This window comes from Sarcophilus harrisii, chromosome 1 (assembly GCF_902635505.1).
Source record: "Sarcophilus harrisii chromosome 1, mSarHar1.11, whole genome shotgun sequence".
Lineage (NCBI taxonomy): Eukaryota > Metazoa > Chordata > Mammalia > Dasyuromorphia > Dasyuridae > Sarcophilus > Sarcophilus harrisii.
The window spans coordinates 343,279,656-343,351,744 of NC_045426.1; positions in this window are offsets into that span (position 1 = coordinate 343,279,656).

The window sequence follows — 72,089 nt, forward strand, 5'->3', positions numbered from 1 at the left end:
TATGAAAAAAATATGTGTTGAGGAGAGGTAATAGTTGATGAACTGCAAGTTTAATAAATCAATAGTGTGATATATCAGCCAAAAAACTCAGTGGGATTTTGGACTGGATTAGAATAAGGGAGATCTGGTAATCCTGTTGCCTTCTATCCTGTTCACTACATGTGTAGAGTATTGTGTTCAGTCTGGAGTAATACCTTTTAGGAAGGGTATTGATAACCTGGAAAACATCCAAATGAGAGGGCCTGGGCTCACTAAAGAATCTCAAATTCATAAAGAGATGACATAAAAGGGATAAGATAACTATCCTCAAATATTTAAATGTCTCTCTTGGGAAAAAAATATTTTTTTTTCTACTTGGCCCCAGGAGATCCAACTGGAATGAATGGGTAGAAGACAGGTAGAAGCTTCAAAGAAATAGATTTGGGAAACTTTCCTAACACATGGGGTTATTCAAAAGTGAATGAATTGTTGTTACTGAAAGTTTTCAAGAAAAAATGGAATGACCACTTCTCAGGTAGAGTGCAGAAGGAATTCTTCTTCCATTATGGGTTGAACTGAATTCCCCTTTATAATCCTGAGATTTTGTAATTCTGTGATTCTTTTCCCATCTTGAATTTATCAGAAAGACATCATAAGGATCAAATTGTGTAACAGATGTAAAAGTAGTTTATGAATCATAAAGGTTTAATAACGGTAAGACTGACAACAAGAATTATGGCATAATGGTAGTTGATAAATAAATAGCTGACTTGTAGATTTGTTTACCAAAAAAAAAAAGACATTATGATAGCAATAAAGAAGCAGGCCATCGCGACCAGAAATTACAGAAAGGTTATCCTTAAGGAGCTTACACTTACTGATGGATGCTGATTAAAAGGGGTTTGGCAAAAACGTCCCCACACATCACTGTAGGTGGTAAACCATAGCCTAATGATACACAATAGAATAGTCAGAATTAGACACCTGAGGTTTTCTGTCCCTTCATAATCAGATGACAAATACCCATGTCACAAATAAATATGTGAAATATCCTTGAGAATTCAACAAATAAACTATAGTGGAATTGAAATTGTATCACATAACACACTATAGTGTCAATGAAAACAAAGAACCATAGATAATTAAGAACAATTTTTAAAAATAGATGTCCCCCTAAAGAATACTTATAATCTGTAAACTACAGGAAATAGAAGCCTTTCAAAATATAGACGTAATGGAAGAAAATTTTAAAAACAATGGGAACAGAATGAACTTCAAATCATCATTGTCATCTTTTCTGCTATTGAAGTTGTCCCAAAGATGATTTCATTGAGCCTACAGAGGAATGTACACTCTAATACTTTTATTCAATTTTTTAAAAATCTGAATAGTCTCCTTATCCCTTCTTCAGATTGTTTGGTTTTTCCTTTTAAAGAAAGGATCCCAAGGCTAATCATGTTCACTCTTTCATTCCTCCCCAGACCTCTACTTTTTACCTTTCTTTTATTTGTTATCTTTCTCCATTACAATGTAAACTCTTAGAGCAAAGGAACTGTCCTTTTTTTTTTTTTTTTTTTTTTTTTTTTTGCTTCTATTCATATTCCTAGCACTTAGTACAGTGCTAGCATATAGTAAATGTTTAATAACTGTTTATGGACTAGTCTAAAGAGGATTAAATATTAAAGATTATTAGCAGAATAGAGGGTTGTTTCAGGACTATTTCTATCTGAACTCTATCCAACAAAAGAAAAACACAATAAAAATACTGAATTGACTATATTCTCACTTAGGTGAGAATCCAGGTTTTTCTCTTTCACTTGTCTCTCCCATATTATAATTAAGAACAGGTCTTGATATCTAGGAAAACTCAATTAATCCTTGTTGATAGATGATTTTTTTTTTTTGCTGAGGCAATTGGGGTTAAGTGACTTGCCCAGAGTCACACAGCTAAGAAGGATAGATGAATTTTTAAACAATATTAGCAAAGATGGCTATAGTCTTGACTCTGAAAGCTCACTCCAACTCTGCACCTCCACCTTGGAAATTATCTTCCACATTTTGGGCCCTCCTTCTATTTCACCTAGAATATCCATTTTTAGGATTTCAGACATCCTATGTCTTAATTCCTCTCTAAACTATCCTGTTGTCTTTTCTCCTAGAATTTCTCCTTCCCCCAACATTTTAGTGTCCTTTTATGTTGCATTTTCCCTCTTTAAAAAGTAAACTCCTCGAAAAATATGGAAATATGTTCAAAAAGTTATCAAACTGTGCATATTCTTTGATCCAGCAGTGTTTCTATTGGGATTATATCTCAAAGAGATCCTAAAGAAGGGAAAAGGACCCACATGTACAAAAATGTTTGTGGCAGCTATCTTTGTAGTGTCAAGAAACTAGAAACTGAGTGGATGCCCATCAATTGGAAAATGACTGAATAAATTATGGTAGATGAATACTATAGAATACTATTGTTCTGTAAGAAACAACCAGCAGGATGATTTTAGAGAGACTTGGAGAGATCTACATGAACTGATGCTAAGTGAAATGAGCAGAACCAGGAGATAATTATACATGGCAACAACAAGATTATACAATGATCAGTTCTGATGGAAGTGGCTCTCTTCAACATTGAGATGAGTCAAATCAGTTCCACTTGTGCAGTGATGAAGACAGTCATCTACACCCAGAGAGAACCATGGGAACAGAATGTGGAACACAACAAAGCATTCTTACTCTATTGTTATTTGCTTGCATTGTGTTTTCTTTCTCTGTTTTTTCTTCGTTCTTGATCTGATTTTTCTTGTGCAACAAGTTAACTATATAACTAGGCATACATATATTGGATCTAACTTTTATTTCAACATATTTAACATGGATTGGACTACCTGCCAGCTAGGGGAGAGGGTGAGGGGAAGGAGGGGAAATTTTGCAACAAGAGATTATACAAGGGTTAATGTTGGAAAAATTACCCATGCATATGCTTTGTAAATAAAAAACTTGAATAAAATTTTTTAAAAAACATGAATTGCAAAAAAAAGAAAAGAAAGAAAAAAGAAAGTAAACTCCTCTCAAGGATTTTTTGCTTCTATTTTTATTCCTAGCACTTAGTTCATTGCCTGGTACATACTAAGAATGTACTGGAGAAGGATTATAGACAATAGCAGAGTAGGTCAGAAAATTCCAAGCTCTCCAGAATTCCCCACAAACAAAAGGAATTTGTGCCTCATAATGAACATAGGCAAGTGAAGTGCAAATAAAAACAGTGATCCTCTTGGGACAATTGGAGAAGATCCAAGGAAATACTCTCAGATCTAGGTTTGAACCAAGTTAAGTGTAAACACTTCTAGACTAGCCCTACCAAAACAACAAGCAAGGAGTTCTGGGAGTACCTAGCTCCAGAGGTAACCTCAGACCTAACTATAGGAATTTTCACCTTCTATTCACTGTGAAGAATACATGTTCTAAGTATAGGAATATTGAGGGCACCTTGGCTGATAAAGAACGCCAGACTCAGTTTTGCTGTTGAGACACAATCCTGGATAAGAAGGAACCAGTACATTCAGTGAGTGCAGAATCAATGGGGACAGGGGGAATAACTGAAGGAAGATTTTAAGCTAGAGGCACTATTACCCCCACCTCCAGAACTGGAATAGATTATACCAACAAGCTCTTATTTAAAAAAAAAAAAGTAAGAAAAAGATAAAGAATCCAACCATAGAAAGTTATTATGGGAACAGGGAAGACTGGGGTTCAACTTCAGAGGAGGTCTTTGAAGTAAAAAAAAAAAGCCTTTCCTACCCCCAAAGAATAATATTAAATGGTTACCTGCCCAAAAAATTGATAGGAAAAATTCAAAAAAGACTTTAAAAATCAAAGGAGAGAGACTGAGGAAAAACTTTAAAAAATAACAATCCAAGAAAAACAAGAAACTTATGAAAAGAAAGTCAACCAACTAGAAAAGGAAATAGTCTTTTTTTTAAAAAAAATAGCTTTTTATTTTCAAAATGCATGCAAAGTTAATTTTTAATATTCACCCTTGCAAAACCTTGTGTTTCAAATTTTTCTCCCTCTCTTCTCCTCAACTCCTCCCCTTGACAGCAAGTAATCTAATATGTGTTAAACATGTGCAGTTCTATACATATTTTCATGCTACAGAAGAAAAATCAGATCAAAAAGGAAAAAAAATGAGAAAGAAAAAAAGCAAGCAAACAACAAAAAAGGTGAAAATATTATGTTGTGATCCACATTCAATCTCCACAGTCCCTTCTCTAGGTGTAGATGGTTCTCTCCAACCCAATTCTTTTAGAATTGGCCTGTTGAAAAGAGCCATGTTCATCAGAGTTGATCATCATTGTAATCTTGTTGTTGTGTATAATGTTCTATTGGTTCTACTCACTTTACTTAGCATAAATCATGTAAATCTCTCCAGACCTTTCTGAAATCATCCTGCTGATAGTTACTTATAGAACAATAATATCCATAATATTCATATACCATAACTTATTCAGCCATTCCCCAACTGATGGATATCCATTCAATTTCCAGTTCCTTGCCACTACAAAAAAGGCTGTTAAAAATATTTTTGCACATGTGGGTTCTTTCCCCTTTTATTATCTCTTTGGGATACAGAACCGATAGAGATATGGCTAGATCAAAGGTTATGAGCCATTTGATAATTTTTTGGGCATATTTCCAAATTGCTCTCCAGAATGGCTGAATCTGTTCACAATTCCACCAACAATGTGTATGTGTCCCAGTTTTCTCACATCCCCTTCAACATTTATCATTATCTTTTCCTCTTATCTTAGCCAATCCTGAGAAGTATGTAATGGTACTTCAGAGTTGTCTTAATTTGCATTTCTCTGATCAATAGTGATTTAGAGCATTTTTCCATGTGACTAGAAATGGTGTTAAGTTCTTCATCTGAAAACAGTCTGTTCATATCCTTTGACCATTTATCAACTGAAGAATGGCTTCTATTTTATAAATTTGAGTCAATTCTCTATATATTTTAGAAATGAGGTCTTTATCAGAAACTTTGGATGTAAAAAAAAAATTTCCCTAGTTTTATGCTTCCCTTTGAATCTTGCCTATATTGGTTTGGTTTGTACAAAAACATTTTAATTTAATATAACCAAAATCATCCATTTTGCATTTCATAATGTTTTTTAGTTCTTTGGCCATAAATTACTACCTTCTCCACAGAGGTAGATTATCCCTTATTGTCCTGATTTGCTTATACTATCGCCCTTTATATCTAAATCATGTACCCATTTTGACCTTATTTTGGTACAGAGTGTTAAGTATTGGTCAATGCTTAGGTTCTGCCATACAATTTTCCCAGAAACTTTTGTCAAATAGTGAGTTCTTATCCCAGAAGCTGGAATTTGGGGGTTTATCAAATACTAGATTACCATAGTCGCTGACTATTGTGTCTTGTGAACCTAACCTATTCCACTGATCAACTACTGGAGTCTTAGCCAATACCAAATGATTTTGATGATCACTGGTTTATAATATATTTTTAGGTCTTGTACAACTAGGTCACCTTAATTTGCAATTTTTTTCATTAGTTCCTTGGAAATTCTTGATCTTTTTTTTTCCAGATGAATAATTGTTATTATTTTTTCTAGCTCTATGAAGTAATTTCTTGTCATTTTGACTGGTATGGCTCTGAATAAGTAGATTAATTTAGGTAGAATTGTCATTGATATATTAGCTCTGCTTACCCATGAGAACTTGATATTCTTCCAACTATTTCAATCTAACTTTATTTATGTGGAAAGTATTTTGTAACTGAATTTATATAGTTCCAGGATTTGTCTTGAGAGATAGACTGCCCATCAAAGAGAACTGCCCAGATGTAATAGAATCAGAAGGTAAAATAGGCATTGAAAGAATTCATCGAACACCTTCTGAAAGAAACCCTAAAATAAAAACCCCAAGGAATAGTGGCAAAATTTCAGAACTATCAGATTAAGGAAAAAATTTTACAAGCAGCCAAAAAAAAACCATTTAAATACCGAGGTGCCACAATAAGGATCACCCAAGATCTGGCTGCCTCTACATTAAAGGAAAGAAGGGCCTGGAATATGATATTCCGAAAGGCACAAGAACTTGGGATGCAGCCAAGAATAAACTACCCAGCTAAGCTGAGCATTTTCTTCCAGGGAAGAAGATGGACATTTAATGAAACAAATGAATTCCATTTGTTTCTGAAGAAAAAACCAGAACTAAACAAAAAATTTGATCTCCAAGAATAGAACTCAAGAGATGCAGAAAAAGGTAAAAATAACTCTTGAGAATTGTATTTCTGTTGTGGATATACAAAAAAAATACATGTAAAATTTGATAGTACTGATATAACATAAAAAAGGGAAGTAGATATGGAAAAGGGATGATGGCAGAATAAGGTGGGAAGGAGGGATAAAAAGAGGGAAACCACATCCCACAAAGAGGCTAAGGAAACTTATCATATCTGAGGGAATTTAGAGAGGGGGAGGAACATTGTGTGAATCTTACTCTCATCAGAGTTGGCTCAAAGGAAAAATAATTGACATTTGTTTTAGAGAAAATTCTCTCTCGCCTCATTAAAAACGGGGGAGAGGAAAAGGGAAAAGAAAAAGAGTAATAAGGGAAGGAAGGGGGAAAGACTCAAAGGGGGGGAGGGAGGGATTATAAAGAGGATAAGTATCGTGATACAAGAGGGGTACATAAGTTTAAAAGGGGGAAAGAGGGTTGGGGGAGGCAAGAATAAGTAAAGCACAATCTGGGGTTATTAGGATGGCAGGAAATACAGATTTAGTAATTCTAACCGTAAATGTGAATGGGATGAACTCCCCCATAAAGAGGAGGCAGATAGCAGACTGGATCAAAAGTCAGAACCCTACAATATGTTGTTTACAAGAAACACATTTAAAGCAGGGGGATACATATAGAAGTAAAGGTAAAAGGCTGGAGCAAAATCTATTATGCTTCAGGTGAAGTCAAAAAAGCAGGGGTAGCCATCCTTATCTCAGATCAAGCAAAAGTAAAAATTGATCTAATTAAAAGAGATAAGGAAGGAAACTACATCCTGCTAAAGGGTAGCATAAACAACGAAGCAATATCAATATTAAACATATATGCACCAAGTGGTATGGCACTCAACTTCCTAAAGGAGAAGTTAAGAGAGTTGCAAGAAGAAATAGACAACAAAACTGTAATAGTAGGAGATCTCAACCTTGCACTCTCAGAATTAGACAAATCAAACCACAAAACAAATAAGAAAGAAATTAAAGAAGTAAATAGAATATTAGAAAAATTAGGTATGTTGGATCTTTGGAGAAAATTGAATGGAGATAGAAGGGAATATACTTTCTTCTCAGCAGTTCATGGAACCTATTCAAAAATTGACCATATATTAGGACATAAAGACCTCAAAATTAAATGCAAGAAAGCAGAAATAGTAAATGCTTTCTTTTCAGATCATGATGCAATAAAAACTACATTCAACAAAAAGTTAGGGGGAAATAGACCAAAAAGTAATTGGAAACTAAACAATCTATCTTAAAAATGATTGGGTAGCGAAATTATAGATACAATTAATTCACTCAAGATAATGAACAATGATGAGACATCATACCAAAATTTGTGGGATGCAGCCAAAGGGTAATAAGAGGAATTTTATATCCTAGAAACACTTGAATAAAACAGAAAAAAAAGATTAATGGAATTGGGCCAACTAAAAAAAAAAGACCAAATTAAAAACCCCCAATCAAATACTAAATTGAAATTCTAAAATTAAAAGGAGAAATTAAAAATATTGAAAAAAAAACTATTGAACTAATTAATAAAACTAAGAGTTGGTTCTATGAAAAGCCAATAAAATAGATAACCTTTGTAAAATTGATTAGAAAGGAGGAAAATGAAATTAGTGTCTTAAAATGAAAAGGAGAACTTTCCACCAATGAAGAGGAAATTAGAGAATAATAAGGATTATTTTGCTAACTTTATCCAATAAATTTGTAACCTATGAAATGGATGACACCTCAAAAATACAGACTTCCAGACTAACAGAGGAAAGAAGTAAATTGCTTGAATAGTCCCATTTCAGAAAAAGAAATAGAACGAATTAAACAACTCCCTAAGAAAAACCCAGGACCAGATGGGATTTATGTAAATTTTACAAACATTTAAGAACAATTTGTTAATCTATATAAATTATTTGAAAAATAGGGAAAAGGAGTCCTACCAAATTCCTTCTATACACAGAACATGGTACTGATACCTAAACCAGGTAGGCTGAAAAACAGAAAAGAAATTAAGAACCAATCTCCTAATGAATATTATGCTAAAATCTTAAAAGATACTAGCAAAAGACACAGAAAATCATCTCCAAGATACAACAATGCCAAGTAGATTTATACCAGGAGCAAAGGCTGGTTCAATATAGAAAACTATCATATAATGGCCATGTCAATACCAAATTAACAAAAACCATATGATCATCTCAATAGATGCAGAAAGCATTTGATAAATCCAACATCCTTCCTATAAAAAACACTTGGAGAAAATAAATGACTTTCCTTAAAATAATCAGCAGCATCTATTAAAACCATCAGTGCATCAATGTAATGAGACAAACTGCAACCATTCAATAAGATCTGAGCAAACAAGTTCCCACTATCACCGTACTATTTAATATTGTATTAGAAACGCCAGCTAATAATAAGAGCTGAGAAAGATTAAAGGAAAAGAATAGCAATGAGGCAAATTTATGCCGATGACATGGTAACCTTAGAGAACCCCAAGATTCCTGCAAAAGTTATGAAATAATCCACACTTTGCAAAGTTGCGGTTATAAATAAACCCACATATCCAGCATTCTTATATATCACTAAAAATCCAACAGTCGAGTTACAAAGAGAATTCCATTTAAGTAACTACTGATAATATAAAATATTTAGAATCATCTGCCAAGGAAAATCAGAAACTTTGAGCATTACAACCACTTTTCACACAAATTAAGTCTGATCTAACAATTGAAAAATATTAAATGCTCTTGGAAGGGAGAAATATAATAAAAGACAATATTACCTAAACTAATCTTTTATTTGCGCCATACCAATCAGACTCCCAAAAACATTTAATGACCTAGAAAAATAAACAACAAAGTTCAATGAAAACAAAAGTCAGAATTTCAAGGTAATAAAAAAAATCAATGATGGTGGCCAGCTGTACAGTCCAAAATTATATTATAGAGCAGCAGTTACCAAACTATTTGGTATTGCACAGAAAGATTAGTTGATCAGTGGAATAGATTGGGTTCAGGAAAAACGTCAACAAATATGCAAACCTAGTCTTTGACAACCCAAGATCCACTTTTGGAATAAGAACTTACTGTTTGATAAAAATTGCTGGGAAAATTGAAACTAAATTAAAACAGGCATTGATCCTACTAACGCATACACCAAGATAAGTCAAAATGGGTTCATGACCCAGGAAAAGAATGAAATCATTAATAAATTAAGGAACATAGGATAGTTTACATCTCAGACCTGTGGAAGGGAAGGTCTTTATGACCAAAAGAACTAGAGATCATTACTGATCACAAAATAGAAATTTTGATTATACCAAACTGAAAAGTTTTTAAAACAAAACTAATGCAGACAAGATTAAGAAGGAAGCAATAAACTGGGAAAATATTTTACATCAAAGGTTCTGATAAAGGCCTCATTTCCAAAATTAAAAAATTTACTCTAATTTATAAAAAGCACCATTCTCCAATTGAAAATGGTCCAAAGATATGAAAAAAATTCTCAAGATGAAGAAATTGAAGCTACTAGTCATATGAAAAATCTCCAAGTCATTATTAATCAGAAAATGCAAATTAAGACAACTCTAAGATAACCCACACCTTCGATTGGCTAAGATGACAGAAAAATAAATGATTGTTGAGGGATTGGAAACGGGACATTATTTCATTGTTGGTGGAGTTGTGAACGAATCCAACCATTTTGAGGTAGTTTGAACTATGCTCAAAAAGTTATCAAACTGTGCTACCCTTTGATCCAGCAGTGTTACTACGGGATTATATCCCAAAGAATTATAAAGAAGGAAAGGGACCGTATGTGCACGAATGTTTGTGGCAGCCCTTTTGTAGTTAGAAACTGGAAACTAATGATGTCCATCAGTTGGAGAAATCTGAATAAATTGTGGTATGAAAATTATGGAATATTACTGTTCTGTAAGAAATGACCAACAGGATGATTTCAGAAAGGCCTGGAGACTTACAGAACTGATGCTGAGTGAAAATGAGCAGGACCAGGATCATTATATACCAACAACAATACTAGATGATGACCAGTTCTGATGGATCAGACCATCCTCAGCAACAAGATCAACCAAAATCATTTCTAATGGAGCAGTAATGAACTGAACCAGCTATACCCAGAAAAAGAACTCTGGGAGATGACTAAAAACCATTACATTGAATTCCCAATCCCTAATTTATGCAACCTGCATTTTATTTCCTTCACAAGCTAATTGTACAATAATTAGAGTCTGAATTCTTTTGTACAGCAAAATAATGTTTTGGTCATGTATACTTATTATGTATCTAAGTTATATTTTAATAATTTAACATCTACTGGTCATCCTGCCATTTAGGGGAGGGGTGGGGGTAGAGGTGAAAAATTGGAACAAGAGGTTTGGCAATTGTTAATGCTGTAAAGTTACCATGTATATATCCTGTAAATAAAAGGCTATTAAATTAAAAAATAAAAAAAAAAAATAAAATAAAAAAAAAATAAAATAAATAAAATTATATTATAGAGCAGCAGTTACCAAAACTATTTGGTATTGGCTAAGGAATAGATTAGTTGATCAGTGGAATAGATTAGGTTCAAGGGATAAAACAGTCAACAAATATAGCAACCTAGTCTTTGACAAACCCAAAGATCCCAGCTTTTGGGATAAGAACTTACTGTTTGATAAAAATTGCTGGGAAAATTGGAAACTAATATGGCAGAAACTAGGCATTGATCCATACTTAACGCCGTACACCAAGATAAGGTCAAAATGGGTTCATGACCTAGGCATAAAGAATGAAATTATTAATAAATTAGAGGAACATAGGATAGTTTACCTCTCAGACCTGTGGAAGGGGAAGGTCTTTATGACCAAAGCAGAACTAGAGATCATTACTGATCACAAAATAGAAAATTTCGATTATACCAAACTGAAAAGTTTTTGTACAAACAAAACTAATGCAGACAAGATTAGAAGGGAAGCAATAAACTGGGAAAATATTTTTACAGTCAAAGGTTCTGATAAAGGCCTCATTTCCAAAATATATAGAGAATTAACTCTAATTTATAAAAAATCAAGCCATTCTCCAATTGAAAAATGGTCAAAGGATATGAACAGACAATTCTCAGATGAAGAAATTGAAACTATTTCTAGTCATATGAAAAGATGCTCCAAGTCATTATTAATCAGAGAAATGCAAATTAAGACAACTCTAAGATACCACTACACACCTGTCAGATTGGCTAAGATGACAGGAAAAAATAATGATGATTGTTGGAGGGGATGCGGGAAAACTGGGACATTGATGCATTGTTGGTGGAGTTGTGAACGAATCCAACCATTTTGGAGAGTAGTTTGGAACTATGCTCAAAAAGTTATCAAACTGTGCATACCCTTTGATCCAGCAGTGTTACTACTGGGATTATATCCCAAAGAGATTATAAAGAAGGGAAAGGGACCTGTATGTGCACGAATGTTTGTGGCAGCCCTTTTTGTAGTGGCTAAAAACTGGAAACTGAATGGATGTCCATCAGTTGGAGAATGGCTGAATAAATTGTGGTATATGAATATTATGGAATATTACTGTTCTGTAAGAAATGACCAACAGGATGATTTCAGAAAGGCCTGGAGAGACTTACACGAACTGATGCTGAGTGAAATGAGCAGGACCAGGAGATCATTATATACTTCAACAACAATACTAGATGATGACCAGTTCTGATGGATCAGGCCATCCTCAGCAACGAGATCAACCAAATCATTTCTAATGGAGCAGTAATGAACTGAACTAGCTATGCCCAGAAAAAGAACTCTGGGAGATGACTAAAAACCATTACATTGAATTCCCAATCCCTATATTTATGCACACCTGCATTTTTTGATTTCCTTCACAAGCTAATTGTACAATAATTCAGAGTCTGATTCTTTTTGTACAGCAAAATAATGTTTTGGTCATGTATACTTATTGTGTATCTAAGTTATATTTTAATATATTTAACATCTACTGGTCATCCTGCCATTTAGGGGAGGGGGTGGGGGTGGGGTAAGAGGTGAAAAATTGGAACAAGAGGTTTGGCAATTGTTAATGCTGTAAAGTTACCCATGTATATATCCTGTAAATTAAAGGCTATTAAATAAATTAAAAAAAAAAAAAAAAAAAAAAAAAAAGACTGAAGCCAGGCAGGAATTGCACCAAGATCCTTCTTTGGCTTCAGGTTTAACGTGCTATCCATTATGCCTAGAATGTATTATCAAATGTACTTTAATAAAAAAAAATGTAAAAAGTTAAAAAAAAAAAAAAGAGAGATAGACTGCCAAATATTTTATATTATCTAGTTATTTTAAATGAAATTTCTCTTTGTAGCTCTTGCTGCTGAACTCCATTGATTTATGTGTATTTATTTTGTATCCTGCAAATTTGCTAACATTGTTAATTGCTTCTAGTAGTTTTCAGTCAATTCTCTAGGATTCTCTAAATATACCATCATTTAATCTGCAAAGAGTGATAATTTTGTTTCCTCATTACCCACTCTAATTCCTTTAATTTCTTTTTTTCTCTTGCTAACATTTCCAAATGCTAACATTTCCAATAGAATCAATTCATGTAAATCTCTCCAAGCCTCTCTGTATTCATCCCACTGGCTACTTCTTACAGAACAATAATATTCCATAACATTCATATACCACAATTTACCCAACCATTCTCCAATTGATGGGCATCCATTCATTTTCCAATTTCTAGTCACTACAAAAAGGCTGCCACAAACATTCTGGCACATGCAGGTCCCTTTTCCTTCTTTAGTATCTCTTTGGGATATAAGCCCAGTAATAACACTGCTAGATCAAAGGGTATGCACAGTTTAAAAACTTTTTGAGCATAGTTCCAAATTGCTCTCCAGATGGTTGGATTTGTTCACAACTCCATCAACAATGCATCAGTGTCCCAGCTTTCCCACATCCCCTCCAGCACTCATCATTATTTTTTCCTGTCATCTTCAAACAATCTGACAGGTGTGTAGTGGTATCTCAGAGTTGTCTTTGGAGCACCTTTTCGTATGACTAGAAATAGTTTCAATTTCTTCATTTGAAAAGTGTCTGTTCATATCCTTTGACCATTTATCAATTAGAGAATGGCTTGATTGCTTATAAATTAGAGTTAATTCTCTATATATTTTGGAAATGAGGCCTTTATAAGAACCTTTAACTGTAAAAATGTTTTTCCAGTTTGTTGCTTCCCTTCTTGTAATGTTCTCTTCTCTAGAATATATTATTCTCTAGGAGCAGGTTTCTTGGGGTGCTTCTGGAGGCAAATGCAGCCAGCTATTAAAGTCCAGGTCCTTTATTTTCTCTTTCCTTCACTTGGAGCTCAGCTAGCTTTCTGGAGGCCTTCCAGATCTTGGTTTCAGTATTCTCCACAGGACAGCCTGACACCTCTTCTCTGTCTTCCTTCGTTCTGCCCAACTGAATCCTATCTTCTCAATCTCCCAGAGTGTTCTTTGGCCCTGAGAGCTTCTTGCTTATATACTGTACACTAAGTATATTCCAATCATTACATCACCAGGAAACCATTATTTGTTGTAGAATTAAATCAGTGTTAAATTAGATTTAACCACTGTCTCCTCAGTTCCACTGACTTAGCACCTTGTAAGAATTCTAACACCTTCTAATCCTGTTTGCATTAGTTTTGTTTGCACAAAGGCTTTTTAATTTGATATAATCAAAATTTTCTATTTTGTGATCAATAATGATCTCTAGTTCTTCTTTGGCCACAAATTCCTTCCTCCTCCACAAGTCTGAGGGGTAAATTATCCTATATTCCTCTAATTTATTTGTTATCTCATTCTTTATGCCTAAATCATGGACCCATTTTGATCTTATCTTGGTGTGCAGTGTTAAATGTGGGTCCATGCCTAATATCTGCTATGCTAATTTCCAGTTTTCCCAGCAGTTTTTGTCAGATAATGAATTCTTATCCTCAAAGTTGGGATCTTTGGGTTTGGCAAACACTAGATTGCTATAGTTATTGACTATTTTGTCCTTTGAACCTAACCTATTCCACTGATCAACTAATCTATTTCTTAGCCAATACTAAATGGTTTTGGTGACTGCTGCTTTATAATATAGTTTTAGATCAGGTACAGCGAGGCTACCTTCATTTGATTTTTTTTTTCATTAATTCCCTTGAAATTCTCGACTTTTTGTTCTTCCATATGAATTTTTTTGTTATTTTTTAGGTCATTAAAATAGTTTCTTGGGAGTCTGATTGGTATAGCACTAAATACATAGATTAATTTAGGGAGTATTGTCATCTTTATTATATTTGTTCTGCCTATCCAAGAGCACTTGAGGGGAAAGGAGGAAGAAAAATTTGGATCATAAGGTTATTTACAAGGGTGTATGTGGACAACTATCTTTGCAAACACTTTGAAAATAAAAAGCTATTAAAAATAGTTGTACATATCATCTTCCTACATAGGAATGGAAACATTTTAACCTTTAAAAACATATTTTCCATTCCCTTTTTATGCTTCTCTTGAGTTCTGGAATTGAAGATCAAATTTTCTGCTCAGCTCTGGTCTTTTTATCAAAAATAATTTAAAACCCCCTCTTTCATTGTATATTCATCTTTTTCTTTGAAAGATAATGCTTAGTTTTGCTGGATAATTGATTCTTGTTTGCAATCCAAGTTGATTTACCTTTAGGAATATCAGATTCCATACTCTTCAGTCCCTTCAAGTGGAAGCTGCTAGGTTCTGAGTAAACCCTGACTGGGGTTCCCCAATATATATGAATTGTTTAATTGTGGTTGCTTGCAGTATTTTCTCCTTGATCTGATGATTCTGGAATTTAGGTACACTATTCCTTGGAGTTTTCATTTTAAGGTCTCTTTCAGGAACTGATCAATGGATTCTTTCAGCGGCTATTTTACCTTCTGATTTTAGGATATCACAGCAGTTTTCCTTGATGATTTCTTGAAATATGTTGTCTAGGTTCTTTTTTACTTCGTGGTTTTCTGGTAGACCAGTAATTCTTAGACTGTCTCTCCTGGATCTATTTTTTAGAACAGTTGCTTTTCCAATGAAGTATTTCACATTCTTTTATACTTTTTTGTTTTATTTGACTGATTCTTGATGTCTCATTGAGTCATTTACTTCCATTTATTCTATTCTGATTTTTAGTGAATTATTTTCTTCAGTTAGTTTTTTTACCTCCTTTTGCATTTTTTGACCAATTATACTTTTAAATGAATTGTTTTATTTGTTGGATTTTTTCCCATTTCACCAATTGTATTTTGAAGGAGTCATTTTCTTCAATTTCTGTGTTTTCTTTTCCAAACTCTCCTGTAAAGCTCTCTTTTTTTCTAACTTCTAACTCTCTTTTTTCCTCTAATGCTCTTTTAAGATCCTTTTTGATCTTTTATCCTTTTAATTTAGAGACCAACTTATATCAGTCTTTGCAGCTTCATCTGGAGGTGTTTTGCCTTTATTGTCTTCAGGGTTTGAAGTCTGTTCTTCCCTTTCTCCATAATAGCTATCTATAGTGATACTGCTTTTTTGCTTTTTTTGCTCATTTAAAAAAGTTAATGTCTGCTCCTAGGGCAAAGGGGAGATTGTCTTCAGCTTCTTCCACAGGGCAACAGGGGTTTTATACTGCCTTGGGCTCACTGCTATCAGCTTCCTTCCTGCACTGAGTGAACCTGGCCAAATCATGTTTGTTATTCTGGGTTTAAGAGTTCATTCTTTGCCTTGTGCATTTGCACTGGAGATCTTACAGCTAGTTTGCTTATCCACTGGCTTCTGAAACAAGACAAAGTAGACAACACTGCTGTATTTTGGCCAAGAGCTTCCCACTAGATTCCTTACGTGGGGCCTCTCTGCCATAGGTCTCCCTGCACTGTGCCTGCACTATCACCCTCCTCCCTCTCCCCCCCCCACCCCGATTGAGCCAATTTTTTTCTGAAGTCCTTCCAAGATATCATCTGCTGAAAATTTGTTACACTTCAAATATTTGTATGTTCTGTCACTCCAAAATCTGTTGAGAGGTTTGATCTGGTGTTCTGATGGAAAGCAGGAAAAATTCAGGTAAGGCCCTGTCTACTCTCCACCAATTTGCTCCAACCCTCGAGTCAGTCTTAGGGAAGAAAGTGATTCTTAAAATATTAGAATTGGGCATGTGGGAGCCAGTGAATTTACAAGAGACTAAGAAATAACAAAACAAAATATAAAGAATGAAAAATGAAAGAAAATGTGAAACTTCTCATAAAAAAAACAACAGATCTGGAGAACAGATCAAAAAGAATAAATATAAGCATAATTAGATTACCAGAAAGGTATGAGAGGAAAAAAAAACCTTAGTACAATAAACCAAAAAATAACTAAAGAAAATTGTCCTAAAATAATAGAACAAGAAGGGAAAGTAGAAATAGAAAAAAAAATCCACCAATCACCAATTAAAAGAGATCCCACAAGGAAAATATACAGGAACATCATTGTTAAATTTTGAAAGCCCTGGATCAAAAGAAACATTTTACAAGCAACAACAAGAAAATATTTCAAATATGCTGGAGGTACAATTATAATTATAGATGATCTATCAATAGCTATAAGAAAAGGCTGCAAGTTCTGGAACAGTATATAGGAACAATCAAAAGAACAAAGACTATGGCCAAAAATATTATGCTCAGCAAAATTCAGTATAATACTGAATAAAAATGGACATCAGAATTTTGTTGCAAGCAAACCTGAATTCAATAGAAAATTTGATATATAAAAGTCAACATCAAAGACAAATTTCAAGTGCCTCAATAAGAACAAACTCTCTATGTTTTGTACATGGAAATGTAAATCATATGTCTAAGACTGTCATTAATAATTGGGTAGTCCATAAGAAATATTGGGGGTAAAATTGAATATGATATGACTCTAAAAAGCAAAATTGTATAGGAAAAGATGCAAGAGCAAGTTTTTACACAGAGGAATTAGGTGCAGGAGGAGGACTGATAGTTCTGAAATCCTATTCCCATCAGGAATAACAAAAACAGAGAGAAAGATAGATGTCTTTAACAATATCTTTATATCTATATCTATATCTCCCTATCTATCTATCTGCCTGTGTGTGCATGTCTGTGTTGTGTGTGTGTGGGGGGGAGTGTAATTTCCAATAATAAATCTGTTTTGGCTTTCTGGATCCTTCCCTTATGTTCTCTGAGCCAATGAGATTCTGTTTTGGAAAATGGATGGTTCTAAATACAATGTATTCTATTATCATATATGGCTTCTTGAAATAGAAATTTATTGTTACATATCTTGAATCCTCTCATTTTCTGTTGTGCACATGACAACTTTTTTATTTTGTTTTTTTTCTTTTTTTATTTCATTTCTTTATTTTCTACTTGTTTTAAATATAAAAAATATGCCAGGGGGAAAAGATATCTATTTTGTAATACAAAGTATCTATTTACTGATACATAATAATCCCTTTTTAAAAAATCCTTGTTAACTTGTCTTGTGTCTAATAGTTGATGGCTACAAATCATTTTCACATGTATCTCTCATTTGTCCCTCATAACTCTATGGAATAATAATTCTTCCATTGTACATATGAACAAATATTCAGAGGAAAGAAAAGACATTCCCAAAGTCACTCAGCAAATCAGTGGCTGAGTTAAATTGAAAACCTCAATTTCCTGACCCTCCCTAGTAATTGTACCCTCTACTGAATAACATTACCTCTCATGAATCCTAAGATAATCAGAAATCTTCAGAAGATGCTGCTCCATTAAAAAAAAATCACTGTTTATTTATTCCTTTATCATTATCTATAATACTTCTGTTGTGATTTTTCTGGGGGCTTCCCTTATGTTCCCTGAGCGTGTGAGATTCTGTTTGTGAAAGTCGTAATTGAATTCAGAGAATAAATAATTCATTTCCATTTGTAGTTGATTTCTGTCAGCAGATAGCTAGGTTCTGTGCAGAACACATATGTTTCTTGAGCAAAAAGAAATATTTACCTATGGTGGGCTTGCGATTTGACCATTTAGGCCACATTTCAGGACTAGAAATGATTGCACAAGTGTGTCAAGATAATACATGTGTAAACTACCTGGTTCTGAGGTAGGTGGCTATGATGACATCAAGTCACCAGCTTGTTTTAAGAGGAGAAATAACCCTAACCCTAGAAGAAAGAAAACAGGTTTTTTTTTAATAGCTTTTTATTTACAAGTTATATGCTTGTATAATTTTATAGTATTGACAATTGCCAAACCTTTTGTTCCAATTTTTCCTCTCCTTCTCCCTATATTAAATATATTAAATATTTTATATTAATATATTAAATATCTTAAAGTATAAATTAAATACAAAATAAGTATACATGACCAAACCGTTATTTTGCTGTACAAAAAGAATTGGATTCTGAAATAGTGTACAATTAGCCTGTGTAGAAAATCCAAAATGCCGGCAGGCAAAAATATAGGGATTAGGAATTCAATGTAATGGTTCTTAGTCATCTCCCAGAGTTCTTTCGCTGGGTGTAGCTCGTTCAGTTCACTACTGCTCCATTGGAACTCATTTGGTTCATCTCATTGCTGAACATGGCCAGGTTCATCAGAATTGATCATCATATAGTATTGTTGTTGAAGTATATAATGATCTCCTGGCCCTGCTCGTTTCACTCAGCATCAATTCATGTAAGTCTCTCCAGGCCTATCTGAAATCATCCTGTTGGTCATTTCTTAAGGAACAATAATATTCCATAATATTTATATACCACAATTTATTCAGCCTTTCTCCAACTGATGGGCATCCACTCAGTTTCCAGTTCTGGTCACTACAAAGAGGGCTGCCACAAACATTCATGCACATACAGGTCCCTTTCCCTTCTTTATGATCTCTTTGGGACATAAGCCCAGTAGTAACACTGCTGGATCAAAGGGTATGCACAGTTTGATAACTTTTTTTTTTAATAGCCTTTTATTTACAGGATATATGAATGGGTAACTTTACAGCATTAACATTTGCCAAACCTCTTGTTCCAATTTTTCACCTCTTACCCCCCCCACCCCCTCCCCTAGATGGCAGGATGACCAGTAGATGTTAAATATATTAAAATATAAATTAGATACACAATAAGTATACATGACCAAAACGTTATTTTGCTGTACAAAAAAAATCAGACTCTGAAATATTGTACAATTAGCTTGTGAAGGAAATCAAAAATGCAGGTGTGCATAAATATAGGGATTGGGAATTCAATGTAATGGTTTTTAGTCATCTCCCAGAGTTCTTTTTCTGGGCATAGCTGGTTCAGTTCATTACTGCTCCTTTGGAAATGATTTGGTTGATTTCGTTGCTGAGGATGGCCTGGTCTATCAGAACTAGTCATCATATAGTATTGTTGTTGAAGTATATAATGATCTCCTGGTCCTGCTCATTTCACTCAGCATCAGTTCGTGTAAGTCTCTCCAGGCCTTTCTGAAATTATCCTGTTGGTCATTTCTTACAGAACAGTAATATTCCATAATATTCATATACCATAATTTATTCAGCCATTCTCCAACTGATGGACATCCATTCAGTTTCCAGTTTTTAGCCACTACAAAAAGGGCTGCCACAAACATTCGTGCACTTACAGGTCCCTTTCCCTTCTTTATAATCTCTTTGGGATATAATCCCAGTAGTAACACTGTTGGATCAAAGGGTACGCACAGTTTGATACCTTTTTGAGCATAGTTACAAACTACAGTTTGATAACTTTTTGAGCATAGTTCCAAATTGCTCTCCAGAATGGTTGGATGCATTCACAATTCCACCAACAATGTATTAGTGGAAAACAGATTTTTGTTTTGTAATTTTTTATAAGATAGGCAAGTAGGTAGCACAGTTGATAAGATGATAGGCCCAAAGCCAGGAAAGCCTGAGTTCAAATCCAGCCTCAGATACTAGCTGTGTGGCCCTGAACAACTCATTTAATTCTGTTTGCTTCAGTTTTCTCATCTGTAGAATGAGCTTGAGAAGGAAATAGCAAACCATTCCAGTATCTCTGCCAAAAAAAACTCCAAATGAAATCATAAAAACTTGGACATAATTTAAAATGACTGAAGAACAACAATCAATTCTTCCTTCCTCTAAGAAATAACTCTATACAAAGTTAAGGGAGTATGCGCAGCTGGCCAATAGGAGAACCATCCTCTAAGCATATACACTGCTGTGCTCTGCCCTGATGCTAATCCACATTGGGTACTTGATGCAACCTGCTTTACCCCTTTCTCCCTTGTACTGCACAGAAAAACAAGATTTGAATTTGAGATGAAGGCTCAACTGTAGGCTTAAGTGATGAAAAAAAGAAGAAAAAGGTAAAGAAGGAGGAGCTGAGCAAGTTTTCTGTAGAGGGCAAAGATGTCTCCCTGTCACTTCACTCACAAGCAAGATCTGAAATACTCCCCAAAGGTGGATGTCTATTCATTGAACTAGACTGGAAGACTACTGAGAATTCTACTAACTCAAATTATATGAATCTGTGTTTATCCTTTAAAAAATATCATCTATGACATCTATTCTGCACTTCATATTCTCTAAAAAGAAATTTCACATACATGATATCAGAAATCTGATCTCATAATCCTGTCCATAGATAATTACAAAAAGCAAGTTTTATATACAATGGGGATAGATTAGAGGCCATATCAATAAATGTAGAAGTAAATCAAAGAATCCCTTCTTTCCCTAGTATTATTTGATGTAATTCTAGCAAGAAAATAAGGCAAAAGAAAGAAATTAAAGACAAAAAATTAGGGAGGAAAGAGACAAAAGTGTCTATTTACTGAAAATCCTAGGGAAGCAATCAAAAAAGCAATTGAGGCAATTAATAGCTTCAGCAAGATTTCAGGCTAAAAGATAAATCCACAAAAGTTAACACTATTTTAAAATTATTATTATTATCATCATACAGAAAATAATAACATGAAAAAAGTTATATTCAAAATAATTACAAAATATATAAAATGTTTGGAAATCAATCTACCAAAGCATATTCAGTATTTACATGGATTCTATTACAATATGCTCCTTAAAGAAATAAAAAAAAAAAAACATTTGGAAGAATATTCAGTGCTCATGTATGGGTCATATCAATATAATAAAAATCACAGTGTTGCCAAATTTAATTTATATACTTAATGCTATACCAATCAAATTACCAAAGAGCTATTTTGCAGAGCTAAATAATTAATAAATTCATTTAGAAGAACCAAAAAAAAAAAGCTAGCATATCAATAGGAGAATCACAGGAGAAGGGAAATAACTTTTCCAGAACATGAACTATATTATAAGAAAGCAATTGTTAAAACCATTCAGTGCTAGTTAAAAAAATTAAAAAGTAGATCAATAGAACATACTAGATAAAGAAGAATCAGAAATGATGAAACTCAATAACCCCATGATCTATAAACCTGAAAAAAAATTACTTAGAATAAATTACCATTTGATAAGAATTATTGAAAAGCAATGTGGGAGGAATAAGGCTTAGACCAACATCATACATCATCTTCTACAATCAATTCAAAATGGATATGTGATCTAAATATGAAAATCATATCATAAAATTAGAAAAATGATCATATGCCATTCATTATAGGAAGGAATGAATTAATTTCTAACAAGTAATAGAGACAATTACAAAAAAATCAAATAGATAATTTTGCTTACATGAAATTGAAAATTTATAGAAACAAAATTAATTCATCTAACATGAAAATAGAAGCTATCAATTAAGGAGGAATCTTTATATTCAATATTTATGATAAGAATCTGATAGCCAAATATACAGACAACTAATAGAAAAACAAGCAACCACAAATCTGGACAAGGTAGCACATGTGTGTAATCCCTGCTGCTGGAGAGGTTGAGGATGTTAGATTGGTCGGATTTAGGAATTCTGAGGTAAAGTGGGCCAAGCTGATCAAAAGTCCACACTCAGTCTGATACTAATATAGTGAGACCCTGGGATCAGGGGGCCACTAAGTTGCTTAAGAAGGAAAACACAAGCCCAGGTCAGAAACAGAGCTGGCCAAGGAAATAAACATTTACAGAGTGTCTACAATGCACCAGGTACTATACAAAATGTTTTTTACAAATGTTATCTCATCTGATCCTCACAATAACCTTGTAAAATAAGTGCCATAATTATACTCATTTTATAGTTAAGAAAGCTGAGGCAACCAGAAGTAAACTGAGTTTGTTAGGATCATATAGTTAATATGCATATGAGGCTAGATTTGAACTCGGGTTTTCCTGATTCTAAGCCTAGAACTTTATCCACTAGCTGCACTTATCAACTAGCTGACTATAATAAAATGTGTTCTATAAAGTGGCTAATATACCTTTAATCTGGCAACAAACAAAATAAAGCAAACCAAAAATAATCCATTCTCCAATAAATAAGTGGTCAGAGGATATGCACAAACAGTTCTCAAAAAATTACAAATTATTAGTAACCATATAAAATAATGCTTTGAATCAATGTTAATAAAAGGAATGCCAAAAACAAAAAACAAGAAATCAATCCTGAGATTTTACTTTACATCCTGCATTTTGGTAAAAATTACAAAGATGGGAATAATCAAATTTAGAAGAAATTTTGTGGGAAGGCAGACACACTGATGTATTGTTAGTGGAGCTGTGAATTGAGGTGTGACCTTTCTGGAAAGCAATTTGCAGTGGTGCAAATAAAATAATTAATATATAGATCATCTGACCTAGAGGTTCCACTGGTAGTCATGCCCACCCCCCCAAGGAGGTCAATGGCAAAAGGCTCTATATGTGCCAAATTATTTATAATAACTCTGTTCATGATAACAAAGAATTGGAAATAGAGAAGATATGCTTATCGATTGTGATAGCTAAACAAAATATGATTTGTGAATGTATTGCAATGTTGCCATATTGCAAGAAATGATAAATATGATTACTACAGGGAAGAACAAAATGGATTTTATGAACTGATACAGAATAAAATCATCAGAATCAAGAAAACAATATGTAAAATATCTACAATACTCCCACTCCACCAAGGTGAAAAAAGAAATAGTAATGTGGCATATTTTGCATATGAGTAGGGAGATATGACTTCTGTTTGACTGAGAGAATGCTGAGTCACATTATGCACCTATGTAAGTGATTTATCCTAGCTGACAGGAGAGACACTTTAATAAAGGACTTTGAGGGAGGTTGCCCAAAGACAGATAAGTTACAAACTTTCAAAATGTCAGACTGGGATCCATGTCTTTTGACTTCTAAGGCATGCAATCTTAGACAGTTGTGAATGGGCCTCCCCTAAGTGAGATCTTTCCCGCTGTCTTGATAAATAAGATCTTTTTTGTTTCTAGCTGATGAACTCATGTTCTCTTGTATATTCATTGGTATATTTTAATCCAATTTCTAATCTAATGTGCTATAATATAATCCAAACTTCTCCAATTCCTATTGGCTGTTTTGTTTTGGGAGAATTGTTTACTTGTTATTTTCTATTTATAATAATCCACTGTCTAACCAACATTTAATGAGCAGAGGCTAAGCTGGTGAATGTTAGCTAAGAATTGTACTCTCCTTTAAGTACAATTGACTTTCGTTTGGGAAAAAAATACTCTAAATCACTATTGAGTAGATAAATGTAAATTAAAACAACTCTGAGGTGCCACCTCACACCTATCAGATTGGCTAATATAACAGTAAAAGAAAATGATGAATTTTGGAGGGGATGTGGGAAAACTGGGATACTGGTGCATTGTTGGTGGAGTTGTGAACTGATCCAACTATTCTGGAGAATAATTTGGAAACGAGATGAAAAAGCTATCAAAGTGTTCATATCCTTTGACCCAACAATACCACAACTAGATTGTCTCCCAAAGAGATCATAAAAATGGAAAAGGACCCCAATGTAGACAAATGTCTTTTTGTGGTGGCAAATAATTGGAAATTATGGGGATGCCCATCAATTATGGAATGGCTGAACCAACTGTGATATATGAACATAATGGAATACTATTGTTCTATAAGAAATAATGAGCAGGAGATTTCAAAAATATCTGGAAAGACTTATATCAACTGATGCTCATTGAAGTGAGCAGAACTAGGGGTACATTGTACGCAGTAATAGAAATATTATGTGATAATCAAATATGATAGATTTAGCTCTTCTCAGCAATACAGTGATCCAACACAATTCCAAAAGACTTGTGATGGAATGCTATCCACATCCATGGAAAGAACTATGGAATCTGAAAGCAAATTGAAGCATACTATTTTCACTTTTTTAAAAAAATTTGCTTTTCTCTTTCTTGGGGTTTTTCCCTATTGTTCTGGTTCTTCTTTCACAGCATGATTAATATGGAAATATGTTTAACATGATTGTAATTGGATAGCCTATATTGGAGGAGGAAGGGAAGGAAAGAAAAGAGAAAAATTTGGAACTCAAAATCTTATAAAAATGAACATTGAAAACTATCTTTACATATAATTGGAAAAATATAAAATACTATTAAGATTTTTTAGAAAGAACAAGTAACTTTCCTTATGAACCCTGTCTCCTATAATTAGACTAGAAATATTCAAGGAACAGCAGATATACATCATTTTTGTTCAATATTCTTTTTGGAGACTGAAAGAGAGATTAGTGATCTTGAACACTGCCTGTCCCTCTCCTCACTATCTCCAGATATTGTTGAAATGATATTTCCATTGTTCCTTACAAAGGAGAAAAAACTAGCCCCTTGAACAGTTTGAAATGTCAAACATATAGCAGATCTTTGTGGTATGAAAGAACTGGATTAAAATATAATTGGGAAATATTTTTAAAATAACTAAAAATACAATACAACATAAATAATGTTAATATGTGATTTTCTAAGTCAATGTGCTATCTTTATGTAGGGTTGAGTGGCCACTGTTTCTATTTGAGTTTATCACCACTGCCTTTGGAGATGGGTAATCTATCTATATCATCTGTGAGCCACAGCTGTATATTTAGACAATTCACATGCATACATTTACATTTCAAATGTAAATGCCAACTAAAAACAGCAAACCCAAAACAATGGAAACTGAATCTTGTGAAACCTTAAGGACTAAAGAAAAAATATGAGATGAAATCTTTCCCCCATATTTTGCAAAAATAAGGGTTAGCAAGTGTGGAATATCACATAGAATTATTTTAATATGTTAATCGCTTTTGCTGAATTTTTTATTCTTCCATTATTTTCTCTTAAGAAATTATTTGGCATAAAGTATAATTTTCTAAAAGAGGAAAGGAGAAAGATATAGAAGGAACTCTAGGTGATGTAAATTTTTTAAATGTCAAAATACTTAAAAAAAAAACCTCTCATCTTATTTTACTAATCTTTTAATATGAAAGTTTTGAATCAGATAACCACTAAGGTCCTTTTATACTCTAATTCTGTGGTACCATTATCTTTGAGATTTCTTCCCTTTGACCTTGCTCTCATCCCTCCTTCTTGGTGAACTTCCCAGCAGCAAGGTCTGAGAGTCAACGCTATTATGGAGTCCCTCTTCACACCTACCCTTCTATGGGATATATACAGGTCTATATCCCTATGAGATTTCTATGGAACTTTGAATGCCAATGTTCAAAATATCTCCCTATCCTAAAAAACTTCCCAAATGTATTTGCCCTAGGATTCAAAATATGCTCTATTAAAGGTTTCTGATGACTTAGCAAGAACTCCATTACAGCATTTTCATTGCTAGCTAAAAATGCTTTCAAAATCAAAATTTCCAAAAAGAGAGAATGTCAAAGCCAGTTTTCTCCAAAAGAACTAAAGGAATATTCAGTGTATGTGTGCTAAAAAACTGAGAGTTCTAAAAAACACTAATCATCTTTCCTAGAAAGGACTGTGGTGCTGTGGAAAGAGAATTGGTCTAAACATCAAGGTCCAGGGTTCTGGTCTTATCTTAGCCTTTATTTCTAAACATCAATTTTCTTATTTGGAAAGTTAAAGAAGAGAGACTTCTGGCCAAAATGCTTGTTTGAACAGTTAGTTCTGCAAATAATTAAAAACCATACCATATGATAATCAAAAAACCCAGTGAGAAAATAAAATGAGTGACTTCTACCCTTAAATTGGGTAAAATATTAGGTCTCCTTTCTAGTTAAGAGACCAAGGCATGGTTTCATAGAATAGGAGGAAGCTAGGTTGGTATTGAAAGAAAGATTACAAGAGGCAGGGTTGGGGGAAGAAATAGCATTTCAGAATCCAAGAAGAGTGTGAACAAAGCTTGGGGCTTAATCAAGGAACCAACTAGTCTAGTTAGATTGCTTTATTTCTAAGGTCCTATCCATCTCTGGGATTCTAGGCTCTTCCACCTATTGCTCAGATTTTGAAAGGACACTTTCTGGGTTCCACTGACTAATGTCATTCCATTTTCCCTTTCTACAAACTTTCTACAAACCAAGGGAAGAGTTCATCCAACATCTTTGAAATCTAGTCTTTGCATCCAAAGATTAGAAAGGCATCCAAAGAGACCAGAGGGGTCAATAATTGCTTAATTCCAAGTAATCCAGTTTCTTGCTCATATAAACAGTCAGACAAGACCCTAGTACAGTGAGTTGCTAGCTCTAGTAGTGAGATGCTACTAGTAGTTGCTACCACTAGTAGTGAGATGCTACTTCCTCAAACCATAACTAAGCCAACATCACAAAAGATTCTTGCTATCAGGAATGTCTTAACCATGCAGGGACAGAAGAGATTCCGACAAATATATTCCTCATGAACACATGAGGACTTTTTGACCCATATTCCTAAATTGTGGTTTTCTGAAGGGATAAAACTCTGAACAATTACCAGTATTTCAAGAGATGAAGTGAGCTCAAGTTGCAACATTTTAAAAAAGCCTTTTTTTTTAATCCAGGAAATAAGTGCTGACATGATCAGGGCTAGAACCCTAGAGATGACTGGAGTTTGTGCTGGTATCCTTTTTTCAGGAAAAATAGGGGGAAAAGGAAAATTGATAGTCTAATTTCCTCAGCAAGGGAACAATTATCCTCAGTGAGAAACATCCTTTCCTGCTGCTGCTGCATCTTTCCTTTCCTCTCCCTTCTTATAGCCAAGATATCATGGAGTTCTGTCATTCATTTTTGTCATAACTCTCAGACATTTTTCTTCTTTGGCATTCCTGCTGCCACCACCCAGGTACACATTCTTATTACCAACTATCTAGGCTATTAAAATAATTTCTTTTAAAACAATTTTATTGATATTTTATTTCCAAATCACTTCTGTCTCCCCCTTCTGTAGGAGATCCTCCATCCTTCCTCCTACCAAGAGGCATCCCTTATTGCAAAGAATAAAAGGGGGAGGAACAATTTACCAAAATTAACCAATGTATCATTTGAATCTATCATTGGATATAGTATTCTAAAGTCCTCCGCTTTTGTAAAGAAGTGAGGAAAATACTTTCTTATATGTCCTCTTTGGGATCAGATTTAGTCATTGTATTTTCAAAATGTTCAGTTTCTATTTTCTTGTTGATATAGTTTCCATTTACATTGTATACTCATTATTCTACTTCTTTCCTGGAAAATAATGTTACAATTTTTTAATCAGTCTTTCTATCCCCTTCTCTGTCCCTTTTCTAATTGGTCCTCAATACCAGTGCTAGAATAATCTTTTTATGTACCTTTTTGACCATGTTACTCCTCTGTTCAAAAATCTTCAGTGGCTTCCTATGGCCTACCAAGAAAAGTTCAAACTCCACCTCTAGCATTCACAGCCCTTCCCAGTCTGGCACCACCTTTACTTCATATAACTCTCTTTCACATATCCTGTGCTGAGGCAAATTGTAATACTATTCTTTCATTCCCTCATACTCCCTTTACTAACTTCTTGACTACTCATTCCCTATGAATGGAATACCCACCCTTTTATCTCCTGAATTTCTATTTTTTATTTGATTTTTTATTATAGCTTTTTATATACAAAACTTATGCATGGGTAATTTTTCAGCATTGACCCTTGCAAAACCTTCTGTTCCAATTTTTCCCCTCCTTTCCCCCACCCTCTCCCCAGATGGCAGGTAGTCCCATACATGTTAAATATGTTAAATATAATATATGTATACATATTTATACGGTTATCTTGTTGCACAGGAAAGATCGGATTTAGAAAGTAGGTAAAAATAACCTGAGAAGAAAAAAACAAAAATGTAAGCAAACAGTAACAGAAAGAGTAGAAATGTTAGGTTGTGGTTCATACTCATTTCTCAGTATTCTTTCTCTGGGTATAGCTGGTTCTGTTCATTATAGATCAATTGGAACTGACTTGGATCTTCTCATTGTTGAAGAGAGCCATGTCCATCAGAATCGATCATCATGTAGTAGTGTTGTTGAAGTGTATAATGATCTCCTGGTTCTGCTCATTTCACTTAGCATCAGTTCATGTATGTCTCTCCAAGCCTCTCTGTATTCATCCTGCTGGTCATTTCTTTATTTTTTTAATAGCTTTTTATTTACAAGATATATGCATGGGTAATTTTTCAGCATTGGCAATTACAAAACCTTTTGTTCCGATTTTTCCCCTCCTTCCCCCCACTCCCTCCCCTAGATGGCAGGTTGACCAATACATGTTAAATATGTTAAAGTATAAGTTAAATACAATACATGTATACATGTCCATACAGTTATTTTGCCGTACAAAAAGAATCAGACTTTGAAATAGTATACAATTAACCTGTGAAGGAAATCAAAAGGCAGGTGGACAAAAATAGAGGGATTAGGAATTCTATGTAGTGGTTCATACTCATCTCCCAGAGTTCTTTCACTGTGTGTAGCTGGTTCAGTTCATTACTGCTCTATTGGAACTGATTTTGTTCATCTTATTGTTGAAGAGACCCATGTCCATCAGAATTGATCATTGCATAGTATTGTTGTTGAAGTATATAATGATATCCTGGTCCTGCTCATTTCACTCAGCATCAGTTCATTTAAGTCTCTCCAGGCCTTTCTGAAATCATCCTGCTGGTCATTTCTTAGAGAACAATAATATTCCATAACATTCATATACCACAATTTATTCAACCATTCTCCAGTTGGTGGTTATCCCTTCAATTTCCAGTTTCTAGCCACTACAAAAAGGGTTGCCACAAACATTTTTGCATATACGGGTCCCTTTCCCTTCTTTAATATCTCTTTGGGATATAAGCCCAATAGTAGCACTGCTGGATCAAAGGGTATGCACAGTTTGATAACTTTTTGAGTTTGTTCCAAATTGCTCTCCAGAATGGTTGGATCTGTTCACAACTCCACCTGACCAACTTCAGAATTTATAGAGCATTTTTCTTATGTCCTTTGAATATACCTGTCATGTAATATTATTGAATATAATTCTGTGTGTTTTTCTGTTCTCCCTGCCAAAGTATTTGATGCAATTATGATGGAAACTGTCTTAGTTAAACTTTTTTTTTTATCTCCCTTACCACCTAGTACCTAGAGAGCACTTTATTCTCTAAAGCAATATTTATTGAATTTTGGGATCAATTCAAAGTCCCATTGCTCATGTGACTGAAATACACCAACAATGGTTTTCATGAATACCTCATGCTGCATTTTGTTCACTCTTTTATTTTTGCTCAGGTATTTGGCTTCCACCATATTTCAGCTAAAAGTTGGTCTTAGAGGTCATCTAGGCTAATAGCCAGACTCAAACTGGATAGAGAACCCTTCCTACAACTCACCTGTCAAGGACTCATTCAGTTCAGGTTTTGTTGAAAGGAACCTAGGGACATAACACATACACATACACACACACACACACACACACACACACACACACACACTAGTTATAAAATAAGAGAAAGCAGGATAGTAGACTCAAACCAGTATAACCCAGTATTATATAAAGAAAACAGAAGAAAATTCAGAGGAAGGGGGACTCCCAGTAGGCCTCATGGCCTATTACATGGAGCTGGCTTAGACTCTGTATGTGGGTTGAAGAAAGGTATTGTGTAATGTCATAGTTACAGATCCCTCTGTTACCTTCCTCCCCACCCCCCAAATATAGACAGAAACAGAGGAAACTAGTAAGTATCACCTGGATTAACGTGGATGATCCTGCAAAATGATGATTGAATCCCTAGCCATAGAATGCAAAGTGTGTGGGTGCAGGGAGAGACGAAGCTCACTCCTGTTCCTCCCTAAGATTTTTCTCTTTTGAATTTCTTGTTCAAACAATCCTGGGAGACTTTTTTAAAGCAGTCTAACAGACAGGGACCTTAAAAGGAGAGAGATGCACACTCAGAAAAGATACAGCTGGACTGGCCTGTGCCAGATAGAATTTCAGAGGGAACTTGAAAAATGGCAGACAAGGACCTGTCTCATTTCTTTCCTTTTCCTCCTTTTGTAACTATCTTTTATTGGATAACGTGAGTGTCATATTGTGCCTAGCCCTTCCATGGAACTGCAAATGCGTTTCTTCCTAGTCTGTGTGATGTTACTACTAGTGATAATCAGAGAACACTTCAATCTGAAGCTTTTATTTCAGACAAGGAAATTAGGCTCTCAGAAAATGCTAGATAGATTTGTCCTTAAGTGGAGAATAGCAGTAGAAGGAATTGAATCCAGGTCTTTTGATTCTAAATCACTATTGATTGTTATTCAGTTGAGTCATGACTGATTCTTCAGGATCCCATTTGGGGTTTTCTTGGCTAAGATACTGGAGTGGTTTGCCTTTTTCTTCTCCAATTTATTTTTCATATGAGGAAACTGGAGCACACAAGATAAAGTGACTTGTCCAGCATCACAAACCTAATAAGCCTTTGAGGCTGGATTTAAACCAGATCTTCCTAACTCCAGGTCTGGCACTCTATCTACTATACCACACAGCTGCCCATCTGTAAAATGGATTAACAGTCTTTGTATACCCTAACTCACAGTTTTGCTATAAGAAGAGTACTTTGTAAATAAAAATCAAAATACTCTAATTGTGAGTTATAACTAATATGCTACTTGGGGCTGAAAATGAGAGGGAAGGGCTTTTCACTCATTCCCCTCAGGCTCTTCCTCCCAACATTCCCACATCTGAAGGACAATCACTTCCTTCCTTTCTAAATCCTAACTAGAGGGAGAACAGAAGCAACTGTCAGCAAAGTCTTGGATTTCTCATGTTTATTCTTCTGAAAGGATGATTACAAATTCCCTTACAAACTTAAATTTCAGTATCATTTGAGCATGAACAAAGGCAGTGCAGTGTGGGGAAAAGAACTCTAGCCTCAGAGTCACTGGACAGACAGAATGGTCAGCAAATATTATTGGTTGAGTTTAGCTCATTTAGTTTTAGGTTGGTGATTTGTCTTCATTTCCCGCCCCTCCAAACTATCATTCCAAATCAATTTTCTGAGAGAACCATAAATAACTTCCCTGGTCCAAAGGGTGTAATACAAACTCTTTAGTTTGGCATTCAAAATTTTCCTCAATCTCTCCCTAATCTATTTAGGTAATCTCTTATTCACTCACTGTATAACTTGACTGAATTGGACCCCTATCCCTAAATTCATCTTATAAAACTTGTATATCCTATTATTTAGAGAAATGCAAATTAAAACAACTCTGAGGTACCATCTCACAGCTATCAGATTGGCTAAGATGACAGGAAAACATGATGATAAATGTTGGAAGAGATGTGGGACACTAATGCATTGTTGGTGGAGTTGTGACCTAATCCAACCATTCTGGGGAGCACTTTGGAATCCTACCCAAAGGTATCAAATTGTGTATGACCTTTGATCTAGTAGTGCTACTACTAAGTCTATATTCCAAAGAAATTATGAAAGAGGGAAAAGGACCCACTTGTACAAAAATGTTGTATCAGTCCTTTTTGTAGTGACAAAGAATTAGAAAATTAGTAGATTCTCATCAGTTGGGGAATGACTGAATAAGTAAAAGTATATGAAAGTAATGGAATAATATTGCTCTCAAAATGATGAACAGCCTGATTTTAGAAAGGTCTGGAAAGATTTACATGAACTAATATGAATGAAGCAAGCAGAACCAGGAAAACATTGTACATAGCAACAGCAAGATTGTGCAATGGTCAGTTATTGATAGACTTGGTTCCTCTCAGCAGTTTAGGCTGATCCCAGGCAATTCTAATAAACTTTGGATGGAAAATACCAACTGCATCCAAGACAGAATTAAAGAGATTGAATGTAGATCATCACATACTATTTTCTATTTTTTTTTCTATTTTTTTCCTCATGGTTCTTCCCTTTTGTTCTAATTTTTCTCTTCCAACATGATTCATATGGAAATACATAAAAATGAATATATATGTATAACCTAAAATTGTTTTACACATAACTGGGAAATGATAATAATAAATATTTTAAAGTAATTTAAAAAAAAACTTTCTTAATGTCATACATACCTCACCTGGTCTTCTTAAAATAGTACTTGTCTTTGAAAATTTACCACAAATGTCATCTCTGCCAGAAAGCCAACTTGATAGCTGCATAGTTTTGTCCTCTTTTGGGATTTTTGTCTCCCTTATGGGACCTCTCTTACTTCACAATTTGAGTAAATTCATGATTTTGCCAAAGTAGGCACTGCCTCTAGCATTGCATATTGGAAACCATTACACCTCCACCTGAGGATTTTTTGTCCTTGGCTTCCCATTTTGTAGGTCCCAATGTAGTTGAAATTATGTCTGCCTGCTGTGCTTCATTCTTGCTCCATAAACAGCCGCCTTCCCTCCCTCATTTACTAGTCTTAGATCCCTTGAGTGATATATATTATCTCTATCCCATGGAATGCTCATTGGGTTGCCGCCATCACTTGTCAACTTTTGATCCCACTTTGTCTTTTCCCCTCTTGCTTACTACTTGTATTATCATTAGTGTGATAAGTTGTATCTTATCTTCTGTATCAGAGTGGAAATTGTGAGAACAGAAATCATGTCCTATTCTAGTCTACCCCAACTAGAAGCTTGCCACAGGTAAGTGTAATACATGTCTAATGAATAAATGAATATAAGTCAATTGCTTTTACTCTCTTCCATGGCAAGTCTGCAACTCTTGATTTACACAGGATGGGGCTATATATTTCAGTTATCCATAAGGTAGTTTCAGGGATAGCAGAGACATTTAGATATCCCTGTTTTGCTGATATCAATGATTTTCAATTGATTTTAATAGGGTAGAGGGGAAGGAACATTGACTGTCAGGAGCCAACCAACCTGGGTGATTTGCTGTGTAACCTTGAACAAATTATTTCCTCTTTGCCCTTCCCACACTTTGAGCCTCAGTTTTCTCATCTATAAAACCAGGATGTCGAATTAAATAGTCTCTAAGGTCCCTTCCAGCTCTAACATTCTTCTGCTAGTTTTCTTTCTTTCTTGTATTTTCTTCACCACCACCCCCTCACAGACTTTTATCCCAGTCTGTGCTGAAAGAGGGTCCCAGGACGAGGAGAAGACATGGATGGAGAGTGAGGGGTATTCCAAGCCCCAACAACAAATAACAGGGGAAAAATATCTTAGGAAGCAAGTTCCCTCCAATGTATGCATGCATGCCTGTCTAAGCCTACACTAAGAGCCTGTATTTTTTCTTCCTGATTCAAACTGATTTAGCAAAGTATCACATTATACAATGGGCAGAGTTCAGCTCACAAATTCCTTTTCCAAGAAAATTCCTGCAGCAGACCAAGTTTACATTAAGTTAGTCAGGATCATGGTATTTATTTCTCTGGGCAAATGTAACTCAGACACATCGTGTACTTTTTTTTTTTTTTTTTTTTTTTTTTTTACAACAAACCACCTTGTTTTTGTTCTTCTCGGCTTCCAGCAAAGAGGATTGAGGGCAGCTCTCCCAAAAGCATAATGAGGAGAAGTGTGGACATTATTCCTGGTCTAGGTCCTCCAGGGGTCATCTACCACATTCCTCTGCTTTGGGGGCTATATGGCAGCTCAATCACCAAATGATTCAGAACTACAAATATCCAATGGTGCATTCAACTCCCCTGACAGGTCAGCTCTGACTTGAGATGTCAAGGACTAGAGATTTCAGCCTTAATTTCATACTGTTCAATTTCACTCCTAGTTCATGGTATGTTGGGCCCTAGGGTGTGTTGGGCTATATCATGCAGGCCATGGAAATGATCAAAACTCTACCTATCCTCAGGGTAAGAACCCTGAATAAGTAAATAAAGTATATTCTAATAAGAATCTAGTAAGAAAATAAAATATAAATGATATTTATATATCATAGAATCCGGGAAGAAACAGGGCTATTGGTAGGTACAAGGAAGAAAAGACTGCTATTGATCTGGGGGAAAGGATACAGATAAAACTGGGACTTGAAGGGTAAGAAGGAGAGAAAACATTGAGAGGTAGAGGGTAAAGGAATCTACATTTTTGTGGATTCATAGATTGCAATCACCCAGAATTTTAGAGTTTGAGATACCTCAAGAGCTATCTAATTTAACCCATACATTAATAAGAAATATCTTTGCCAAATCCCCAGCAAATTGTCTACTAGCCTTTGCTTTAAGATTCCTAGTGAGGGAAAAGCTCCAACTCCTTTCAACAGTCCATTTCATCTTGGGTTGGCTCTCACTGTTGAAAAATCCCATCCCCTGTCCTCAAGGCTAAACTTCTTTCCTTTGAACTTCCACCCCTGCCTTTTGGGACCAAACAGAACAGACACAATCTTTTTTCTACAAAACAGCCTTTCAGTGACTTTAACACAGTATGTCATCTCCAAGTCTTCTTTTTTCCAGGCTCAACACCGCCAGTTCTATATTCACTGTTCTGGAACCTAGAGATGAAAAGATCCCTTGGGACCAACTAGCCCAACCCATTTATTTAATAATAAAACTAAGTCCCAGAAAAGAAAAGTGATTCACTTAATATGATACCTCTTCTAAGATGATTTTCTTTTTCAATATCTAGAGAATATCTCCTCCTAATACTACTTCCCCTCCTACCCATAGTCTTCTCAACAGCCAAATTTTTGTCTTCAAAAAATGAGACCCCTGCCATCAGGGTCAGAAGATATTCTCACTTCAATTTTGAGGTAGATAATACAGATATTATGATTCCCATTTTATAGATGAGGAAACAGATTCAGAAAGGTCAAGTGCCTTGAAAATATTTCCCCAATTATCATCAGAGGTAGATTTTGAATAACTATCTTCTTAACTCCATATTTAATATTCTTGATCCCATGCTATCTAAAGCACATAGAGAAAGAGAGTAACTTGGTACTATCTTTATTCCCCTTTATTATAACTCCCCCTTTAACAGAAATATATGTGTATCACAATATACATATTCACACATGTATATATACATATATGTGCATGTTTATAGATATACATGTGTGTATATACATATGTGATAACAATATGGATGATGAGCATATGTGGTAACAATAGGTGTAATGTTCTTCTCTAAATTGTAATGTTCTCTGGGAGCAGGTTTCTTGGGGGGCTTCTGGAAGCAGCCTAAGTTTCAATTCGATGTAATCATCCCGAATGCAGCCAGGTAATAAAGTCCAAATCCTTTATTATCTCCTTCCTTGGGCCCAGTTAGCTTTTTTAGAGGCCTATCTCTCTCCTTGGTTCCAAGAGCTCCTGCCGCTAATCCTTTGCCTCTGCCAGCTTCAGCCTCCAGCCATCACAAAGATGGAAGATGGAATGAATCTGTCTCTGCCTCCAAGAGTGGGCTTGTCCTCTAGTGGGCTTGTCTTTTAGTGGGCTCCTCTTTATATATGCTCTCTTAAAGGTGTGAATCTTGTCAAACTCTAATAAGTACTAAATACATTAGTGAACTAGAGAACTGTTAAGTACCATGCTAAATTAGATAATTATTGTCCCTATCAATTCCAGTGACTTAGCACCTTGTAAGAATCCTAACAAATAGAGATAAATCTTGGCATTTGGATGTCCTATCCCCATCCTCCAAAATCCAACCAAATCTGAACTTTTTCAATGCCATGATGTACATAGAAAAAATGAACTCTTCAAGAACCCCAGTCCAATATTTCATCAAAATAACAATAACTCACATTGATACACTATTTTATGAAGTCCTTTATGGATATTATCTCATCAATCTCCACAATCCACTTCTCTCCTGAAGGTGAAGCACACACCTATTATTATCTCCACTTAAGAGATGAGAAACATTGATTTGCCCAAGTTCAAACAGCAAATCATTGCCAGAGCCAAAACTCCAATCTAAGACCTCTGAATCTAGCCCAGTGTTCTTGCCACATCAAAAGGGGCTTGGACAAAATGAACTCTAAGGTTCTTTCCAGTTCCCAAGCCCTGACTTTCACTCAAAAACTAAGAAAAATCATCTGTGAGAACAAAGGATCCTAAAAGCCAAAGTCAAGACAGGGAATTTATTTGGACTGGTATTATTTTTTGTTTCATTTTGGCTCTTTCAACAGAAAGTCATAAAAGGATTGTTTGAATCAATTTCAGTATTTTGGCTCAAAATTCAACACATTTTTATGATACCTCTCCTTCCTGTCTTTTATGCCACAGCCCTCTTCCATTCATACACCCACAGCTCCTCACCTCCTATGTCCCCATCTCCATTTCCTCCCTCCTCTTGCCCTACCTACTTTAAACCCAACTCTGCTTCTAATTCTCCTAACTTTTCTACCTTCTGCTCTATGGATCCTTCTTTGATTGGTGAGTTTCCCACCAAAACTTCCATTTGAAGATGTAACAAGAACAGTGATGTATATTTCAAACTCTCTAGATTTTTGTACCTTCCTCCCTGCAAGGGTAACTTTTCCACTACCCCCCCAAAAAAATCTTATTATCTCATTCATGTGTTGTCTTCCCCTCTCATGCCCCTCTCCTTATTTTTCCTCTCTTTCAAATATAAACTCCTTAAGAGCAAAAAACTGTTTCTTTTTAGCTTGTATTTGTAGCCCTAGCATTTAACACAGTGCATGGACCATAATAACTAATAAATAAATGTATAAATGATAAATTTTCTGTCTATCTGTCTGTCTTGCCATCTTACCAACTTTTTCCTTTTTCTTGTCTTGTTCTTTGCTTCTCTGTGGAGAATTACATAAGAAGGCCATCTGATTCCTGACTTGAGGAGGTCAGCTGGAGAGATTCAATAGTTGAAAACCAATAGCAATCATAACATCTCAGTCCTTTAAGACTATAATTTAAAGAAAAACTTCTGAAGTTTCTTCTGCTACTTCACTCCCTTTCAAGCTGTCTTGCAACTACTCTAAATGTATCTTACACATACCTATTTACTTATTTGTGTCTTGTATTAGAATATAAGGTCCTTAAGAACTGTTTCTTGTTTGGGATTTGGGTTTTTTGTTGGGTTGTTTTTGTTTTTTGCCTTTTTGCATATTCTCAATTCTTTGAGGTACTAGACATAGAGTTAGACCTTAATAGATACTTGCTAACTGATAAGCAAAACTCACTTTTGAGACAACCCAGGAAAACCTGCATCAGCTCTCTAGAATTTCACACTATGTAATGCCTGCCTGTAGCCTCTGTCTATGTCTAAGACCCTACCCAGTGTTCTAGGCTGTTTTGACACTCAAAAGAAACAAAATATTAACTGACATGAAATTGGAACTGTAAAAAGGGCCTTGAACAACAGTCTTGTCACCTGCCTCCCTCAATAGGACTCTCTCCAGCCACTGGTACACTACTTGGGCTCATTTCTCATTAGTTATATAATAATAATATGGCACTTGTGTGGGGGTCTTGGAAAGTTTCTTCTGCTCATGGAGAGACTACAGAGCTAGCTTCTGGGAAAGTTGTGATGAAATGTAATGAAAGTACCTTGGAGAAACATGGAATGAATATAGACCTTTAGTGCCTGATTCCATTCTGCTAAATGCAAGCAAATTTGAAGGTTCTTTGGCTACAGAGGCATTCAAAAAGACCAAGATTCTGAATCTCCTCCATTTTTTCTCTTTGGCTATGTTTGGCTGATCTCTTAGATTTCTTTGCCAATGGCATTCTTGAGTTTTAGGCCTTTTCTCCTCTAAGGCATTTGTCTATTTCCACCCTAGGTAAAGGGACTGAAGACTCCAATCTTATGATTTTTAAAAGGTCAGAAAGGTAAGAGAGTTTACAGGCATCACAATATGTGGGTTTTGCAGACAGCTCCCCATTTATACAAGGCACAAGAAACCAATTTAAGGACACAGCCTAAAGTCACTGAGACTATTTTGGTGAATTTTATAAAGGGAAGAATTCCAAAAAAAGAAAAACAGCAAGGTACTTGAATTATCTTTTGCCTCATAATGGGTAATAAATATTTTATTGGTTGATTATTCCAATTTAACCTTTTGGGAAGTTTATTTAAAATCAGTAAATCTAAACTATAAGGTACTCTCTGTTTGAGTACAATCAGAAGAAAGCCTGGCACTTTTAGGGGAGAAAGATTTGAACACTAATCCTTTCTGTATCTCTACATCAATACCCAAGCACTGTTTGCACTTCCCCCCCCTCATTAGCAAACAATGAAACATAGAGATAATGGAAATTAGAGTGATCCAATTTATCTAGGTAACAAAAATAATACTCAAACAGAAATTAGGAAAGCAGCTTTAAGCAGCTTTACCGGAAATAATTTAAAATTGCCTTCTGTCCTGTCCTGACAGAGAAGCAAAAGGGAAACCATATTTGAAGGTCTGATATTTAATTATCCCCCAAAATAGGATCAGCAACTATTAGTAGCTGATACTTATTGCTTTGTTTCCCCACTTATTCCATTCTGACCACTGAAATTAGAGACAGCTGGAACACCCAGAACTTAGTCAGTGGTCTCACAATATGCTATACCCCAATGCAATATTCAGCTTTTTAGGCTTCACCCACAGCTGCCAATTATATCTCCTCACTTACCTAAATTATGGGCCACTATCACCATCCTTGCCATAATCAGCCATCTGCCACAATTCTATTTTTTAAAGTAATAATAACAACAATAAATACCAATTTAAAACAAACAGACCAAAAACCTCTGCCCTACCATGTGGTTTCTTAGTACGCACAATAATTTCGCTCCTCCCTAGGATAGAAAAAAAAAAGTTTTCTGTTCAGAACTACATCTCCCAGAAATCTGCATCTAAGCCCAAAAGATTTCTACTGTTTGTAAAACTATCCTCCAAAACTCCTTTAAGAGTAGCATCCAGTTTCATGTTATTATTTTGTTGTTGTTAAGCAATATTTCCCAATTCTGTTTATTTTACTCTGCATCACTTAATATCTTCCTGATTTTCTCTGAATTCTTCACATCCATTTTTTATTATAGTATGCAATAATACAATTTGATTAAATTTCTCGGTTCTCAGTCAATGAGTGCCTACTTTGTTTCTACAGATTGTCTCCGTAAATATCATTACAATGAATATTTAAGTATTTATAAGTCTTTTTTCTCTCTACCTTTCATGTCCTTGGAGTCAAAACCCACCACCAGTGGATTTCTGAGTCAAAGGATATGGACCTTTTAATATTTTGTTGTTGTTGTTAATTGTAATTACAAATTGCTTTTCCAGAAGGTCCTTTAAAAAGATCAGATCATTCTAATGATCCCCTCCATATTCCTTTTATTGCCATGAAGACAGCATAGTAACTTACTCATAATTAAATGTTTACTTAATATTTAACATAACAGTTTATTAGATTTGAGATAAACACAATTCTATGGACTTATATGTTTGTATGTTCACTTTGGCACACATATAGTCATCATGAATAGGCTATTTATTCCATTTTATAGGAGTGGGAACATAATTGTACCCTTTTAAATGAATTTCAAGGTTTATAGTATTTCATGGTTTTTTAACAATATATTGTTGACTAAGGTGATAATCTGTTTGAGTTTAAGTTCTGAATTAGAAAGCCAAATTCCAATTATAACACCATAACTTTGAGAAGAAATATTCTCCAGGATTCCCTGGATTCCAGAAATGTGTTAAGAGTAAAACTTAAGACCTCAATTGTGCTTTGAAAAATATAAGATATTATAGGAATATGATTTGGGAGAATGTGTCATTCCAAGGGATTGGGCATTAAGAAGGAAGCATATATGGTATTATGGGGAGAGAGAGACAGAGAGAGACATAGACACTAGATCTGGAGTAAGAAAAGCATATGACAAATCTCTGAACATTGGGACCCTCATTTGCAAAACATGTTAGAATTACATAGCCCAAGTTTGTCCCCACAAAAGAGATATATGTCTCTCCCTTCTTTACAAAGGTGCCAAACAGTAGATTTGAACATTGTTTATTACAATAAATCAGACTGGGTTACTATGTTATTTAGTTTTGCTAAATTACTCTTTTGCTTCTTTATGTTTCAATCTTTGTTGGAAAGCATCTTTTTTCATTGAAGCTCCAACACCTTCCCTGAAAAATGATGCTGAGTTTCATTGGGTAGTTAATTCTTGGTTGTAATCCTAGATCCTTTGCCTTCCATAACATGGTATTCCAGGCCTTCTGATCCTTTACTATACAAGCTGCCAGATCCTGGGTAATCCTGACTGTTGCCTTTTGATATTTGAAGTATTTTTGTGTGGCAGTTTGAAGTATTTTTTCCTTGAAGTTGTAGTTCTGGAGTTTTGCAACAATGTTCCTTGGGGCTTTCCTTATGGAATCTCTTTCCGAAGATGATGGATGGATTCTTTCTATGAGTATTTCCCTCTTTGTTTCTAGAATATTGAGGCAGTTTCCCTTAATGATCTCTTGAAGAATGATATCCAGGCTCTTTTTTGGGTTGTGGTCTTCAGGTAGGTAATTAATTTTTAAATTGTCTCTTCTGGATCTATTTTCCAGGTCAGCTGTTTTTCCAATAAGGTACTTCACATTTTCTTCCATTTTAAAATTCTTTTTAGTTTGTTTGATTTATTCTTGCTGACTCAAAGAATCATTGGCTTACATTTGTCTTGTTCTAGTTTTTAACATGTGATTTTCTTCAGTTAGCTTTTGTATCTCTTTTTCTATTTGGTTAATTCTACTTTTCTAAAAGTACTTTGTTGTTTTCTACTTCTGTTTTCTTCAGACAATTTTTCCCTTCCTTTTCCAAGCTGTTGACTCTTTCATCAATACCTCTCATTTCCTTTCTCATTTTTTCTTCTATCTCTCTTATTTGTCTTTTAAAGTCTTTTGTGAGTACTTCTAAGAAACCTCTTTGGACTTGAGACCATTTCTTACTATTCTTTGAGATTTCTGAAGACATTTTGTCCTCATCTGAGTTTGTATTTTGGTCTTCCCTGTTACCATAGTTGCTTTCTATGGTCAATATTCTTTTCTATTTTTTGCTCATTTCCTTTTCTTTTGCTATTTCCTCTTTCATTACTTTTATGACTGAGCTCTGGGTAAAGGAGGTAAAGGAGGTAAAGAGGACACTGTCCCAAGCTTCCTGTGCAGTTATGAGTTTTCTTGGCTTTGAAGTTTTCTTCATGTTTGCAGGATGTATCTTTGCCTGTTTTGTTTTGTTTTGTTTTTTTCAGGAAAAAAGCCTGGTTTCCCAGAGTTTGCCTTCTGAGCTGAAATTGAAAGCTGCCCCACTGATTTGTCCTTTATTGAGGACTGAAGGTATTAGATACTGATTTGCTATGAGTAAGACCCTCTCACTGGCTTTCCCAGAGTCTATCTGAGCTGAGCTGACCTTTCTTGAAGTTTTTCCAGTCTATCTTGAGCTGAAGAGCAGTTTCATTCCATCAAATTCCGCTCAGAGGCTTTGTTTCATGTGACTTTTAAGGGAAACTGGGAGAGCTCCAGCAACTTCCTGGTTTTACTCTGCCAGGAGTCTTGCCTCCATGTCTGGAAGTAATTTCAGTCTTTGTTACAAAAAATTATTTTCTGGATGAGGGAAAGAAAAGGGCTATATTAGGAGATGAAAGTAATGTAAAAAACAAAGATTTCCAGAGAAACTTTTAAAAAATGAAATTCAATGCAAAAGAGAAAGGAAGAAAGAAAAAGGAAGGAAGGAAGGAAGGAAGGAAGGAAGGAAGGAAGGAAGGAAGGAAGGAAGGAAGGAAGGAAGGAAGGAAGGAAGGAAGGAAGGGAGGAAGGAAAGGAGGAAGGAAGGAAGAAAAAAGGAAGGGAGGGAGGAAAAAAGGAAGGGAAGGAGGGAAGGAAGGAGGGAGGGAGAGAGGAAAAGAGGGAGGGAGGGAGGGAAGGAGGGAGGGAAGAAGAGAGGGAGGGAGGGAAGGAAAGAAGGAAGGGAGGGAAGGAGGGAGGGAGGAAGAGATGGGGAAGGAAAGGAAGAAAGGGAGGGGGAAGGAAAGGAGGGAAGGGAGGAGGAAAGTAAAATTGTCCTCCTCTGTAAAGGGAAAGTAGCTAGGATTTACATTATGATATCCTGGAGTAATCTGCACAGGGTGATAGTTACATGGTTACCTTCTTTCACTTTCTCTGTGACTGATGGAGAGTATATCCAATATTCAGAGCATATCAGTCACTGTGTATCTCTGCTTACAGCTGATGTCAACACACCTTGTTTCAATATTTAATCCAGTTAAATATTAAACCTCTTTATATTAAAATAAATTTACCAGCATCAGTTTGCTCTTGCAATCTGACTTCTTCAGTCATCAATAGTCCTATTGACCTGGATCAGACACTATATAGGAATTTTGAACTAACATAGCCCCCAAAGTCATAGGGAAAATAAAAATGTAAGTAAAGGAGATCACACTCTTTCTCTCCATCCATATCACTGGCTTGTTGAACTATCAATAAGCACTAACTCCCCTATGTTTTTAAACACTACTATTCTAATTCCTCAGGAAGAAATTATTTAACAGGAGATTAGACTTAACTAGGACTGGGATTTTATGATTCTCATGGTTCTTGTTGAATCTTTCTGGAATTTAGGAGAGTGAAGATGGTCATCAAGTTTCTAAGGAGATAGAAGTATCTTGTAGAAAAAAACCAATATCGTTAATTAGGCTACAGGTCCCAAAACTAAAAAGAAAGAGATGGAAAGATATATTTGTTGCAGAAGGGTCAAAGCATGAATCTTTAGAGCTATAAAGGGATTACGAAGAAATGAGATCTGGGGTCCTGCTACAGAGGCCTGATAGTGAGATGGATGACAAAAAATTGTCATAGGAAAAGTATTCTCTCAATTTTCTGCATCCAGTACTTTGCAGGCACATGTGTGTTTCTATATTTGGCCCAGTGTGATGCCCTCTACCTTGCTTTGAAATTGATGGAGAGAAGACAGAACTATGCAACTCATACTTTGCTTCTATTTTCTCTATCAAGAATAATGATATTGTAACAGTAAGAAAAGAAAAAAAAATGGCAAATAAGGAATTACAACTGAATGTAAGTGAGGACATATAAGAGTACCTAGCTTCCTTCAACAAATCCAAGACATTGGGTCCAGAAGAATTATTCTGAAGTACTGTAAAACTAGCAAGTAAGTTTATGGAGTCTCTCTCACTTATACTAAAAAAAATCATGAGAGAAAAAGTGCTCCATTTCAATGGAGAAATATTATCCCAATTTCTTAAAATGGAGAAGGGAGTAGAACTATAAGCTATAACCAATAAGCTTGATTTGTTGTCTTAGCAAAATTTTAGTTAGAAGGATGGCTTGTAAGCATTTTGAATGGAAAGTAGTGATCCCTAAGAGTCAACATAGATTCATCAAGTCATACTAAACTGAATGACAGATAAAAATTTGACATCTAAAATATGTAAAGAATTATGAACTAATGCAAAGTGAAACAAATAGCACCAAGAAGATAATATATACATGACTAAAACTTTCTTACAGAAATAACAAAATTGAAATGGAATACTATCAAAAAATAATAACCAACTTGATACATAAAAAAGGAGAGATGAGAAGATTTTTTCTTCCTTTTTTGCAGATATGGGGGACTATGAGTGAGGAAAACTGTCAATAACATGACACTTCCTCAATATGTTGATTAATTTTGCCGAACTATTTTTCTCTTTTTTTTCTTTGTACTCATATTTACTGATCTCAATTCCATTACAATGCATCAGAATTGTTTTAGTCAAATCTCTAATGTTAAACATTTGAAATTATCGTTCACTTTTTTGCAAATGCTTTTAATTCTTTTATGAAAATAGAAAAAAAAGTTCTTTGTTAATTGTTTTTGATAACACTTTTAGAATATATTTTTGGAACTCAAATTTTTATTTTTATTTATTTATTTAAAATTTAAATCCAAATAGGAAAAAAAAAAAGAAATTGTCATTCGCACATTGGAACATAAAAGAAGATTCAAAATATGAGACAATAAATTTCCATTTCAAGAAAGCCTATATGATGAATGTTACACACTGTATTCAGAGCTGTCAATCTTTTACCTGCTTCCCAATAGATTTTCTTTTGTTCTCTATTGTGCACTTTTTACTTTGTTCTTTTTCATCTCCCATCTCATCAAAGAGGCTATAATTAAATATATATATATGTATATATATATATATACACACACATATGTGCATATATGCATATATAGATATCTATAATCACACATATAATATTCATATACATCTGTATAAACTCATACCAAAATTGTTTGTACTCTGTTTCTCTAAAAATGGATAACATTATCCTTCATAAATCCAAGTCTTTCCATATTTTTCTAACTCTACCAATTCATCATTTCCAACTCTACAACAATATTCCAACTTTATGCTAATTATTTTAAATAGTCTAAAAGAGTGTTGATTAAAATGTTGACATGTAGTGTAGTTTTCCTATTTTCTCTTTTGATTAAATCTAATTTAGCTTTAACTTTGTCTGAGATCAATGATTACTGCGCCTGATTTTTTTTGTAATAAATTCTACTGCTGATCATTGTTATTATGTTTGTGTGTATGTCTTATTACCCATATCTGTTGACTTGTCTGCTTTGTTTCTATCAGCTACCTTGCCTTGCAACTACTTAACCTATCCTCTTCCAAGGATCCCTCCTTTATCCTTTCCCCCTTTCTTTTCCTTCCCTCTTTATTCCATTCCTGTTATCTACACACCTTTCTATAACCTTTCTTATCCTATTCCCTCCCCCTCATTTCTTTATAAATTTAGAAGACATTTATATCCTTCTAGTTATATATGTAGTATTCTCTCTTTAACCCATTCCCAATGTGAGTAGAATTCCAGGACTACCAGCCCTCCTCCCCCATCTAATTCCTTCACATCACTTGTTGATCTCATATCTTATTTGTATAACTAATTACTCCTTTTGCCTTTTCCTACATAGTTTTGCTTTTTCAAATCACATCATATTCAACTCTATCCTAATCTTTCTTTTAAACTACCCAATTACTAATTACAACTTTAGACATATGGTTTAAATTTCCCACATAAAACTTACTGAGTTTCTTGAAATTAGTATTTGCTGTTTTCCTTGTATTTCTATTGGATCTTACATGACAAATTTCTATTAAGTTCAGATCTTTATGCAACAAAATTCTGAGGTTCTAGCAATTCATTGAATATCCTTTTTTTCATTTAGGATTATGCTTTACTTTGTTAGGTATGATATTTGGAGCTGCAATTCTAGCTTCATCTTTTTTTTTTTATTTTTGTTATTAAGAATGACGCTGGGAGAGGAGTTATTAAGGATAACTCTGGAAGGGATATCAGCTTCTATGGGAAAATTGGCAACTTAAAGAAAAGGTATCAATAAAATATCATGCATTAAAATGTTTTATGAGTGTGTAATTATTCAAGTTAGTGATAACTTTAAAATTATGAATGATGATAATGATAATGAATGATAAAATCTTATGATCATATAATTTTCCAAAGAGGAAACATTGCTTATAATCACCTGAAAATACTATTCAACCTCATTAATTATCATAGAGATATTAGTTAACATATTTTTCAATATTACCTGACCCTCATTATTAATAACAGTCAGTGTTGTAAAGTATTGAATCTGGAGTCAGGAAGACAAGTTCAAATCTAATGTTAGATATTCACCATCTCTGTAACCCTGGATAAGTCACTTGTAACCTCTATCTTCCTCAGTTTCATTGTCTATAAAATAGATATAATAATAGCACTTATTAGAGTTATTGTGAGTTTAAAATTAGATAAATTTATAAGGTGCTTTGCAAACTTTAAAACACTCTCTAGTTATTATTAATTGCTTGGTGCTAGCAGGTCATGAAGAGCTAAGTATACTCTTGCATTAAAGGCTTGTCTAATTGCCAACTTGTAGAATCTTTTCAAAGAGCAATTTGATATTCCACAGTAACCGAATTCACCACCAATGAAGAGACATTAAAAACAATCATGAGGAGAAATTTTGCCCAGTTATATGCAAATAAATCTGACAATCTAAGTAACATGGATGAATATTTTTCACATATATATGCATATATATATATCCCAAAAGATGAAACAGAATACATAAATAATCCTATCTAAGAAAAAGAAATTGAAGAATGCATCAATGAGCTCCATAAAAAAAAATCCTTAGGACCAGATGGATTCATAAGTGAATTCTACAAAACATTTAGAGAACAATTTATTCCAATACTATATAAACTATTTGGGGAAAAGACAAACAAGTCCTGCCAAATTCCTTTTATGACACAAATGTGGTTTTGATACCTAAATAGGGAAGAGCAAAGCAAAGAAAGAAAACTATAGTCCAATTTCTCTAATGAATATTGATGCAATCAAATAATAGCAAAAAGATCACAACAATGTAACAAATATCACACATTATGACCTGATGAAAATTATACCAGTACTGTAGAGTTGGTTTAATATTTGGAAAACTATCAACATAATTGACCAAAAACAACAAAAATCTTTGGTTGTCTTAATATATACAGAATACATTGCTCATTCCTATTAAAAATAGAGAAAACAAAGACATAACTGTAACTTTCCTTAAAATAATAATAGTTTCTATCTAAAACCATCAGTAAGCATTATTTGTTATGGGTATAAGCTACAAACTTTCCCAATAAAATTAGGGATGAAGCAAGGATGCCCATTATAACCATTATTATTCAATAATTTACTACACATACTAGCTAGAGAAGAGAAGAAAAAGAGATTATAGGAATTAGAACAGACAACGAGGAAGCAAAACTATTGTTCTTTGTGAATGATACAGTTGTAGATTTAAGGAACCCTAAAGAATCAATAAAAATCAATTGAAATAATTACCAACTTTAGCAAAGTTTCAGGTTATAAAAAACACATAAAAAAATAAATCTGTATATTAACACCAAAGTTCAGCAGTAAGAGATAGGAAGTGAAATTTCATTTAAAATAACTGAAGACAATATAAAATATTTAGGAATCTACCTGCCAAGACAAACTCAGGAACTATATGAATAAAATTTAAAAGCACTTCACACAAATAAAGTCAAATCTAAATAACTGAGAAAATATCAGTTGCTCATGGGTATGCCAAGCCAATATAATTAAAATAATAATTCTATCTAAATCAATTTATTCAATTAGTGCCATTTTAGTCACACTACCAAAAATTATTTTATAGAGTTAGAAAAAATCATAACAAAATTTATGAAACAAAAGGTTAAGAACATAGAAGAAATTAATGGGGAAAATTGTGAAGAAAGGTAGCCTATCTGTATACCACAAAATGGTAATCAAAACAATCTGATAATGGATAAGAAATAAATAGGTAGATAGTGAAATATATTAGGTACATAATACATAGTAGACAATAACCATAGTAATCTAGTGTTTAATAAAATCATAGACTCAGCTTTTAGGACAAGAGTTTACTATCTGCTGGGGAAACTAGAAAGCAGTTTAGCAGAAATTAGATATGGACCAGTATTTTTCATCATATACTGTAAAAGGGCTGAAACTCTTAAAAGATATGCTTGAATCAGACAAAAGAGCACTTAAGGCTAATTACCTATTGAACAATGACTATTAGCATATGTTTGGGAAAATGGCCCTTCTCACTGTTCTGTGCTGGCTTGATGTTTTGGTGTATACAGATAATCATTGGAGGGATTAGAGGGTGGTGTGAGAAAAACCAGACTCACTTTGCAGCAGGACCAGGAGAAGGGAGGTTGGTGGAGAGCTTGTGCCAGTTCCATCCATCTCTTTCACTTCTCCCCCTAAAGACTAAGGACTTTTGCTTATCCTGACTCTGACTGATCCTGAGGTCTCCAGGGAGCTAGCACAGAATTTACAATATACCAAGATAAGATCAAAATGGGTGCATGATTTAGACAAAAAGAGTGATGTCATGAGCAAAAAAAAAATAAGCATGAAATAGTTAACCTGTTAGATCTATGAATAAATGAAGAATTTGTGATCACATAAAAGAGAATATTACAGTGTTAAATAGGCTATTTTGATTATATTAAATTAAAAAGATTTTGTACAAGTAAATCTAATGCAACCAATATTAAAAGAAAATCAGAAAATTGGTTTAAAATTATGGTATTTCTCTGATAAAGACTAGATTTTCTATATGTAATGAACTTAGTCCATTTTATAAAAATTCAAGCTTTTCCCCAATTGATAAGTAAGCAAAAGTCATGAACAGACAATTTTCAGAAAAAGAAATCAAAGCTATCGTAATATGAACAAATGCCTTAAATCACTATTGTTTACAGAAATGCAAATTAAGAGAATTCTGAAATAACTAAGACAAATTAAGACAATTCCCACCTCACTTCTCAGAATGGCTCACATGATGGAAAAGAAAAATAAAAAGTGTTGGAAGGGATGTGGAAAAATTCTGACACTAATGCACTGTTGGTAGAGTTGTAAAGAGGGTTCAACCATTTGGGAAAACACTATGCCCAAAGGAACATAAAACTGTTCACACCTTTAACTTAGCAATACAAGATCTGTATCCCCAAGAGATAAAAGTAAAAGGAAATGGATCTATTTGCATATAAATATTTATAGTAGCTCTTTTTAGGTAGCAATGAATTGGAAATTAAGGGGAAATCAATTTGGAAATGGTTAAAATAGTTGTGATATATGATTATGATGGAATACTATTTTGTTAAAAGAAATGACAAGCAAGATACAAAAAAACCTGGATTTATATGAACATGCAAAGTGAATTGAGCAAAATCAGGAGAACATTGTCCACAGCAATATTATATGATGATAATCTGTGAATGACTTAGCTATTCTCAGCAAAACAAAGATCCAAGACAATTCCAAAAAGATGTATGATGAAAAACCTATCCACCTCCAGAAAAAGAACTGATGAACTCTGAATGCAGATTGATGACTACTATTTTTCATGTTTTTTATTAAATCTGTATTTTCTTTTACAACATGACTAATAGGGCAAAATGTTTTCATGTCTGTACATAGACAACCTATATCAAATTGTCTGAAGGGAGAAGTGAGGAGAAAGGGAGAGAAGAGGAGAATGTGAAATTCAAATCTTTTAAAAATGAGTGTTAAAAATGTTTTTACATATAATTGGAAAAAAATAAAATATTATCTCCTCCCCCCAAAAAATAATATCAGGTAAATTAATTGGGGGGGGAGTGAAGGAAGGTAGGCAAGCAATATCATATCTCAAATTGTATTACAAAATGGTAATCATTGAAACAATTTGATAGTGTATAAAAAATCATACTTCCTTTACATTTTTCCTGCTTTCTTTGAAGTTTCTGATCTTTTGCTCTTCCAAATGGACTTTTTCCAAATCAAATTGTAGGTAGTTTTAGAAAAACCTAGAAAGACTTATTTGAACTGATGCAAAGTGAAATAATACAAACCAAGAGATCACTGTCCACAGTGACTACAATACTGTACTATGATTAATTGTGAATGACTTAGCTATTCTGTCTAATACAATGATCCGAGACAATTCCAAAGGACTTATGATGAAAATGCTATCTATCTCCAGAGGGGTCTGCATGCAGATTGAAATGTACTTTTTTTTAGCTTTCTTTTTTTTTTCTTTTTTGGGAGTGGTTGAATTGTCTCTTTTCTTGGCAAGTGTCAAGGAATGCTTTGCATGACTTCACAGGTATAGTCTGTATCAAATTACATGCCTTTTTGGGGAGTGAGAATTTAGAGTGAGAGGGAGAGAATGTGCAACTTAAAATTTTGAAAAATAAATGTTGAAATTTTTTCCATTTAATTGAGAAATATTTAATAAGATAAAATATATTGGAGGAAAAGAGATAAACAGCATCTTGTTAATTGTTTTTTTTTTTTTTTTTTTTTTTTGCTTTGAACACTAGCTATTCTTTGGTCTATTTATATTTTTTTTTATTTTAAACTTAATACAAAATGAAAAAGGAAAAAATTTGTCATGTACACAGTAGATCATAAGGGAGGATTCAATATAAAATAATAAACTTCCATTTTAAGAAAACCTATATAATCAATACCTCATATTATTTTCAAAGCTGACCAACTGTTTCCTTGTTGGTTTTCTTTTGTTCTCTTCTGTGAACATTCTACTTTATTTTCCCTCTGCACCTCCTCACCCACCTTAAAAAAGGTTGCAATTAAGCATGGATATGTGTGTGTGTGTGTGTGTGTGTGTGTGTGTGTATACACACATATGTACATTCATACACACATTTGTAAGACCATAATATGCTTATTTTTATCCGTCATCCAGTTCTCTGAAGGTGGATAGCATCTTCCTTCATAGCTCCAAGTCTTTCCATGTTTTTTTCTAATTTAACCATTTATCATTTCTTATATCACAGCAATATGCCAACTCCATCACATAATATCTGAGAGATTATCTATGAAAGTTTTTTCCCCAATTTTCTGAATTCCTTCTATTCTTGGGTCACAAATTTTATTTATATGAGAAAATTTTCATTTAAAATAATCAAAATTATCCTTTTATATTTCAATTACGTTATCCCTTATAATATCATTTAATGTTTTGATACGCCTGCATCTATTTCCTTTGCATTTCCCCCTGGTTTATTTGAAGTTCCTGATCTTTTGCTCTTCCAAATAAACTTTGTTTTATTTTTTCCAAATTAGTAAGATACTTTTTAGTAATTTAACAGATAGATTAGTTAGGGTTAAAATGTCACTTTAAAAATTATACTGTCTTTTCCTACCCATGAATAATAAATATTATTTCGATCATTTAGATATGATATTATATGTATAAAAATGTGTTTTGTTTATGTTCATATAATTCCTATGTCTGTTTTGGCAAATATACATTCAAATATTTTATACTTTCTAGGTATTCTAAATTGTCTATAACAAAATTGAATAATATTGTTGACACATGGTATAGATTATTTTTCACTTTTGATTAAATTTTAATTTTAACTTTGTCTGAGATTGTGATTATTAATCTTGCTTTTTTCCCCATATAATAAATTCTACTTCTGTCCTTTATTTTATCTTAGTGTGTATCTTTTATTTTTATGTTGTAATTTGTAATTGGCTATCCATTTCCATTTTGAGGCAAATTCACTTTATTCACATTCTAAACTACAATTTCTTGTGTATTTTCCTCCTTATTTTTTCCCATTATCCTTTTTACCCTATTTGTTCTTTGGCCTTTAAAACACCACATAGATTGCCAAATGTAAAAGGATGGAGAAAAACAAAAACTTTCCTGAGTGAAATTAGATAACATATAGCTTCACTTCCAACATTTCTTCGAGGAGCACTGAGTAATAGACTTCTTGCCCAAATATTTGGTATGGGTGTTTAAAGGAATTTCAGTTGCATATATACATGATGTGAAGGCTTTTTTGCTCTTCTGAGGTATATCTCAATATACCTGGTTCCAAATACCAAAGAGTGGAAAGAGTTCTTTAAATATCTATGACTGGTATTTTTGCAGGAACCCTCATACCAACTTTAAATTTTCATTACAGGTATCCCTACATAAAATTAATGGCACAATCTAGGTTGATTCAAACACACTTTCATTTACTCATAGTTACTAATGACTAACAGAAATGATCTGTCACCATTTTTGTAATGTTCTGTTTTTAGTTATCAGTGACAGCAGAACAGCCACTTTTTAAGTCTGATATCATAGTTCCTGTTGTACTATGATGTGAAGTAGTAAAAGCAACATTTAGAAAGAAAAAAGCAGAAAGAATAGTTGGATCAGACCACACACGACATCACATCATCCCCAGAAGACAGCATTTGTGTTATTTTCTTCAGAGTCATCATTATCCACCTTATTATACCTAGAATTTTATAGTGCTTTAAGATCTGCAAAATGCTTTATAAATATTATCTCATTTTATCCTTACAATGACCCTTCAGTATAGGTGCTATTACTATTTTGAAGATGAGGAAACTGAGGCAAAGGATTTATGTGAGGTCACATAACTAGTAAGAATCAGAGGCTGGCTTTGAACTTGTTTTTTTAATTTTAGTTCCAATGGTCTTTCCATTATGGCACTTAGCAAATGAAAAATTATGAATAACATTATTCTCCACAAAGGTAGTAGAAAAAGAATTTTAGAATCCTACCCACATATCACCTATACTTTCCCTTTTATCTTTCCCCTGTTCTTCTCTTCTGAAAGAGCCACCCCCATTCTCCAATTGATAAATGGTCAAAGGATATGAACAGACAATTTTCAGATGATGAAATTGAAATCATTATCACTCATATGAAAGAGTGTTCCAAATCATTATTAATCAGAGAAATGCAAATTAAGACAACTCTGAGATACCACTACACACCTGTCAGATTGGCTAAGATGACAGGAAAAAATAATGATGATTGTTGGAGGGGATGCGGGAAAACTGGGACACTGATACATTGTTGGTGGAGCTGTGAACAAATCCAACCATTCTGGAGAGCAATCTGGAATTATGCCCAAAAAGTTATCAAACTATGCATACCCTTTGATCCAGCAATGTTCCTACTGGGATTATACCCCAAGGAGATACTAAAGAAGGGAAAGGGACCAGTATGTGCCAAAATGTTTGTGGCAGCCCTGTTTGTAGTGGCTAGAAACTGGAAAATGAATGGATGACCATCAATTGGAGAATGGTTGGGTAAATTGTGGTAACCCCAAGGAGATACTAAAGAAGGGAAAGGGACCAGTATGTGCCAAAATGTTTGTGGCAGCCCTGTTTGTAGTGGCTAGAAACTGGAAAATAGTGAAATGAGCAGAACCAAGAGATCATTATATACGTCAACAACGATATTGCATGAAGATGTAATCTGATGGAAGTGGATTTCTTTGACAAAGAGACCTAATTAAGTTTCAGTTGATCAATGATGGACAGAAGCAGCTACACCCAAAGAAAAAACACTGGGAAATGAATGTAAACTGTTTGCATTTTTGTTTTTCTTCCCGGGTTATTTCTACCTTCAGAATCCAATTCTCCCTGTGCAACAAAAAACTGTTTGGATCTGCACACATACATTGTATCTAGGATATACTAGGACATATTCAACATATATAGGACTGCTTGCCATCTAGGGGAGGGGGTGGAGGGTGGGAGGGAAAAATCGGAACAGAAGTGAGTGCAAGGGATAATGTTGTAAAAAAAATTACCCTGGCATGGATTCTGTCAATAAAAGTTACTATAATAAAAAAAAAAGAGCCACCCCTTCTCACAAAAAAGAAATGTTTTTTGAGGGGAAAAATAAACAAAACTGATCAATACATTGAAAAAAACCTGATATTATATGCAGTATTCTACACCCATGAATCATCTTACCACTGTCTCATCCCTGCAAAGAAGTAGAGAAGACATCTTCTCACAACTTGCATCATTTTTATTTTCATCATATTCATTTTTATTGTTTTATTATAATAGTTATTCTTGGTATTGTCATGATCATACTCATTCTTTATATTTTGTGGATTTTAGATTTTTTTTTACATTGTGTGGATAGAGTATTGGGCCTAAAGTCAGGAGGACCTCAGGCACTTATAGATATATGACTCTAAGCAAGTCACTGAGTCTCTGTTTGACACAGTTTCCCCATCTGTAAATGCCATCTATGTCACAGAGTTTTTTGTAAAAAGAGAAATGTTTTTGTAATATTAGAAAATAATTATAAAGTGCTTAGTACAGTACTTAGCACATAGAAAGCAAAATAGTACTATTTTTATTATTTTCCTTACTTTGTTAGTTTTTAATAATTTCACATAAGACTTTCCATGCTTCTCTATATTTGTCACATTTGTCATTTCTTATAGCACAGTGATCTTCCATTGCATTCATGTACCACAATTTCTCTAGCCATTCTCTAGTCAATCTATTTTGAGGACTTCTTTGGAAATATACTTTGTTTCCAGCTCTTTTCTATCACCAAAAAAAAATGCTTTTATGAATATTTTGCTCTCCATGGAACTTTTCATTTCCCCTATATAAAATCTTTTACCCAAAATATTCTCCCTGAGGCATATTTCCTAGCAATTGAATCTCTGAATCAAAGTGTAAGAACATTGCCACTTTACATCAAGGGTTTTCTTTAGAAAAATATAAGAAGAGAATAATTGTCTATTTTTCACAAATGATTTCTTCAACAGGATACATTGCATGTGCAGACAGTGCAATAACTAGTATGTATTGAGATTCTTATACATAGTAAAGGACATCTAAGTGGTACAATGGATAGAGTACTGGATCTGAAATCAGGAAGATTTATTCTCATCTGTAAAATGAGCTGGAGAAGGAAATAGCAAATCACTCTATTATCTTTTCCAAGAAAACTCCAAATGGGGTCATAAAGAGTTGAAAATGAGTGAAACAACCAAACAACAAAGTTCTTCTGAATAGTCTCATTTATGGATATTATACTTATTAATCTAGTCATGACCGTGAAGTGAGGCTGACAATCCATACAAGAGAAACTTAAATGGATGAAAAAGGCCTATCATCCACACAAGGGGTCAATATAGTATCAAAGAGTTCAAACAAGGTACATATCGGCATATGCTTGTTTTTGTATGGCTTTTGAATTAAGAATGTTTCATGTTTCTATAAGCTGGTTGGAATATGTCTTCTCCAAAAATTTAATGAAATTTAAATGTCTTGATTTAATTTTATAATATTGATTTCTTTTAAATTGAAAAATATCTATTCCATATATTCAGACTCATGTATACACAATGGAAATGAATCATATAATTTTTTTAAGTATCAAACAGTTTTTTATGATAACAGGGAAAATAAAGCAGAGGTTGAGTAAGCTGATTTAACCTATAGGGGAAGGGGGGGGAAGGAATGCTACTACAGCTAGTAATCTATCTTTGAAAATAAACTAATATGGGGCCAGCTAGGTAGCACAGTGGATAAAGCACCAGCTTTGAACTCAGGAAGACATGAGTTCAAATCTGGTCTCAGATACTTAACACTTCCTAGCTGTGTGACCCTGGGCAAGTCACTTAATCCCAAATGCCTCAGCAAAAAAAAAAAAGAAAGAAAGAAAATAAACTAATCTTCAAAAAATATCTTCTTTCTTCCTTTCCTTCCTCTCTTCTTTCAATCTTTTTTCCCTTTTTTATGTTAAATATGGTAAACATATACATAAATCCAATAAGCATATATATATTTATATAATTTTCTTGCTGGACAAGAAAAATCAGATAAAAAGGAAAAATATGAGAAAGAAAATAAAATTCAAGCAAACAACAACAAAAGAAATGAAAATGCTACGCTGTGATCCATACTCAATTCCCATAGTTCTCTCTCTAGGTGTAGCTGGCTCTCTTCATCACAGGATCATTGGAACTGGCCTGAATCATTTCATTGTTGAAAAGTGCCATGTCCATCATAATTGATCATCAAATAATCATGCTGTTGTTAAGTACAATGATCTCCTGGTATTGCTCATTTCACTTAGCATCAGTTCCCATAAGTCTTTCCTGGCCTTTCTGAAATCATCCTGCTGATTGTTTCTTATAAAACAATAATATTCCATAACATTCATATACCATAACTTATTCACCCATTCACCACTCAATTTCCAGTTTCTTGCCACTATAAAGAGGGCTGCCTCAAACATTTTTGCACATGTGGGTCCCTTTCCTTCCTTTAAAATCTCTTTGGGATATAAGCTCAATAGAAACTCTGCTGGATCAAAGGGTGTACACAGTTTTATAGCCCTTTGGGCATAGTTCCAAATTGTTCTCCAGAATGGTTAGATCTGTTCACAATTCCACCAACAATGTTTTAGTATCCCAGTTTTCCCACATCCCCTCCAACATTCATCATTATCTTTTCCTGTCATCTTAGCCAATCTGAAAGATGTATAGTGATACCTCATATTTGTCTTAATTTGCATTTCTCTGGTCAATAGTAATTTAGAGCACTTTTTCATATTGAATCAGATAAGCTTCAAACTATTATCTAATTATTTTTACATAGACTATTGTTAGCTTATAAGCTGTTTAAAAACAGGGGGATAGCTAAATTTTGCCTTTGGGCTATAGTTTGCCAATCCCTGATCCAGGCTACAGCATGCAATCAGATGATCTAGCCACTGAAATGGTCTCTTCAGTACATCTATCTAAGAAAAATAATGAAGATGGTAAAGAAGCCTAGAATGAATGGAGAAAAGAATGAAGGTTGGATTGTCTTTGAGAACTTGTGCAGTGCTTTCAATAATATTAGAATACAATCTGGAACAAAAACCAGTATTTTTTTTTCAACACAGATGTCTTCCTGGCAATGCTGTATTATTTTAAAACTTTTAGAGATGTGGAGTTGCATATGACCCCACAGACAATGAACAAATGTATAGTGGACACGTGGAGACTGCAATGTATTTCTAACATGACCTATTATGAGAAAAAAAGTAAGAGATTTGAATAAATGAATAAAACATTTGTCAAGCACTTACTATGTGCAAAGTACTCTGCTAACTTTGGGAGATACAAATGGAAAAGCAAGATAGTCCCCACTCTCAAGAAATTCATCTAATGGAGGAGACAAGACATAAGGAAGGTGCCAGATTAAAAGGTTTCATAATCCTTATGGTATTGCAACAAAGTAGGTATAAATGCATAGTCTTGCATTTCATCTATATTGATAAAAATCACATCATTTTCTGATGTTGAACGATTTGACAATTTCAGGGATATATTAGCAAGAAAATTTATCATCAGAAAGTGAGGTAGGCTATGAAAATAAGAGATAACAAATGAATAGTCGAGCACTTCACTAGAACACATAATATATAGAATGAAAGTCTAGATAAAAGCATTTAGTGTAATAGGGAGCTCTCAATGAACAATCTATGAAAAAGGTGAACTCAAATACAGAATGAGAAGTAGGTGAATTGTAGTCCTGACCTTTAAGAGAATAACCACATTAATAAAGTCACAAACCCACTGTAGTGTTGAAAAATTGCTAATGACTATAATCAAGAAGGGATTATATTGTATATGCATCTTATATATAATAACTACTCACCTTTGCATATTATTTCATAATTACTACAGGCCTTTTATATGTTATCTCAACCTGAGAGCCTCTTCCTGAAAACAATCAAAGGTTCAACCATTTAAGACTTAAATTTTGCTTATTTTCCTTTCTAGAATATTTATCCCTGCTTAGTCTTTAGTTTTGGTAGATTTTCTTGAAGGGAGAGTGGAAGAGGACAATAAGATGCCAGATGGTATCTCTAATCCTAAATCAATGCATACCTAGGTATAAGCACCAAGACCCAAGGAGCAATGATTTGTGATTAAGAAATGTTTAGAGAGACATTGCAGGCAAACGCAAGAGTGAAAAGTTTAAAACTTGTCCACAGATCAATGACAGCTCAGAGTGGCAGGAGTTGGTGGATAATAAAGAAAACTCTGACACCTCGTTTCAGCTGAGGCATTAAAAATTGATGAAACCACCTTCCACATTTCAGCAAAGAGAAAAAAACACTAAAAGAGATAAGACACCAGGTAGCAACAATACAAGTAGGTCACCCATCAGGTGGTCAGAGTGACTGGTGACTAAGGATGGGAGGCAGACAGAACAAAAAAGATCCATATATCAAGCAGAAAGAGGTTTCCCCAAGGACTGGAGAAACCATGTAAAGCCAGCCCCCAGCTCCCTTGCTGAGTCCTCGAACATGGCTTTATAAATCAGATTGAATAAGGCCAAGTCTCCATGGAGGACCCAGTGGAAAGAAGTTAGCTGAAATGAAAGCAAAAAAAAAAATTGTCCTTGGACCCAGAGGGAATCTTTTGGAGCATTATAAAGTGCTAGAGTTGGAATGGATGATAGAGAGAGGTACAGAGCCTTTGCCTCAGGAGAATGTTCAAGTGGAAGGTATCATAACTTTTACAAATGGATCTGTTTCACAAACCAGTTGTGACTTGAAGTGAAATATGAAGGAAATGCAAGCAGCTGGAAGGTGGAGACAATGAAAAAGTGAGTTCAGGGCAAAAAGGTCAGTCTATGAAAATTTCGGGATTGAGGGATATAGTGTCATATTCAAAGATCAGCAGGAAGGCAAGTGTCCCCTAGATGGGGAGAGGAGTAAGGTATGGAGAAAACTAGAAAAGGAGGAAGGGATGAGGTTATGAAGAGATTTAAAAGTACCAGAGGATTTTATATTTGTTCCTGGAAGTAATAGGGAGCCACTAGAATCTGTTGGAAGGGGGGGAGGGTAACATGATCAAGTCGGCACTTAAGAAGATCTATTTGAAAACTGAGTGAAAATTGGAATAAAGAGAGATTTGAGGTACAGAGACCAGCCAGAATGCTATTAGGAGTAATAGTCCAGTTCTGAGGTGATGGAAATCTCTAACAGTGAGATTGTTGTCACAAGAGAGAAGGAATCAATAGTGAATCAGGCGATCATTCTCTGATGGGAATGAAAGCATCAAGGAAAGGGCAAATCTGGTAGCTGTTTAAATTTGTTGTACAGCAAGTTACTACATCCAATTTTAAGCCCTGCCATCTTTATAACCCTCCCTGCCCTTCCTAGAACTCTGAACAAAGTAGCTTCACCTCCACCCTAACCCTAACTTTGGGATGCTTGAGTTTTTCCTATTTGTTTCTTTTCCCAAATCCACATCAAATCTCGACCAATCAGAAGTGGCCATTTGCCAGCTTCTTGAGTCATACACTACAGATATATTCTCCCATCTGAGCCCCTTCTCTTTGATACATGGCCTTATTCCCTCTTCCCTCACTGAAATCTGGATAAGGAATAGAAGTAAAATACTAGCAAGGATTAATCATTTTTCTATCACACAAAATAAATCATGGTAGCCCATCTTATCATACCACCTCATAGCCAAGAAAGGGCCAAGAAGATATTGCCGAAGACTGTCATTGACCGTGTGATATAAACCTATTATCACTAAACCCCTTTAATGGTCCTTGCACTCACAACTTCAGGCAATACTGCACCACAGTCCAGCAACACAAGACTTTAGCAGGGTCTACTAAATGTACAGCTTTCAGGGAACTGCTAGGTGATGCAGTGGATAGAGCACCAATCCTGAAGTCAGGAAGATCTGACTTCAAATCTGGCCTCAGAGACTTAGCACTTCCTGGCTGTGTGACCCTGGGCAAGTCACTTAACCCCAATTGCCTCAGCAAAAAAAAATTAAAAAAAATAAAATAAATGTACAGATTTCAGAAGCAGGTAGGGAAAACCAGGAATGCCTGTCTAACATCTACTTTATGTCTAGTCCCTAACATTGGTCTTGTACACAGCAGGCACTTACAAAACGTTTGTTTAATGGATACATGGTTGTCAAGGAAGCTTAATTTTCAAAAAAGGGGGAAGGTAGGGAGATCATCATGACTAAAGAAATCTGGAGAGCTCAGCCATCTGCAGCCCTCTTATCAACTAAAATATTCCACTATGAACTCAAGGTAGAAAGCGATGGAGAAGTGACAGCAGCAGGTGGGCTTGAATATTTTACTTCTGGGCCAAATGAAATCCTGTTGAAGAAAGGACAAAGTCAACTTAACTTGTCAAGATGAAAATGATAAATGCTTCCCCTTGCACCAACATATGTCTGCAGAAGGACCTTTAGTTTGGAGGGGCAGGGGCTGAAAGTAATGGAATACAGGGAGATGAGGTTTGGGGTAAGGTTACAAAGGCATTTTTCTGAAGAGTGTCTTCCAGGGTAGATCCTGCAGGAAGGAACATTCTAGATAGAAACGTAATGACAGAAGAGAAGCGTCACAAGGGGGGCCCTTGTTTCAGAAGAATTTCCTGTATTCAGTTATCTCCAAATATTAGTGGGTGGAATAGGAGTCTCAGGAATAAAAATGATAATTGCAGTAATTCTCCTATTCAGATTCCTCATCTTGGCCTGAAGCTAACCCTAGATTCATGAAGGTCAAATATAATCTCAAATAGATCCTATTAGGGGTAAAAAGGATCTGAATATGGTTCCAACAGCAAACTGCCCACTATCCAAATTCTAGCCTAGCTCATCATGGAACAATTCATCACTTGTTACAGTGTGATATTTTTTTCTTAAATTATGAGAACACTTGAATCAGAATAAAATAAAATAAAGTACCAATAAATGCTCATATATACTTCATGCTTTCTGCTTTGCAATGGGCTTTCTTCATAACCAGCCTGACATAGTACAAGTAGGATCACATGGCTTGTAAATACCTGAGGCCCAGATTGAACCCAGGTTTTCTAATATCAGATCTAGGTAACTTGGTATACAGCACACAGCATTTTTATGCAGTATTTCTTCCATTTAGAGGATGAGTTCCTCAATTTTTCTATTTATATCCCCCGAACTTGGCATAATAACTGATACATTGTAAAAATTTAATAAATATTTTTTTCATTCAATAACAAATGACATCTTTATGGTTCTTTGCAGTTACAAATCACATTACATTCAGGAACAAATGAGATAAAAGTGTAAAGCATTTTACAAACCTTAAAGCACTATATTAAAAACTATTAAACCACCAAATAAGTTAAATTACACTATAGTTGAATTATAGTACAACAAATACTAACTATAATAATAACTATAAATAAACTATAATACTATTGTTAAAACACTATTATTATTATTGTTGATATTGTTATCTCAGTAAATAAGCATTTATTAAATGCCTATTATATGCCAGATACTGTGCTGTGGATACAAATAAAGGCAAATGATAGTTCCTACCCTGGAGGAGCTCACAATGTCTTCTGTAATCCTTAAAAAATTCTGGCAAGGGAAGCAGGTCAGGAATTATTATGCCCTTTGAACACACATGAAAACTGAGGTTCAAAATCTTCCTTTTTTTTTTTTTAATAAAATCATCTTTCTTTCCTTAAACTTCATGTAGCATTTTCTGAGTGTCTTTTATGCAATAGCCATGTTCCATTTTGTTTGTTATTTGTGGAGGTGTACTAGAAAGAATTCTGAATTTCAAGCCCCGTTCAAATCCTAATTCTGTTACTTATAACCTTTGTGGAGTTAGGCAAGTTACTTAAATTCTCTGGGACTCACCCTCTTTAACTGTAAAATGATGAAATCATGTGTTAGCCTTTTATTGTTACTATCTCAGACATTACCATTCCTTTTGAAAAATCATTAGACTGCCTTTGGAGAGCCAGAGCAGACAAGAAAAGAATTCTAGATTTCAACCAGGAGTCTACCATGTGGTGGTTTGAGAAGGCTTTAGTGTATATCTTGATAGATTGCAGGGGCTCTCAAATAGTGGGAGCCAGCAATAAACTGACACTGCCAAGACTGAAATGTAGGTATCATTTACTAATAGCACAGTCTCACAAGGATCACAAATCTGAGAAGTATCACAGGTCTGATGGTTTGGAATACTATACATAGGAGCAGAGATCTTTGCAGTCTGACAACTAAATGAGAGTTTTAATGATTATAAAAAAAAAGAGTTAAAGCATGATTGTATCTTACTGATGAATCAAATAAATTGTCATTGTCACTTCTGATTACATTGTTGCTATTTGTTCAGTCACTTCTTTTTTAACTTTTTTTTATTTTCATAACATATGCATAGATAATTTTCAACATTCACCCTTGCAATCAAGCAACAACCAAAAAAGTGAAAATATGATGCTGTGATCCACACTTAGTCCCCATAATCCTCTCTGGGTGCAGATGGCTCTTTCCATCAAAAAACCATTGGAACTATTCAGTCATTTCAATTGTGTCTATCTCTATAACTTTATTTGAGGTTTTACTGGCAAATAAGGGAGTAGTTTATAATTTCCTTCTTCAGTTCATTCCACAGATGAGAAAATTGAGGCAGAGTAAAGTGACTCACCCAGAGTCACATAGCCAGTGAGTTTCTGAGGCTACATTTGAACTCAAGAAGATGGGCCTTCCTGATTCCAAACCCAGCATTCTATCCATTGTACCACATAGGTATTTTTAATATATTTTTCAACAAAGTAATTTAAACATAAATGGTACTCTTTCATTTCTTGATGATTTTTTTAAAAAGCTGTACTGCTGTAGGTCTAATTTTTTTTTTTTTTAGTTTTAGTTTTTGTATTTTTTTACACTGGGCCTTCCTACCTTTTCCAAGCTTAAAGCTCAATGGCTACTCACTGACTGATCCCATTATTGATAGACAGACAGGGAGCTTTGACCTGTTTTGTTCTTCCAGTATAGACCAGTTCAACACTCCCTTAGGCAGCCTGATGGCCATCTGCTTTGAGAGCCTCATTTTACTATTGCCACATTTAGTATAGTTCCCACCTCCCACAACCTACCAGCTTCAGTCTATTCCACCCTAGTAAGAATGTTGAGCCAGTACCACTACTCCTAGCTTGTAGCTATAACATATTATCTCAAAATCTGCCTGTGTGGCGTTGCCAAATGACCATGTACTTTTAGCTCATCATTGTTACATAGCCCATGTGTTCTTGTTTTAAAGGATCCATTGAAGAAAATCATTTATAACTTTAAGATGAGGGCATTGTACTAGGATGACCTGGAAAGTCCTCCCTTATTATCCTCTATAAGACTATAGTCTTCCAGAGGGAAGGAACTAGGTTTTATATAGGTGTTGGGTTTTTTCTCCCTCAGGCCCTAGTAGTGCCCAGCATGAGGCTCAGAATATAGTTTTCCTTAGTAAATATTTGTCCTAGATATAGAAGAATTGTACATGTTTAACATATATTGGACTACTTGCTGTTTAAGGAAGGAGGTGGGGGGAAGGGAGGAAGAAAAAATGTGGGACAAAATTTTGCAAGAATGAATGTTGAAAATGATGCATATATTTTGAAAATAAAAAACAAAAATAATAAAATGAAAAAGTAAATACTTTTCAAATTGTCGAATTATATGATTTTCTAAAATCCTAGGATTTAGGGTTTGAAGGAACCTTAGAACTTGTCTAGTTAAACACTTCATTTTACAGAAAAAGAAACTGAGGTCCAAAGATAGGGTATGAGCTGCCAGAGGACTTTAGGTAAGGGCAGGTCTAAGCCTTGTAAAAACATGGCAATCAATCTGGCTTTCTTGATTCTACCCCAGAGCTTGGCTGCATCTGCCACAATTCTTCTTTGGTCATCTCATCTATCATCTTTATGTGGATGACTCCAGAATCTATATATTCCCCCCATCTCTATCCTGAGCTCTAATGATTTCCAGCTGACTACAGGCCATATCCACCAAGATATTCCATGGGCACCTCAAGCTCCACATGCCTGAAACATTACTTAAAACTTTATTCCTCATATTGCTGAACCTATCCCTCTCAAGAAACATCCCAGCTCCTGTCAAGGGTGCCACTGTTCTTTTAGGTGGCAAAGTTTACAATAGATTGGTTATCCTGAGTTCTCCCTCCCACTCATCATTCATAGAAAATCAGTTGTCAAATTTTATTGATTTTATCCTTCTCTCCATAGTCACCCTCATTCAAATTCTCATCAAATCTTATCTGAACTTTTTCTGATAACATCATATCTGAATTTTTGCTTCTAGCCTCTCACATTTCTAATCTATCCAAGATGAGGTCCTGAATGGTGTATTAGGCAGAGAAAAACTAAAGAATGAATTCCTGAGACAAGCAGGGAGAAGACTCTGATAGAGATAAGCCTACTTCTATGTTCCCACTGGATTGGTTGTCCAGTCAGAAATCCAAGTTACAGAAATCCACCCTTTACAGGGGTCTCAAGCAATCTCACCTTGTCATGTCTTATCAGAAATACCAGTCAGGTCCATGATGTTAAATTTTCCCTATAAAATCTATTTGGGGGCCATCTTCTGTCTGCTGACCCCTTTGGCTCAGTCTACCATGACATTCTGCCTCATGGTGATGGGGTTCTAATGGTAGTCAGAGAGTTGTGGAAATCCCCTTTTAGTTGATGCAGGTCCTTTGTGAAAGAATTCATGAACCCAAAGAGTTTTAGGTGGCAAAAATGGAAGTTTATTGTTGTATGAGAAGTCAGCTTTGCTAGAAAAACTGACTTATTTGGTGTCAAAGTCCTATTAGGGAAATGGAGGCTGGCACTGAGAACAGAATGTCTTCTCAGAGGACAGGAGTGCTGGCAGGCTGCTATGCCCTACTCCATACTTCTGCAAAGAAATGCGTGAACAGAAACCTATTTTATGAACAGATCTTGGTGGGGAGGAAAGGAAGGGCTGGGGACAATTTGAACTGATCAGACTAGGATCTCAGAATTTTCAGCCTGAATTTGAATGCAGATCCGGCTATCAATGGAGGTGATTTGCCTTAGAAATGGCCCAGCCTGAGCTCTCTCACAGACTCCACGGAGCCTGGGAGGATCAGGAATCAAAAAGGGGACAGAATTTCAGAGTATTAATTTTACAAATCAAAGGGGAACACAGTTTCACATTCCCCTCATAACTGTCTTTCTCCTTACCCTTCCCCCACATCAGGTGGTCTCTCCTGACCCCCTCTTCTCCTTATTGCTAACTCTTTTGGGGTACTAAATCACTTTCAGGATTTAGCCTGCCAGCTAAAGACATGCACCAATCCCATGGGATGTTTCTTGTCTCTTAGTAAGTGGCAAGTTCCACTAAGGAACTTGACTTTTTCATCATCAATTATTAAAACCCTCTTTCTATGCTATCCCAACACTATTTCATATTTACCATTCCTGATGTCTATTATATCTCTTCATTTTGTCTGTAACTTCCCCTAAATAAATCTATCTTTTGCCAAAGAGAATGGCCATTGTGAATTCTTCACATGACCAAACCCCAACATTTTGGGCCTACCATCATTTGGTATCTGCATCATTCACATCACCATTGCAACACTGACACATTGACATTTCTAAAATTCAGGTTTGACCACGTCACTGCTTTGCTCAATAAACCTCAGAGGCTCCCTACTGCCTCTGAGATAAACTACAAATTTCTCTATTTGGCCTTTAAATTATGATCTTTACAATCAAGCTACAACCTGTCTTTCCAGACTGATGGCACATTACTCCCTCTCCTGAACTTTACAGTTCAGCCAACTTAGTCTACTTATCCTTTCCTACATATGGCATTCCTTTATTAGTGTTCCATGCTTTTGTCCAGGCTATTTCATCCCCTAGAAAGTATTCCCTTCTTCACCCCTGCCTCAAAGAATAACTAGTTGCCTTTGAAATTCAGTTCAAGTGCAGCCTCCTACAAGAAGCCTTTTCTGGTTCTCTCTCTCTCTTTCTCTCTCTCTGTCTCTTTCTGTTTCTCTGTCTCTGTTTCTCTCTCTGTTTCTCTCTCTCTTTCTCTCTCTCTCTCTCTCTCTCTCTCTCTCACACACACACACACACACACACACACACACACACTCTTCCCCAAGTCACCTTGCACTTATTTTGTATCTAATTTATTTATATTATTTTTATACGTCCTTATTCATGTTATTTCTCCCCAGTAACATTTATTCATTAAGGATAAGGATTATTTAAGTATTTTTTTAATCTCTTGCACCTAGAACAATGTCTGAAACATAGTAGGCGCTTAATAAATAAATGCTTTTTAAAAATTGAATGATATTTCTTTCTGTAAGATTGCTGCCTTGAGGGGATCATGAGCAAGCCTACATTCTCTTTGGCTGCCTTTAGATTAGTCTGTGTCTTTTATTTCACAGCCTGGAGGAGAATGTTCAAATACAGAGACAAGACGGAGGAAACTGGGTTTTAAATTAAAATGTCTACTAGAGGATGTTGTTATTATTCTGATAAAAACTGGCATAGAGAAAAACCCTGGGGAAATAGGCCTGGGGTCATCATTATAAACTGGAGAACAGTAGAATCAGAATGCACCCAAGATGAGGGGTGCTCTGGGGCAGGAAGGGTCTGAGAAACAAGGAGCAAAAGGAACCCAGAATGGAGGAAACCCTAGGGCATCAGAGAAAGTGGTAATTTATAGCCAGAGGATTGACATGGCAGATGGGGTAGGGAGAGGGCTCTGGGACAATGCCCCATTAAAAAGAGGAAAATGGATAGTGGAAAGATTTCAACAGAGGTTCAAAGCCTCCAATAGCTCCAACTACCTCTGATCTCTCCCTACTTGCCAACCACAATGCACAGACTAACTGCCACAGCTTCTCAAAACATTGTTTTATTCAATTCATTAAGTGATCCCTGGTTCTCAAGATAATATCCAAACAGGAACAGCTAGATGGCATAGTAGATGGAGGACTGGCACTGAAATCAGGAGGACTTGAGTTCAAATCCAGCCTCAGATACTTAACACTTACTAGGTGTGGGTCCCTGGACAAGTCACTTAACCCCAATTGCCTCACCACAAACAAAAAAAAAAATTAAATCCCTCCAAATCCCTCACCCTGGCATTTAAGACTGCCTCGAAATTGGTCTTATCCTATCTATCTATCTATCCTATCTATCTCTTTGTCTTTCACTAATTACAGCAAAAATAGCAAGCATGTATCGAGCATGGTGTCCAACAATGACAAATATATACAAATAAAGCCAGTCCCTGACTTTACAGAATATATATGTACACACACACACACACACACACACACACACATGCATAAACCCAGTCCCTGACCTCACTATTTATGTATGTATACATATACACAAATAAACCTAGTCCTTGACCTCACCATATATGTGTGTATATATAATATATGTATATACACACACAAATAAACCCAGTCCCTGACCTCACAGAACTTATTCTTTTGGAGGAAAATTAACACATGTGCTGAAAATTAAACACAAAATACAATGTAACTTCAGAGTTAAGGTAAAAGATCATTAAAATTGATTTTCTATAGGATGGGGTACCCATGCTATACCTATAAGTGATCACTACTCCCCAGAAAGGACTGTTCATTCTCACCAGCTAACCTATCTCCTCTTAACCCTATACTCTTTAGGGTCAGTACAGCAACCTCAATAAACATTCCTTGAATCCAATTGAATTAAAAGTCCCTTCAGGTCAAAAGAGTCCAAGAGGCTCAGGAAAGCTAGGGAAGGCACCAAATTTGATATTTGTAATATAATCTTGGGAAGATTTTCATTTCAATTCTTGGGGATTTATTTCTTTATTTGTAAACTGAGACAGACTAGAGCAGAATTTCTTAAGGCAGGGGTTCTGTAAACTTGTTTTTTTTTAATATTTTGATGATTATATTTCAATATAATTAATATATAACTAAATAATTAATATTATAAGTTATGTTTTTAAAAACATGATACTGAGAAAAGGTCTATAGGCTTTACCAAACTGTCAAATGGGTCTATGATACACATAAAAAATATTAAGAAGCTGTGTTAGAGGGTCTCTAATATCCCATCTAACACTATATCTGGTGATATCTGTGAAAACAAGTAACACAGATTTCACTGGGGACTTGGGGACATCTAAGCTTGGAGCATAATTCCCTTTGGGTCAGCCCTTTTTATTCCATGGCTCTGGTTTGAAAATAGAATAATTTGTCACAAGTGGACCAATCATATATCAAATGCTGGCAGGCTTGAAGGCAGCTGAGTAATCTCAGAAATTGTGCATATACAATAAGACTGCTTGTGGAAATACTGCAGAGAGGATATAAATGTACGCATGGCAGTGTTTCATCCATGATAGGACCCAACCTCCACAGATGTCTTATTAGGCATCAGGAAATCCCTGCCCCTTCCCCAGAGATACAGAGTAGCGTTGATCAAACAAAGAGACAGACCCAGTCCAGGTGGCAAATTCTCCAAAGCAGGGGATCCATTAATCTCTAAGAAGGGTGTGGCAAGATAATCTTACTATGAGTGTGGAAATAGAGTTAGCAGTTTATCTATAAACCAGGCTACTTAATGCAATATACATCCTGCCAGTTATGAGAGCCTGTCTGCCTTCCTTATCTGCGTAATAAAGCAGTGGAACAGATCATAAATCGGGGGAAATTAAAACTTCAGGAAGTCTCATATGGAAAGCTGTAGTCACTGTTATCAATTTCAGCCCAGGTGATGATGAGATCAGCTTTAGCTAGGTTTCTGACACCAATCCCACACATAGCTCCTCTTTATTCCTCTCTCACAACCCCAATTGTCCCTATCCTCCACCTCTGACCATTGGACTTGTCTGTTTTGTAAACATAAGACAGCATTGGGAAATCATCCAACTCATTTCCTTACCTCCCAAATGCCAGAATACAAATGATGTAGTACTATGTATGACCTCTGAAAGAAAAATACTCAAGAGCATAAGGAGGGCTACCCTTTATATTGTCTAAGATGTTATGTTGTAACCTTGTAACTTAGTCACCACTCTACAGCCCAACCTGATACAAAAGACTTTCTTGAGAAATACATATTTAGATACATTGAGTTTGAAGAATCTCAGTAGAAAGGGATTTTGTAGGAGCCATCTCATCCCATCCTCACCTAAAGAATTCTCTCTACATGAGAGTTCAAAATGGTTATCTCTCCAGCCTTTGTTTGCAAAACATGAAGGAAGGGAAACCCATTATTTTATGAAACACATATCCTTTTTGTGAATTCCATTGTTTGAAAGATTTTCCTTGCATAAAGTAAAAATCTTCTTCCCTATCATTTCCACCTAGTACTCCTCATTTTTACCCACTGTGCCAAAACAAAATATGTATACAACCAAGTCCCACTGAGTGAGAACAATGAATTAAGTGAAAGCATCATACAAGTCATATAAGTATCAAGTGGTTTTAGGAGTATCTGAATCTCTATGACCCCATTTGGTTTTCTTGGCAAAGATACCCATTTTATAAATAAAGAAACTGAGACAAACAGGATTAAATGACTAGTCTATGGATACACAGCTAGTAAGTATGGAAGCCAGATATGAATTCAGGTCCTCCTGATATCAGGGTTAGAACTTTATCCACTGTATCACCAAGCTGCCCTGTAATTTCCATTAGCCTAGAACCAATTTTTATTTTATTTTATATCATTATAATTTTGAATAGTATGTATTCAAATGTATACAACCATTTTAGAGGATTTATTATTCACTCTAATGTGAACTTAGCTGTAATCTTTCATTCCCATGGCAGCTCTTCAGATATTTAAAAGATAACACTGTGATGGCACTTTTAAATCTGCTGTCCTCTAGACAATGAATTCATAATTCCTTTAACCCACATTCATATGACATGGTCTTAAGAGCCTTCACCTTCCTGTTACCATCTTCTACATCTCTCAAGATCACGATATCCTTCCCAAAATAGGGTGCCCAGAACTGAAGACAGTATTCAAACTATGACACTATGTCACTGTTACAAAGAGACAATCCCTTCCTTCATTTTGGGCACTTCACCTCTTTTGATGCAGCCTGAGATGACATTAGATTTTTGGCTACTATGTCTTACGCCATCAACAATGTGATGTGATTGCCAAAAAGTTCACACAAGCTGTAAATAGAAGCATTCAGACAAATTGCTAGAACTAGCCCAGTCTTGTATTTGTGAACTTGTTTTTTGAAACCCAAGTATAAGACATTATATTACTATTAAATTAGCACCATATTAGATTTGGCTCTCATCCAATGTGATAGCTATCTCAGTCCTGTATCATCAAGATATTTGGTAAACATTCCATGATGAATAATGATAATTTTAGCTAACATTTTTATTGTGTTTTTTGGCTTGCAGAGCACTTGACATATGTCATTTTATTTGATTCTCACAACCTTGTGAGATAGGTATTATTCCCATTTTTATCAATGAGGAAACTGAGGCAGATAGAAGGTAAGTGACTTTTCCAGTGTCTGCCAGTTGTTCAAGGTTCTTAAATTTTCCTTTCTGAAATGAGATTAGTCAACAATGACTTAAGTTTTGCTGCTTCTTTGTGATCACCACTTCCTTTTTCCTAACCATTCCTTTACCATCATATTCTAGAATTTTGCCAAAAATTGATGTTAATATCACTAGCTTAAAATTCACAGCTTTAATTCCCCAGATATTGATCCACATTATAGTATTCTTTCCTAATCAGTAGCATTTGCTTCTATCAGCATATCTTCTGCAAACCTCTGTTATACTAATGCATTATTGGTGGAACTGTGAGTTGGCCTAAGCATTCCGAAAAACTATTTGCAATGATCTAAAGAAAGGAACAATAAGCATACATATCAAAGAGGGCAATGATCAAAAAAAATGAGGACTCCACATGTGGCAAAATATTTATAAAAAGCTTTTTTTGTGAGTGGAAGCAAAGAACAAGAAATAAAGTAGATGCCTATTGATTGAGAAAATAGCTAAACAAATTGTGGTACCTGAATGTAATGGAATATTACTGTGTAATTTTTTAATGATGACTATAATGACTACAGAGAGGTATGAAAAGACATATTAATTGAATCAAGGTGAAGTAAGCAGAAAAGTAGGAAAACAACATACCTGACTACAATACTGTGATAGAAAAGAATAACAGTAACTACAAAGCAATCAAAATAGAAGGCTGTGAAATTATTATAACAAAGTTTTGCCTGAAAGAGAAATATGAGAAAACCCCTTCTCTATCCTAATTCTCTGAACAGAAGTAAGAGTTCATAAGTGAGGAACATTTCATCAAATGTCAGACTTCTTGATGTTTGTTTAGCTAAGCAACAAAACTTTTTAAAAAAAATTTTACTATGAGGGATAGCTTTCTATGAGGGATTGGGGAAGAATAAAATTAGAAAGTGTAAGTGACATAAAAACAAATGATATCTATAAAAGTTATTTTAGTGTGTCTTTAGAATTTTCTTCTTAAAAGTTTCCCTTTCTTCATTGTCTAACTTGTCCCATAGAATTTTAGATCATGGAATCCTATCTAACCTTTCTCTGAATATTTTGAAATCTATTTTCCCCCAATCTAAGCTGTATATCAGACTATGTGTAATTCTCCTTCCTTTATTACACATTTTAATATAGTTAGTCACTCCATCCCTCTTCCCTCCATCTAAGGTTTCCATTATTCCATCCCTTCTTTTTTTTGCAGTGAGAATAGACTAAGAATTGGGTTCTTCATTTTTTTTGAAAGATAAAATCACCATTAGAATAATTCCAGAAATTATCACCTGCTCTATTTGTCAGAGGCAGCTAGGTGATTCAGGATAGAGCATTGGCTCTGGAATCAGACATATTAATCCTCCTGGGGTCAAATTTGGCCTCAGATGCTTATTAGCTATGTGACTCTTGGCAAATCACCTAATCCTGTTTATCTCAGTTTCCTCATCTATAAAATGAGCTAGAGAAGGAAATAGTAAAACATTCCAGTATCTTTGCAAAGAAAATCCCAAAAGAGGTCATAAAGAACTGGACAAAACTGAAAAATGGCTAAACTACAGCTGTTTTTATCAAAAAGAGATTGTTAGCATATTTCTGATTAAATAAATTGTCCATCAAATGTTAGGTGTGTGAAGACCAGAGATGCTCTCTTTTAACCCCTTTACTTTCTTTTAATTAGAATGGAGACCAGCCTGCATTTTGAACATAGACAACAATTACTTAACCATAGCAGAA